Source organism: Balaenoptera acutorostrata, chromosome 4 (genome assembly GCF_949987535.1).
Source record: "Balaenoptera acutorostrata chromosome 4, mBalAcu1.1, whole genome shotgun sequence".
NCBI classification, from domain to species: Eukaryota; Metazoa; Chordata; class Mammalia; order Artiodactyla; family Balaenopteridae; genus Balaenoptera; species Balaenoptera acutorostrata.
Window position 1 is genome coordinate 105,369,937 of NC_080067.1, and position 67,662 is coordinate 105,437,598.

The 67,662-nt window shown below is 37.6% G+C and overlaps 3 protein-coding genes and 2 pseudogenes across 3 annotated transcripts; 1 reads left to right on the forward strand and 4 right to left on the reverse strand.

Annotated features, from left to right (window-relative positions):
• Positions 1-2,679: 2,679 nt before the first annotated feature.
• LOC114237019 (olfactory receptor 5K3-like) lies at positions 2,680-3,609 on the reverse strand. Its single transcript, XM_028165124.2, has one exon. The coding sequence runs from the start codon at positions 3,607-3,609 to the stop codon at positions 2,680-2,682; it is 930 nt and encodes a 309-aa protein (XP_028020925.2).
• A 24,554-nt stretch (positions 3,610-28,163) lies between these two features.
• Positions 28,164-30,023, forward strand: LOC103020138 (EF-hand calcium-binding domain-containing protein 4A-like). The gene is made up of 5 exons (XM_007164262.2): positions 28,164-28,324; positions 28,403-28,518; positions 28,954-29,134; positions 29,568-29,714; positions 29,843-30,023. Exons 1-5 carry the CDS (start codon positions 28,164-28,166, stop codon positions 30,021-30,023), a joined length of 786 nt encoding a protein of 261 aa, XP_007164324.2.
• Positions 30,024-47,532: 17,509 nt separating this feature from the next.
• LOC103020423 (olfactory receptor 5H8-like) lies at positions 47,533-48,604 on the reverse strand (annotated as a pseudogene).
• Positions 48,605-54,821: 6,217 nt separating this feature from the next.
• On the reverse strand, positions 54,822-55,743 carry LOC103020710 (olfactory receptor 5K1-like; annotated as a pseudogene).
• Positions 55,744-59,621: 3,878 nt separating this feature from the next.
• On the reverse strand, positions 59,622-60,647 carry LOC103020992 (olfactory receptor 5H8-like). The gene has a single exon (XM_007164263.3). It carries the CDS (start codon positions 60,594-60,596, stop codon positions 59,622-59,624), a length of 975 nt encoding a protein of 324 aa, XP_007164325.3. The 5' UTR covers positions 60,597-60,647.
• Between the last annotated feature and the right edge of the window lie 7,015 nt (positions 60,648-67,662).

Below are 67,662 nucleotides of genomic sequence, written 5' to 3' on the forward strand. Positions count from 1 at the left end.
CAAGGTTAAAAGTAAGACGATCTGGGACTTCCCTGGGGGTCCAGTGGTTAAAACTGCGCCCTTCCACTGCAGGGGGTGCGGGTTCCACCCCTGATTGGGGAACTAAGGTCCTGCATGCCATGCGGCAGTGCCAAAAAATAAGAAAAGAAAAAAGAAGAAAGAAGATCTGTTGGATTATAAAACCAGATGAATAGTTTATTCCAGTGACTCTGGGCCTGTTTCTCCATGATTTCCTCACCTATGCCCTCCATTGTGTATTGACTTCATCTCTGGGCTGGTTTCCCTCTTGATGGCAAAATGGACGTAGACTGTGCCAGATACAATATCCACACACCATGACATTCAGGGGGAGAAACACTGCCTATTTTGTGGACGTCTTTTCAAATAAATGATACATATTTTCCAGAATCTTTTAGAAAACCAATTGTTTTGTCTCATTGGCCCCAAATAAGTCACATGTTCTTCCCGTAACAAACCTCTGGTATTCAGTGTTGCTAAGGGTTGGGGTGGGTGGTCCAGAAATACATTTTAAAAAGATCATGGTATCCTTAGAAAAGGGAAACTAAGTCAAGGCATGCAAGTCTGAAAAGTAAAAAGCTCTATTATAATAGATAGTGAATATAGGACGTAGAGCATCCCTCCAATTCAGAGCTCCTCAAAATTTTTGGTATCTAGATTCCTTTTTGCTTATAATGTGTCTTATGACTATAAAGAGCTTTGTTTATGTGGATTATACCTATCCATATTTACAATATTAGAAATTTAAACCAAGAAGTTACAATTTATTAATTCATTCAAAAATAAAAATAATAAGCCTAGTACATATTTATTTACATAATTATATTAGAACATACTGAAGGAAATGTTTATTGAATGGCCAAATGTGTTAGGTACCTTATTAAGTACTGGTGATATGATATCAGTTATATCATGTTTGATATCACAGGAAGAAGATAGGCCTTCACTTTATTATCCAACAGTTACAATTTACTGTTTTTTTTTTAATGTTCCCCTTATCTGTACACTCTTCTCCTTTTAGAGTATTCTCCAGTTTCCGTTCTCCTCATCTAATATATGTATTATTGAAGTTAGTCTTCTTGCTTTAGGGCTCTTTCCAATCAGTTGCAAGATCAGGTTTCTGAAATGTACAATCATATTACTCTGCTCCAAGGAGGCTTCAGTGTCTAATGGCTCTAAGATAAATTCAGGTTCCTTAGAGTGGCATTTAAGAGACAGTAACCTGACCCACTTCCCCTCTTTTCCCCACATTCACCAGCAGCTCTCCCCAACAGTTTTGTCTAATTTCTGACTCTGTTCCATGGTTCAGCTTCCGCATCCCCCACTTCCAGTGCCACACTCCTTTCCATAAACATTGACTCTGGTTGTAACCATTCCTGTTTTCCTCCAAATATCATTTCCCCCCATTTTTAAGGCACATTTTACTTCTGATGCAACTTAAGAGCTAAATACCCTAGGCTACAAGGATCTCCACTTTCTGAACTCCCAAGCATGTGGGGAAAAGGTAGTACTGATTCAAATTCTAGCTGAATCCTATGACCAGGATGAACTTGGGCAAGCTCCTTAATATTTCAAAGTATAAGATTTTCACTGATGAAAAGCTTGAAAAATCACATCTAATAAATTGGTAGGTAATATATATGAAAGGTCTAACTTAGCACCAAACAGAGAGTAGGTTCTTAGTAAATTATTTTTCCTTCCATATTTGCACATGTAAGGATCCATAAATATTATTGTTTAGATATTTAAATTTTTACTATTTTTTGCCTCATTTTTGCTTCATCAGGACCTGCAGCTTTTTGTTAATGCTATGCATATATCAGTAATTTACCTTGTAAATAGTCCAAGTTGGTGGTATTCCTGATAACAAGCAAGAAAAGTAGTAATATCAGAGAGAAAAACCTTTATTTAAGAATATATTCAGGTATTGCACTGTCATATATGATGGCCAACCAATCAAGCTATATGAAAATATCAAATCCATAGTGATGTCAATATAAATAGCACCACCTTCAAGTACATATTTATAAATCACAAATGTACAGATACTGTATTTCAGAGAACTTGAGAGAAAATTGACTAATACTAAAGAGGAAAATGTTGATTAGTGAATATATATTCTGTGTGATTTCATGTTCAAACATAATCTGTTGAACAAACTCAAAATTGAGAATCCGATGAAATAGTTTACTACTGTCACATGGTGTTGCTTAAGAGAAGACTAATATTTGAGAACTTGGGATATGGGGGAGTTGTAAGATTATGCCTTGGCATTCCAGAAATTTGCCAAAAATATTAAATGGAGTAGACCTTTATATGTATTGACTTCAATTCCTAGCATTTGTTGAATTTGTTGAAAATTGTAACATTATAGTCTGAAACATAGTTACTAGTGTATTACACCCTGACATAATTGTGACCTCAAGGGTAATTATTTAGTTCATTCCTGATGGAACCAAATAGCTTAGATTTTGGAACGCATTTTACCATACTCTCTTCTTTTGAACTTGTTTATTTGACTGACATATCATCATGTTTTAGTAATTTAATGTTATATATGATATGGCCATTTTCTATTTTCTCAGTATTCCTTCATTTTGAAAAAGGTTTAATGACATTAAAATCAGTTGTCTATATGGGATGATAATTTGTTTCATAATGTTATGAAGTCTTCTTCATAATTTTTTTCACAACATTTATTACTTCCTTATTTCTTAGACTATAAATAAAAGGGTTTAATAAGGGAATCACTAGAGTATAAAAAATGGCAACAGGTATATCTTTATCTTCTTCATTACCTGACTTTGGTAGAACATACATGAAAAGAAGAGAACCATAGAATAATGAGACAGAGAGAAAGTGGGATGCACAAGTAGATAAGGCTTTGCCTTTTCCCTCTTTGGATTTCATCTTGAAAATTGTGAAAAGTATGAAAAGGTAAGAGATTATTACTATAGTAATAGTGAAGATTAAAACTGACCCTGCAAAGATAAACAGCAACAATTCATTGATATAAGTATCCACACAGGAGAGCCTGTATAATGGAAGGACATCACAAAAAAAGTGTTTGATTTGATGAGATCCACAGAAAGTTAATCTGAACAGAAACCCTATTTGAATCGTGGCATGCAGGTTTCCAGCTATGTAGGCCCCTGTGATCATCTGAATGCAGAGTTTCTTTGACATCATGGTGTGGTACTGCAGTGGGTTGCAGATGGCCACATAGCGATCATAGGCCATTGCTCCTAGGAGAAAGCAATCTGCAGTTTCAGCAAGGCAGAGAAAATAAGATTGTGCCATGCATTCGTAGAGGGAAATCATTCTATCTTTAGAAAAGAAGTTCTCTAGCATCTTGGGGGTAATGGCACTGGAACAACAGGAATCCATCAGAGCGAGATTACCCAGAAAGATGTACATTGGTGTGTGAAGACGACGCTCTGAAACTATCAGTGCCACCAGGCCAAGATTCCCCACCATGGTGATGAGATAGATGGCAAGGAACATCAGAAACAGAAAGGTCTTCAGCTCTGGGTGATCTGTAAATCCTATGAGGATAAATTCAGTTGTCAAGGAGTGGTTATCCTCAATCATATCCAACTTCTCTGTTGACACAGAAATTGTGGAGATATAAGATTTGAAATTAGAGTGTGTATAATTTTCCTTTAAAATTTTTCTTTTTACAAGGAGTGGAGCTCTTCTTCAAGCTTCCCCTATTTCCTCTGGGATAGGAACACATACCTGTAGGGGACATTCATTTCTCTGTAATGCCAGCTTTTAAGATCTTGACTCTGAAACTCAGGATTCCCAAGAACATTTTGGTAATTCTAAGGAGGATGCTTATAGTGGAAAAGCCTTGTCTTTATGAATTTATGAAGAATACTCTACATATCTAGGCCATCCATATTTGATTCAGTGTTCCCAACTAATGTGTGTCAGTTTTTATATCAGAGTTCCTTAAAATATATATCAAGCCACTTTTCATGTAGATATATATATTTTTAAATTGAGCAAATATTTTTCATGTACTCTCTCCATAGAGTGAATATTTGAATAGTGTACACAGATATGTTAAATTTATATCTTAGGAATTGCATGAAAATCACTAAGGATGAAGGAGGGGACTGTTCATCTTTAAAGAAAATTACCTTAGAAAGCTAAGAAAATAAATACCTATAGATTATCATCTCTTTCATCCATTTTCCCTGTGTCATGCTAAATCCATTATTCTCTGAATGCGGCCAGATATCTAAATCCTTTCCTCTTTTATGTAAAGCATAGTTTTTATATAATGATACTAATATCGTTTACTCAGTGCCCCAGACTACACCAATCTCCATTTTTTGAAACATCAAGAGCGTCTTATATACCCAATGCAATCTAGAATTGCTTGTGTATAATCTAACATTGCTTTTTTTTCATATGTGCATGCACAATTTCCCTTTTATACTGTAGGTATTTTGAGGTTTTCTGTGACTATACTTCTTATAACAGCTGTACAGTGCTATGGGATTAAAAACATGATTGATTCCAGTCCTACCTCCAGTTCAGTGACCTGGGATGGGTGAACCTGTTTTCAGTATCTACCAGTGATACTTAGTGAATTATTTTGTATCTGCAAATTGAGATTTAATTTTGAAGAACAGTTTACAAAAGACATCATTCAAAATTCATTGTTTCAAAAAAAATCTGTGTATCTTTCTTTTACCTGAATTAATGTATCTACTATTTTTCTGTTTCCTAAGAAAATTATGTAAGATTTTCTGAAGTATGTCACAGTACATTAAAAGTTAATAAATAAAAGTAAGCCATGCCTTTATACTTTAGTTTTCTAACACTTAGAAATAGAGAAAATTCTTTAAATCTTAATATGATTTGTGAGAAGAAATTTTGTTTTCCTTTAAAAGGCTACTTTCTACTATTATTTAGTGACCTACAAGACATATTGACTGCGTGTCTAATCATATAAATTCTTTGGTCAAAATGGTTTATTTCAGTTTCAAAACACCGGCACTGGCTAAAAGTTTTATTTACTTTTTGTTTTAAAATATTAAACATATGCCACTTTATTATTCAGTTGATACAAATAACTTTCTATGTGCATACCTGAATTATATAACAGAATTACATTCTGTCCTTACCTGTATATTTTGAAGTTCTACCTTATAATCAGAGAGGTCAGCATAAACTAGGTCAGCATCCTAGTTTCTCATAGTCTTCAGTTTTGAGAATAGCTAGAATGATAACTAAATAGTTGAAATCTAATAACAACAAAAAATGCTTAATAATTCAGAAAAATAAAAATTAATTGATGTTAATATTAAAAGGAAAAGTAAACTAGAATATTCCTCTTAGAATATTCCTCTTACCTAGATTACACTGAGAAGTGTTTTGTAACACCTCGTTTTTTGCTTTGTGGTATTAGGTCTAAAAGAATTTCAGAATATAAACCTTGGTCTTTAAAACGTTGGGATTAAAAGAATAAATATCTGGGAGACTACTAATAGGTCAGTGTCAATAATTATTTTCCTTAAAATGAACATATAAAATTTCCATCAAATGCTAAAGGGATTTCCTTGTAATGACTTCAGTGTATTTCTATTGGGAGATTAGGTCACAAAGACATACACTACCTGATGTTAATTAAAGATAACCTCTGAAAAAGTTAAAGACCTTCATTAAAGTCACTAATGTAATTTGAGATCATGTTGCTGATCTTAGGTAACTGACTTCATTTTTACAATTCTTTTCATTCTTTGCGTAAAATGTAAAATGAGCAGAAGAGACAGATTGGTTTCACCTCCTACTGGAGGAATTAACATGTTTATGAGATTTTAATATGTTTTATAAAAGATGATTGAATATTTTTTAAACTTTTTATTTTGAAATAATTTCAGATTTACATAAAAGTTGCAAGAATAGTACAAAGAATCCTCTATTCTCTTCAGACTCCTCAAATGTTAATATATTGCCACATTTGCTTTATCTATTTATCTATCCCTAAATAGTTTAGTGTATATTTCCTAAAAACAAGGACATTCTCTTTTATAACTATGATATAAGTATCATAATCAGGAAATTAATACTAAATGGCCTTAACAATACAATACAATACTAAATGGCCTTAACTTTGACAATTATACTAATAACATTCATTATAAGCTAAGAAAATCCAGGACCATGAGTTACATTCAGTTGTCATGTCTCAATTCTTCTTTATTTGGGAACAATTCCTCAGTTGTTCCTTGTCCTTTATGATCTTAACATTTTTGAAGAGTACATTTTTTAACTTAAATTTTATTTAATTTATTTTTTTATACAGCAGGTTCTTATTAATTATCTATTTTATACATATTAGTGTATATATGTCAATCCCAATCTCCCAATTCATCACACCAGCCCCCAACCCCCCACCATTTCCCCACCTTGGTATCCATACATTTGTTCTCTACATCTGTGTCTCTATATCTGCCCTGCAAACTGGTTCATCTGTACAATTTTTATAGGTTCCAAATATATGTGTTAATATACAATATTTGTTTTTCTCTTTCTGACTTACTTCACTCTAAATGACAGTCTCTAGATCCATCCATGTCTCTACAAATGACCCAGTTTTGTTCCTTTTTATGGCTGAGTAATATTCCATTGTATATATGTACCACAACTTCTTTATCCATTGGTCTGTCGATAGGCATTTAGGTTGCTTCCATGACCTGGCTATTGTAAATAGTGCTGCAATGAACATTGGGGTGCATGTGTCTTTCTGAATTATGGTTTCTTCTGGGTATATGTCCAATAGTGGGATTGCTAGGTCATATGGTAATTCTATTTTTATTTTTTTAAGGAACCTCCACATTGTTCTCCATAGTGGCTGTATCAATTTACATTCCCACCAACAGTGCAAGAGGGTTCCCTTTTCTCCACACCCTCTCCAGCATTTGTTTGTAGATTTTCTGATGATGCCCATTCTAGCTGGTGCGAGGTGATACCTCATTGTAGTTTTGATTTGCATTTCTCTAATAATTAGTGATGTTGAGCAGCTTTTCATGTGCTTCTTGGCCATTTGTATGTCTTCTTTGGAGAAATGTCTATTTAGGTCTTCTGCCCATTTTTGGATTGGGTTGTTTCTTTGATATTGAGCTGTATGAGCTGTTTATATATTTTGGAGGTTAATCCTTTGTCTGTTGATTCGTTTGCAAATATTTTCTCCCATTCTGAGAGTTGTCTTTTCGTCTTGTTTGTAGTTTCCTTGGCTTTGCAAAAGCTTTTAAGTTTCATTAGGTCCCATTTGTTTATTTTTGTTTTTATTTCCATTACTCTAGGAGGTGGATCAAAAAAGATCTTGCTGTGATTTATGTCAAAGAGTGTTCTTCCTATGTTTTCCTTCAAGAGTTTTATAGTGTCCAGTCTTACATTTAGGTCTCTAATCCATTTTGAGTTTACTTTCGTGTATGGTATTAGGGAGTGTTCTAATTTCATTCTTTAACATGTAGCTGTCCAGTTTTCCAAGCACCACGTATTGAAGAGGCTGTCTTTTCTCCACTGTATATCCTTGCCTCCCTTGTCATAGATTAGTTGACCATAGGTGCGTGGGTTTAATCTCTGGGCTTTCTATCCTGTTCCATTGATATATATTTCTATTTTTGTGCCAGTACCATATTGTCTTGCTTAATCTAGCTTTGTAGTATAGTCTGAAGTCAGGGAGTCTGATTCCTCCAGCTCCGTTTTTTCCCTCAAGACTGCTTTGGTTATTCGGAATCTTTTGTGTTTCCACACAAATTTTAAAATTTTTTGTTCTAATTCTGTAAAAAACGCCATCAGTAATTTGATAGGATTGCATTGAATCTGTACATTGCTTTGGGTAGTATAGTCATTTTGACAATATTGATTCTTCCAATTCAGTAACATAGTATATCTCTCCATCTTTTGGTATCATCTTTAATTTCTTTCATCAGTGTCTTATAGTTTTCTGCATACAGGTCTTTTACCTCCATAGGTCGGTTTATTCCTAGGTATTTTAGTCTTTTTGTTGCAATGATAAATGGGAGTGTTTCCTTAATTTCTCTTTCAGATTTTTCATCATTAGTGTATAGGAATGCAAAAGACGTTAATTTTGTATCCTGCAACTTTACTAAATTCATTGATTAGCTCTAGTAGTTTTCTGGTGGCATCTTTAGGATTCTCTATGTATAGTATCCTGTCATCTGCAAACAGTGACACTTTTACTTCTTCTTTTCCAATTTGTATTCCTTTTATTTCTTTTTCTTCTCTGATTGCCATGGCTAGAACTTCCAAAACTATGTTGAATAATCGTGGTGAGAGTGGACATCCTTGTCTTGTTCCTGATCTTAGAGGAAATGCTTTCAGTTTTTCACCATTGAGAATGATGTTTGCTGTGGGTTTGTCGTGTATAGCCTTTATTATGCTGAGGTAGGTTCCCTCTATGCCCACTTTCTGGAGAGTTTTTATCATAAATTGGTGTTGAATTTTTTCAAAAGCTTTTCCTGCAACTATTGAGATGATCATATGGTTTTTATTCTTCAGTTTGTTAATATGGTGTATCACATTGATTGATTTGCGTATATTGAAGAATCCTTGCATCCCTGGGATAAATCCCACTTGATCATGGTGTATGATCCTTTTAATGTGTTGTTGGATTCTTTCTTTTTGCTGGTATTTTGTTGAGGATTTTTGCATCTATATTCATCAGTGATATTGGTCTGTAATTTTCTTTTTTTGTAGTATCTTTGTCTGGTTTTGGTATCAGGGAGCTGGTGGTGTCATAGAATGAGTTTGGGAGTGTTCCTTCCTCTGCAATTTTTTGGAAGAGTGTGAGAAGGATGGGTGTTAGCTCTTCTCTAAATCTTTGATAGAATTCACCTGTGAAGCCATCTGGTCCTGGACTTTTGTTTGTTGGAAGATTTTAAATCACAGTTTCAATTTCATTACTTGTGATTGGTCTGTTCATATTTTCTATTTCTTCCTGATTCAGTCTTGGAAGGTTATACCTTTCAAAGAATTTGTCCATTTCTTCCAGGTTGTCCATTTTACTGGCATAGAGTTGCTTGTAGGAGTCTCTTAGGATGCTTTGTATTTCTGCGGTGTCTCTTGTAACTTCTCCTTTTTCATTTCTAATTTTATTGATTTGAGTCCTCTCCCTCTTTTTTTTGATGAGTCTGGCTAATGGTTTATGAAATTTGTTTATCTTCTCAAAGAACCAGCTTTTAGTTTTATTGATCCTTGCTATTGTTTTCTTTGTTTCTATTTCATTTATTTCTGATCTGATCTTTATGATTTCTTTCCTTCTGCTAACTTTGGGTATTTTTTTGTTCTTCTTTCTCTAATTAGCAAGGAAACAAGTTATCTTTACCATGTAAATATCTGATAGGCACTGCCTTAACCAAGTTACCAAAGTCAGCATCACCAGTAACAAGACAAAATGACGTTATGGGTCTTGTGATGCAAGAAGGAAATCATATTACACCTATTATCGTTGAAACGTTTAATTGTAATCTAACCATGAGGGAATGTCATAAAAACAGATTGTGGGATATTTTTCATGACATCTGACCTGAACATTTGAAAGTTTAAATGTCATGAAAGGAAGGAAACGCAGGAAGATTCTTCTAGATTAAAGGAGACTAAAGAATGATAATAACTGAATATAAATAATGACCTTAAATTGAATTCTTGATGGGAAAATTAAATCACTATAGAGGCTAATTTTGGCAAAATAGAAAAAAATTGGAATATAAATTTTATATTAGATGATGTTAAATTTCTTGGGGATAATGATATTATGATAATGTTGGGAATGTCTTTGTGCTTTTGAGATGTATGTTGAAGTATTTATGGGTAAACTGTCATGTCATCGTATACACACACACATATATGAATTAAATGTACTAAATGTATTAAATGTATAACAGTTGTTTAATCTTAGTTTTAAAAAATCTGTGGACATTCTCTCAACATTTCTGTAGGTTTGAGTATTTTTAAAAATAAATTTGGACATTCACAGAAAGATAGACAAGATGAAAAGGCAGAGGGCTATGTACCAGATGAAGGAACAAGATAAAACCCAAGAAAAACAACTAAATGATGTGGAGATAGGCAACTTTCCAGAAAAAGAATTCATAATAATGATAGTGAAGATGATCTAGGACCTCGGAAAAAGAATGGAGGCAAAGATCGAGAAGATGCAAGAAATGTTTAACAAAGACCTAAAAGAATTAAAGAACAAACAAACAGAGATGAACAATACAATAATCAATAGCAGAATAACTGAGGAAGAAGAATGGATAAGTGACCTGGAAGACAGATATGTTAGTGCATATATGTGGAACATAGAAAAATGGTACAGATGAACTGGTTTGCAGGGCAGAAATTGAGACACAGATGTAGAGAACAAACGTAGGAAAACCAAGAGGGGAAAGCGTTGGGGGGGGTGGTGGTGGTGGTGTGATGAATTGGGTGATTGGTATTGACATGTATACACCGATGTGTATGAAATTGATGACTAATAAGGACCTGCTGTATAAAAAAATAAGTAAAATAAAATTCAAAAATAATAATAAATAAATTTGAAGGAAAATGTCTTTGATCCACATCTTTCTTGAACCTCTGCTCTATTCTCTGCCCACTTAACATCTTAGCTTTCTTTTTTTAATCAGAAAAAGCATAGCTGTTTTTATTAAATCAAGAATACTAAACTACTCTGATTTGCTAGATTTACCTAAATTATGTGATCTTGAATTCTTATAATATTTGAATTAGTTTCTTTCTTTCTTTTTTTTAAATTGCTTTACAATGTTGTGCTAGTTTCAGATATATGGCAAAGTGATTCAGTTATACTGGGTTACCCGAACGAACTTTTGGCCAACCCAAAGCATACATATATATCTATTTTTTTCATATTCTTTTCCCTTATAGGTTATTACAAAATATTAAGTATACTTCCCTGTGCTATACAGTAGGTCCTCGTTGGTTATCTATTTTATATATAGTAGTGTGTATATGTTAATCCCAAACTCCTAATTTACCCTTCCCCCCCTTTCCACTTTGGTAACCATAAATTTGTTTTCTGTGTCTGTGGGTCTATTTCTGTTTTATATATAAGTTCATTTATACCATTTTTTTAGATTTCACATATAAGAGATATCATATGATATTTGCCTTTGTCCTTCTGGTTTACTTCACTTAGTATGATAATCTCTAGGTCCATCCATGTTGCTGCAGGTGGCATTATTTAATTACTTTTTATGGCTGACTAATATTCCATTATATAAATATACCATATCTTCTTTATCCATTCATCTGTCGATTGACATTTAGGTTGCTTCCATGTCTTGGCTATTGTATATAGTGCTACGGTGAACACTGGGGTACATGTGTCTTTTTGAATTATGATTTTCTCGGCATATACACCCAGGAGTGGGATTGCAGGTTCATATGGTAGTTCTACTTTTAGTTTTTTTTTTTTTTTTTTTTTTTTAATTATTTATTTATTTATTTATTTATTTTTGGTTGTGTTGGGTTTTCGTTTCTGTGCGAGGGCTTTCTCTAGTTGTGGCAAGCGGGGGCCACTCTTCATCGCGGTGCGCGGGCCTCTCACTGTCGCGGCCTCTCTTGTTGCGGAGCACAGGCTCCAGACGCGCAGGCTCAGTAGTTGTGGCTCACGGGGCCAGTTGCTCCGCGGCATGTGGGATCTTCCCAGACCAGGGCTCGAACCCGTGTCCCCTGCATTGGCAGGCAGATTCTCAACCACTGCGCCACCAGGGAAGCCCCTACTTTTAGTTTTTTAAGGAACCGCCATACTGTTCTCCATAGTGGCTGTACCAATTTACCTTCCCACCAATAGTGCAAGAGGGTTCCTTTTTCTCCACACCCTCTCCAACATTTATTGTTTGTAGACTTTTTGATGATGCCCATTATGACCAGAGTGAGGTGATACCTCATTGTAATTTTGATTTGCATTTCTCTTATAATTAGTGATGTTGAGCATCTTTTCATGTGCCTTTTGGCCATCTGTATGTCTTCTTTGGAGAAATGTCTATATAGATCTTCTGTCCATTTTTTGATTGGTTTTTTTTTTTTTTTTTTGAGCTGTAGGAGCCATTTGTATATTTTGGAGATTAATCACTTGTCAGTCACATCATTTGCAAATATTTTCTCCCATTCTGTAGGTTTTCTTTCTGTTTTGTTCATAGTTTCCTTTGCTGTACAAAAGCTTTTAATTAGGTCCCACTTGTTTATTTTTGTTTTTATTTCTGTTACTCTAGGAGACTGACCCAAAAAGTATTGCTGCAATTTATGTCAAAGAGTGTTCTGCCTATGTTTTCCACTAGGAGTTTTTTAGTATCTGGTCTTACATTTAGGTCTTTAATAAATTTTGCATTTATTTTTGTGTTTGGTGTTAGAGAATCTTGAAAATTATCCTCTCATGCTACTTTTACTTATTTATGTTACGTGTAGTGTGATTTAGTGGTTAAAAACATGCATTATGAAGCCTGATAACCTAAATTTGATTCCTGAGCTCCACTTTAGTATTTCTGTGGATAAATTATAGAACATCTCTGCCCCTCATAAATTTTTTAAGTGGAGTTGTATGAAATTAAAATAGTGTAGTAAATGTGTAACCAAATAAATGTTCTGAATATTTGAATAGATACAAGGTGAAAAGTTATTTATAAACAAAAGAATGAGGATTAATTTAAAATAGAGTATAAAAATGAGAGATAAAGGAAGAGACATAAATATTTCAGTTACTATTCATTTACAAATAAAGCATCTTTTCCAAACAGGCTTAAACGTTAAGAAGATCTGTTGGATTATACAGCCAGGAGAATTGTTTATTCTAATTTCTCTGGGTTTGTTTCTCTGTGATTCACACAGCTATGCCCTCCATTGTGTATTTTTTTAAAATTAATTAATTAATTTATTTTTGGCTGCGTTGGGTCCTCTTTGCTGCGCACAGGCTTTCTCTATTTGCAGCGAGCCGGGGCTACTCTTCGTTGTGGTGCACGGACTTCTCATTGCGGTGGCTTGTCTTTGTTGTGGAGCACAGGCTCTAGGCATGCAGGCTTCAGTAGTTGTGGCGCATAGGCTTAGTTGCTCTGTGGCATGTGGGATCTTCCCGGACCAGGGCTCGAACCTGTGTCCCCTACATTGTTGTGGTACTGCAGTGGGTTACATATGGCCACACAGCGATCATAAGCCATTGCTGCCAGGAGAAAGCAATCTGCAGTCAGCAAGACAGAGAAAATAAAATTGTGTCATTCATTTGTAGAGGGAAATCATTCTGTCTTTAGAAAAGAAGTTCTCCAGCATCTTAGGGGTAATGGCTCAGGAACAACAGGAATCTGTCAGAGCGAGGTTACCCAGAATGATGTACATTGGTGTGTGAAGATGATGCTCTGTAAATATCAATGCCACCACACCAAGGTTTCCAACCATGGTGGTCAGGTAGATGGTAAGGAACACCAGAAACAAAAGGGTCTTCAGCTCTGGGTGATCTGTAAATCCTATGAGGATAAATTCAGTTATCCTCTCTAATTCATCTCTACGTTGTCTGTTGAGATAGGAATTATGGAGATATAATATCTAATTTAAAATGTGTATAATTTTCCCTTAAAATTTTTCTTTTTTAAAAAATTTATTTATTTTTGACTGTGTTGGGTCTTCATTGCTGCATGCGGGCTTTCTCTAGTTGTGGCAAGCAGGGGCTACTCTTCATTACGGTGCGTGGGCTTCTGATTGCAATGGCTTCTCTTGCTGCAGAGCACGGGCTCTAGGCATACCTCCTTCAGTAGTTGTGGCACGTGGGCTCAGTAGTTGTGCCTCATGGGCTCTAGAGCACAGGCTCAGTAGTTGTGGCGCATGGGCTTAGTTCCTCCACGGCATGTGGGATCTTCCTGGACCAGGGCTCGAACCCCTGTCCCCTGCATTGGTAGGCGGATTCTTAACCACAGCGCCACCAGGGAAGCCCCTAAATTTTTCTTTTTATAACAAGGAGAAGAACTTCTTCTTTAGTCTTCTCTTTTCTCCTGCGATATACCAGCACACAAACTCTAGGGGACATTTGTTCCCATAACATGTCAGATTCTATGACCTCAAATCTGTAACTCAGAATTCATAAGACTATTTTGATAATTACAGGGAGGATGCTTTCATTGGAAGAGGTTTGTCTTTAAAAATTTATGAAAGTATAGTGTATAAATCTAGGGTACTCATATTTGTTCTAGTGTTCCCAAATAAGGTCAGTGTTAGTTTTTACATTAAAGATCCTTCAAATGAATTTAAAATCAATTTTCCTGTATATGTATATATTTTTCATTGATCAAAAAGTTTTTATATACTCTCCAAGTGTTGTGAATGTTTGAAAATAGCATACATCAGATATGCTAAATTTACACCTTAGAATTACGTGAAGGTCACTAAGGATTAATGAGAGAACTATTCAGTTTTAAAGAAAGTAAATTCAAATAGCTAAGGAATAAAATATGTATTATCACATCTTTCATCCCTTTTCCAAGTGTCATACCCATTTCTATAAACACTGACTCTGTCCATGCCATTATTCCTGTTGATATTTGCCCTTATGTATAAACCCTTTCTTCCTATATGTAAAGTTTAGTTTACTTAATAAAGCATTAACTAAATGACCTAGACCCTTCTGACTTCCTATATCTATACTCCCAACCATGTCTTATATACCCACTGCAGTTTACAATGGCTCTTGTGAAGTCTACCGCGCTTTTTTTTTATATGTACACACACGATTTCTTTATTATACTATAGGCATTTTGAGGTTTAATGTGACATATTTCTTACAACAGCTATGGGGAAAAAGCAGTATTGATTCCAGTCCTACCTTCACCACAGTGACTTGTGACATATGAACTTGTTTTCAGTATCCTACCAATGATCATTAGTGACTTGTTTGATTGTCCTAACAGTGACCCTTAATGACCTCTTCTGAAAATTGAGTCTGTTAACTTTGAATAAGAGTCTACAAAGAAAATTATTCATAATATATCATTTCTAAAAATTAAGTGTTAATATCCAAAATATATAAGGAACTCATACAATGCAATAGTAAATGTACAAACAATATGATCACAAAATGGGCTGAGGAACTAAAAAGACCAAAAAACATCCAAATGGCCAAGAGACAGATGAAAAGATATTCACATTAGTAATAATTAGGGAAATGCAAATTAAAACCAGGAGATATCACCTCACACCTGTCAGAATGCCTGTCATTAAGAAGACAAGATATTACACATGTTGCTGAGAATGTGGAGAAAACTCTGTTGGTGGGAATGGAAGTTGGTTCAGCCAGTAAGGATAACAATATGGAGGTTCCTTAAATAATTAAAAATAGAACTACCATATGATCTCACAATTCCGCTTCTGGGTAAATACTAAAAGGAAATGAAAACAGATTATCAAAAGGATATTTGCACTCCTGTGTTTATTGGAGCATTATTCGCAATAGCCAAGATACATAAACACCTAAGTGATCATCAGAGGATAAAAGGATAAAAGTGTGATATATTCAGCCATGAGAAAGAAGGATATGCTTCCATTTGTGACAACATGGATAGAACTTGAGGACATTATGCTAAGTGTGCAAAGTCAGAGAAAGACAAATACTGTAAGATATAACTTACATGTGCATCTAAAAAAGCCAAACTCATAAAAATAGGGTAAAATGGTGGTTACTAGGGGCAGGGGGGGTGGGAGAATTGGAGCGATGTTTGTGTGTAAACTTGAAACTAATAAATAATTCTGTAGATCTAATGCACACTATACTGGATATAGACAACAATATTTTATTATAATCATTAAAATTGCTAAGAGACCAGATCTTTATTCCCACCACAAAAAAGAAATGATAATTATATGATGTGATAAGAGTGCTAACTCATGTTACAATGGCATTTGTATTACTATTTACCATTGTATCAAGTCAACGGGTGTTATACCTTAAACTTACACATTATATGTCAAATATAGTTTAATAAAGATCTATATTTTTAACAAAAATTTAGATATCTTTCTTTTATCTGAGTTGACTCATCTATTATTTTTCTGTTTCTAAGAAAATTATATAAGACTTTCTGAAGTATATTACAGTAGATTCAAAGCTAATAAATAAAAGTAATCTTGACTTTATACTTTAGTTTTCTAACAATTAGAAAAAGAGAAAACCCTTTAAATTGTAATACAATTTTTGGGAACACATTTTGTTTTCCTTTAAATGGCTATCTTCTAGCAATATTTAGTGATCCATTAGAAATATTGACTGATGTGTCTAATATTAATTCTGTGATCAAAATGGGTGTATTTTTCCTTAGTCAAAACATCAAAATAAAGGCTTTAGCTGAACATTTTATTTATTTGTTTTAAAATATTAAATATAAGCTACTTAATTATTCATCCTAGCTAAAAAATAACATTCCACATAAGTGCCTGAATTGTTGAACAGAGTTATTTTGTTTCCTTATTGTATATTTTGAGGTTCTACCTTAATCAGAAAAGTCAGAGTGAATTGCAGTGTCAATTTCATCCTAGCTTTTCCATACCCTTCAGTTTTGAGAAGAGCTGGGAAGATAACTGAGTCGTTGAAATCTAACAACAACAACAAAAATGCTTAATACCTCAGATAAATAAATATTAATGGATACTAATACTAAAATTAAAAATAAATTAGAATACATCCCTCACCTAGATTTTACTGAAACAAGCCTTGTTTGGTTTATGGTGTTAGATCTCATAGAATTTCAGAATATAAACCTTGGTCTATAAAACATTTGGGATTAAAAGAATGAAAATACGGGTGACTACAAATAGGTTAGAGCCAATAATTATGTTCCTTACAATGCTACTTTAAAATTCTCTATCAAATCCTGAGGGATTTCCCTGCATCATTGCACTACTGTAGGGAGATTCATAGTCAACACATATAAAGATGCCCTGTGAGACAGTGAGGTTAAAGCATATTACACATGGAATCTAAATAATAAAACAAATGAATGAATATAACAAACAGAAACAGACCCACTGATACAGAGAACAAACTAGCAGTTAGTTAACAGTGGGAGAGGAAATGGGCATGCTTAAGATAGGGTTAGAGGATTGAGAGGTACAAAGTACTATGTATAAAATAAAAAAGCTACAATGATTTGTTGTACAACACAGGGAATATAGCCAATATTTTATACTAACTTTAAAAGGAGTATAATCTATAAAAGTAATGAATCACTATGTTGTACACCTAAACTAATATAACACTGTACATCAACTATACTTCCATTAAAAAAATGAATTAGAGAGAGTATGATGGTATGGAAAATTTGCAAGGGTGATACATCACATGAAACATTGGATTCCCTAAAGGAAAATAACAATGCAATGGAAATTATATTTAAATTATAATCCAAGGATATTTGGAGAAAAACAGAAGAAATTTAATATACATTTTGAAACACACTTGAGAAAAACAGAAGAACTTTAATATACATTTTGAGACTTGATCCAGAAAAAGGCACTCTAAGGTATGTCCTAATAAAAGTGAAACTATTTGTCTTCAATTTAAAGAAAAATGACCTGCACCTCCACGTAGAAAGGCAATTTCACTTCCAGAGAAAATCAAGGCACAAAGTGTATGTATGTCTGTGTATGTGTGTATGCATAATGTTTTGTCTCTATGCTGCCATTCAAGTAAGAAATATTTTCTTATATTTGCAAAGAATCAGAAGGAATATAGACCAGAATGTAGCGAACTAGGCTTATAGGGCCCCTATGGAAAAACATCTGATTCTCATTATAATGCAGGAAATGCACAAGATTAGCTTAGGCATCTTGTAAAAGAGAGCAAGAAATCTATCAGAGACAACTGTGGTCATATCAGAAGGACTCAGGCACCATCTTGAAGTTTTTGAGTTGAGTTGCTACAAGCCAAAGATGAGACAAATTTGGCATCAAAATGAATAGTAAATATAATGGATTTAAGCTGATAAAGCATGTTAAAATCTATGAATTCATAATGATAATTTTCAGTATGATAATGATCTCTATAGGATATTAGGAAAACAACTTATTCTGAAAACGGATAATTAGGTTTATTTATTCTGCTTTTTCTATGCGAATTGTATCTGTTTTTTACTCTCAGGTTTGACTTTTTTTAGGAAGTAAAACGTTGACTCTTTAGAGTGAAAGAAAGAAAGAGAAAAGAGAGGGGGAATGAGGTAGGAAACTGGGGAGAAAGGGGAGGGAGAGTTGGGAGAGGAGTAGACTAGAAGGGAGGGAAGGATAAAAAAAGGTGGGGGGGAGAGATGGAAAGGAGTGGACAAGGAAAAGGATAGAAAAGGGAAGGGATAGAAGAGGAAAAGAAAAAGAAATAAAAAATTTTTTAAAAGAAAGAAGAGTGAGGCAAGCAAGCAAGGGGGAAAGAAATAAAGAATCCATCCTTATGTAGAAAAATGAATGAACGAAGAAAACATGCCAAAGATACTCACTCTGAAATTTTATAAAGCCACTGATAAATAAAAATTCTAAAAGTTTCAGAAAGAAAACAAGGCATTGGGAACCAAAATTATGTATAATTTTCCAAAAGCAACATACCTTGCTGTAGTATGGAGAATGCCTTCAACATTCCAAAGAAATTTATTTAATCTAGAACTCTATGGAAACCAAACTATTAAGCAGGTGTGAGGAAAGAACAAAGATCATTTACAACACATCTAGACTGCAAATCTTGACTGCCAAAGAGAAAATCAAGATTTCCCAACAGAATGAGAGAATGAATCTTGAAGAGCAATATGGAGAGTTTGGAAATAGAGTATTGAACATAGGAAATCAACAAAGGAAAGTGTCAGGGCCTACTGAGCAAACTCTCAGGTCTGGAGCAGGAGGATGGAGGGCACAAGTAAAAAGTCTCTAGGATAAGAAAAGAACAGAAGATTATTTAAGAGTTGAGTTTTAAGGAGTATATTTGATGACATCAAAGGATTTAATTGAGGATTAATGAGGGATTTAATTGAGCAAATTGGAAATAAAATTTTTATTAACTTAAAAAAATTACACAGTCATAAGCATGGGAGTGGAAAGTATTTGCAGGTCCCTAATGAAAACTGAGTATCAAATTGTCAAAAATAATGATAATCATCCAAAATGAGAGAAATGGGGAGGTATTTAAATAAATAGATAAATATTTATTAACCATAACAGGAAGTTGATGCATATGTCTGTAACTGATACAAAGAAATAGCAAGATAAATATTCATGGAAAGAGATAAAAAAATAGAAAGTTATTTACCTGAAATGCATATGTTATTATGGGCAGAATACTACCCATTTTAGAATGTATATTTTAGTACTATTTAAAAAATTATTTTCTAAATAAAAATTAAAAATAAATAAAAGGACAACAGAAAGGGGGACCAGTCTTAGCTGTTGATATTGTTCAGGTGAAAGATGACGGCAGCATGGGGACTGTGAATTAGTGTAAATGGAGAAATTTGGGCACAGAGACAGTTGACAATTCCTGTGAAAGTTTGGAAAGAATAGCAGAAGGAGATGAGAGATGACCTCTAACTTCTTCCTTGCTAAACTGGTTGGAGGAGCCTACCACCAAGATTGAGAAGACCCGGGAAAACCATTTTTGTTTGGAAAATTTGAGAATTGCTTTTTTTTTTTTTTTTTTAATTTTATTTACTTATTTATTTATTTTGGGCTGTGTTGGGTCTTCGTTTCTGTGCGAGGGCTTCCTCCAGTTGTGGCAAGCGGGGGCCACTCTTCATCGCGGTGCGCGGGCCCCTCACTATCGTGGCCTCTCTTGTTGCAGAGCACAGGCTCCAGACGCGCAGGCTCAGTAGTTGTGGCTCACGGGCCCAGTTGCTCCACGGCATGTGGGATCCTCCCAGACCAGGGCTCGAACCCGTGTCCCCTGCATTGGCAGGCGGATTCTCAACCACTGCGCCACCAGGGAAGCCCCGAGAATTGCTTTTTGATCATGTTAAATTTGAGATGTCTTTGAGGCATTCAAATAACCATGTCCTTCTTGGCAGTTGGATCCATGAATCTGGAAATTAGGGAAGTTGCCAGTACTGGAAATATACGTTCAGGGTCATCTTCATATTGATGCCATTAAAAGTCATAAAAATAGATGGAGTCATCTAAAAAGAAAGAATTGGGAGAAAAGGATAGAGACTCTTAAAGTTGAAGCTCATAGAATCCTAATATTTAGACTGGGTAGAGGCAGAAGAGTTTTCCCCAATTATAGTACTTATTACTATTTAGTTTAACAACATTTAAAATTTTCTTTCTTCCCTACTAGAATATAAGTGTACAGATTGGGACTGTTGTGTTTTTGTTGTGCAAGTTAGAAAGGCTTGGAATAGGCCTCTCTGTATATGTGTGTGCATGTGAGTGTTTGATTGGGCATGAATAAAAAGGAGGCATAAGAAATCAGTGAATAAGAGAAGAGTTAGTTAATACATGCTTTTGCTATAATATATAATAATGTTATTATTCTCACTTCACAACATTCTAAAAAGAAACCCAGTTGAGTAAAAGTGCTATGTAAAACAATTTAAGCTATGGGAAAAGAAAAAATACAAATTATGTTTATATAATATCTCTGAATGAGGGGGGCTGTCTTGTGAATTTTAACACAAATGGAAGAGATAAAAAATTAACAAATTAACCTAGAAGTGGGATTGCTGGATCATATGGTAATTTTCTTTTTAAGTCTTTGAGGAATCTCCGTAATTTTTCCATAGTGGCTGTACCAATTTATGGTCCCACCAGCATGTTAAAATTGTTCCCTGTTCTCTCAGTTTCACCAATACTTCTCTTGGGTTTTTGATAATATCCATTCTAATAGGTGTGAAATGATATCTTATTTTGGTTTTGATATGCATTTCCCTGGTGATTAGTGATGTTGAGTACCATTTCACGTATGTCTTCTTTAGCCATATGTTATGCCTTTGGTAAAACATCTATTAAGTCCTCTTCCCATTTTTATTCAGATTATTTTGTTTTTCCCTATTGAGTTGTATGAATTCTTTATATATTTTGCATATTAAACCCTTATCAGATATATGACTTGCAAATATTTTCTCTCATTTGGTTGGTTGCCTTTTCATTTTGTTGACGGTTTCCTTTGTTGTTCAGAAGTTTTGTTGTTTAATGTAGTCCCACTTGTTTATTTTTGCTTTTGTTGCCTTTGCTTTCTTGTTAAATCCAAAAAATTATCATCAAGTCTACTGTCAGGAGCTTACTGCCTATATTTTCTCCAGGAGTTTATGATTTCAGGTCTTATGTTCGATTCTTTAATCCATTTTGAGTTAAATGTTCTGTAAGGTGAAAGATAGTGCTCTACTTGTATTCTTTTGCATGTGGCTGTCCAGTTTCTCCAGCATCATTTATTGAAGATACTCTCCTTTCCCCATCTTGTAAATTAATTGATTATATTTGCATGGGTTTGTTTCTGGACTCTGTATTCTATACTGTTGATCTTTGTGTCTGCTTATATGCCATTACCATACTTTTTGATTACTGTAGATTTGTAATATAATTTGTAGTCAGAAAGCATGATGCATCCACCTTCATTCTTTATCAGGATTGCTTTGGATACTTGGGGTATTTTGCAGTTCCATTCAAATTTTAAAATTGTTTGTGGAAAGTGCCATTAGAATTTTTTTTATTGCTGTGTACTTAATTTTTTTCCTTATTGAGGTAGAGTTGAAGAATAATATATGTTTCAGTTGTACAATATAATGTTTCACAATTTTTATAGGTAATACTCCTTTATTTTTATAAAATATTGCCTATTTTCGCAGTGCTGTACAATATATCCTTGTAGGTTATTTATTTTGTGCATAGTAGTTTTTACCTCTTAATCACCTGACCCTATCTTGCCCCTTCCCCTTCCCTCTCTCCACTGGTAACCTCTAGTTTATTCTCTATATGTGTGATTCTGTTTCTGTTTTGTTACATTTTCTAGTTCAGTTTATTTTTTTAGATTACACATATAAGTGCTATCATACAGCATTTGTCTTTCTCTGTTGAACTTATTTCACTAAGCATAACATCCTCTAGGTACATCCATGTTGGTGCAAATGGCAAAATTTCATTCTTTTTTATGGCTGAGTAGTATTCCTTTGTATATACATATCATGTCTTCTTTACCCATTCATCTGTTGATGGATACTTAATTTGCTTCCTTATCTTGGATATTTAAACAATGCTGCTATGAACATTGGGGTGCATGTATCTTTTCAAATTAGAGTTTTAATTTTCTTTGGAGAAATACCCCAGTGGAATTGCTGGATCATATGGTAGTTCTGTTTTTAGCTTTTTGAGGAATCTCCATACTGCTTTCCACAATGGTTGTACCAATTTACATTCCAAACAACAGTGTATGAGGATTCCCTTTTCTCCACATCCTCACCTCACGTTTGTTATTTGGGGTCTCTTGGATTATAGCCATTTTGACGGGCGTGAGGTGATATCTCATTGTGGCTTTGGTTTGCATTTCTCTGATAATTATCCATGTTGAGCATCTCTTCATGTGCTTGTTCATCATCTGTATATCTTCTTTGGAAAAATGTATATTCAGTTGTTCTGCCCATTTTTTAATTGGGTTGTTTGTTTTTATGATGTGGAATTGTATGAGCTATTTATATATTTTGGATATTAACTCTTTATCAGTCATATTATTTACAAATATTTTCTCCTTGTCAGTAGTTTGTCTTTTCATTTTGTGGATGGTTTCCTTTTGTGTAAAACTCTTAAGTTTAATTACATCCCATTTCTTTATTTTTTACTTTTATTTCCTTTACCTTATGAGAAAGTGCCAAAAAATATTGCTATGATTTGTGTCAAAGAGCATTCTCTTCCTTTGTTTTCTTCTAGGAATTTTATGGTTTCTGGTCTTACATTTATGTCTCTAATCCATTTTGAATTTATTTTTGTATATGGTATGAGAAAATGTCCTAATTTCATTCTTTTACATGTAGCTGTCCAGTTTTCTCAGCACCATTTATTGGAGTCTTTTCTCCAATAAGTGGTGCTGAGAAATATCAGTGGAGAAATGTTTTTTCTCCATTGTATATTCTTGCCTCCTTTGTCATCAATTAATTGGTCATAAGTGCATGGGTTTATTTCTGAGTTTTCTATTCTGTTCCACTGATCTATGTGTTTGTTTTTTGAGTTGGTAACATACTGTTTTGATGACTGTAGCTTTGTAGTATAGTCTGAATTCAGGGAGCGTTGCACCTCCTGTTCTGTTATTTTTTGTCAAGATAGTTTAGGCTATTTAGAGTCTTTTGTGTTTCCATGCAGATCTTAAAATTATTTGTTCTAGTTCTGTGGAAAATGCCATTGGTTTTTTGATATGGATTGCATTGACTCTGTACATTGTCTTGGATAGTATGGTAATATTAACAATATTAATTCTTCCAATCTCAAATCATAGTATATCTTTCCATCTGTTTGTGTCATCTTCAATCTCTTTTATCAGTGTCTTGTATTTTTCTGAATACAGATCTTTTGCCTCCTTAGGTGGGTTTATTCCTAGGCATTTAAGTCTTTTTGATGAGATTATAAATGGAATTGTTTTCTTTATTTCTCTTTCTGATGGTTTGTTGTTAATGTATAGAAATGCAACAGATTTTCTATATTAACTTTGTATCCTGCAAATTTACTGAATTAATTGACGAGCTCTAGTAATTTTTTGGTGTCATCTTTAGGATTTTCTATGTATAGGATTATGTCATTTGCAAACAGTGACAGTTTTACTTCTTTGTTTCCAATTTTGATTCCTTTTATTTCTTTTTCTTGTCTGCTTGCTGTTGCTAGAACTTCCAGTATTATGCTGAAAAAAGTGGTGAATGGGCATCCTTATACTGTTCCTGATCTCAGAGGAAATGCATTCAGCTTTTCACCATTGAATATAATGTTAGCCTTGGGCTTCTCATATATGGCTTTTATTATCTTGAGATAAGTTCCCTCTATACCCATTTTGTAGAGAGTTTTTATCATAAATGGAAAATGGATGTTGAATTTTGTGAAAAGTTTTTTCTTCATCTATTGAGATGAACATATGGTTTTTATTCTTAATTTGTTAATATGGTGTATCACATTGATTGATTTGCAGATATTGAACCATCCTTGCATCACTTGATTAAATCCTACTTGATCATTGTGTGTGATCTTTTAATGTGTTGTTGGATTCAGTTTGCTAATATTTTGTTAAGGATTTTTGCATCTATGTTCATCTGTGCTATTGGCCTATAATTTTCTTTTTTAGTGATATCTTTGTCTAGTTTTGCTTTCAGGCTTATACTGGCCTCATGTAATGTGTTCAGCAGCATTCCTGCCTCTGCAAATTTTTGGATAAGTTTGAAAATGATAGGTGTTTACTTTTCTCTAAATATTTGGTAGAATTTACCTGTGAAGCCATCTTGTCCTGGACATTTGTTTGCAGGGAATTTTGTTTTTACTATTGATTCAATTTCTTTTCTGGTAATTGGTGTGGTCATATTTTGTATTTTTTTCCAGGTTCAGTCTTGGGAGAGTGTACATTTCTAAGAATTTGTCCATTTCCTTCTAGGTTGTATATTTTATTGGCTTATAGTTGTTCTTAGTAATCTGTTATGATCCTTTGTATTTCTATGGTGTTGTTTGTAACTTCTCATATTACATTTCTAATTTTATTGATTTACACTCTCTTTTTTTTCTTGATGTGTCTGACTATAGGTTTATCAATTTTATTTATCTTTTCAAAAAGCCATATTTTGGTTTTTTTATCCTTTCTATTTTTTTTAGTCTCTATTATATGTATGTCTGCTCTCAGTTTTATGATTCCTTTTTATCTACTAGCTTTGGGTTTTTTAGTCCTTCTTTTTGCAGTTCCTTTATATGTATGTGTGTGTGTATGTGTATACATATATATGTATATATGCATATATATATATATAAAATGCACTTAAAATGCACTTTAAAATGCACTCAAGTGTATATATGCATATATATATATATATAAAATGCACTTAAAATGCACTTTAAAATGCACTCAAGTGCATTTTAAAACCCCTGTATTTGTAATCTCCTCCCCTCACAGTTACTGTTTTTAACATCTTGTTTTATATCTAACTGTTTTGTGTATCTTCTAACTGCTTATTTTGGATATAGATGATTTTATTACTTTTGTTTTTCAACCTTTGTACTAGCTTTGTGCATGGATGATTTACTACCTTTATTGCATATTTGCCTTTATGGATGAGTTTTTTCCTTCCATAATTTCCATGTTTGTACTTGTGGTCTTTTCTTATTCACTTAGAGAAGTTCCTTTAATATTTCTTGTAAAGCTACTTGGCTGATCTTGCCATCAAATCTGAATGAGAGCCTTGCTAGGTAGACTATTATTGGTTGTAGGTTTTTCCCTGTCATCACTTTATATATATTGTGCCACACTCTTCTGGCCTGCAAGTTTCTGCTGAAAAGTCAGCTAATAGCCCTATGGGAATTCTCTCATTTGTTCCTTGTTGCTTTTCCCTTGTTACTTTTAATATTCTCTCTTTATTTTTAGTCTTTGCCATCTTAGATACAATGTGTCTTGGTATATTTCTCTTGGGTTAATCCTGTATGGGAGTCTCTTGCTTCCTGGACTTGGATGTCTGTTTCCTTTCCCAGGTTAGGGATGTTTTAAGTTGTTATGATTCAAATATATTCTCAGCCCTTTTTCTCCCTCTTCTCCTTCTGGACCCCTATAATGTGAATATTAGTGTGCTTGATGTTGTCCTAGAGGTCTCTTAAATTTCTTTTCATTCTTTTTTCTTTTTTCTGCTCAGTGTTAGTAATTTCTACTACTCTGTGTCACTGATCCATTTATTTGTATCATTTAATATACTGTTGATTCTTTCTAGTGTATTTTTCATTTCAGTTATCATATTCTTCATCTCTTTCTGGCTGTTCTTTATATTTTCTAACTCTTGTTAGAAACTTTTTTAACTTCTTGCTTTGTGCGTCCATTCTTCTCCTGAGTTCTTTCATCATTATTATGATCACTACCCTGAGCTCTTTCTCAGGTTCATTGTCTCTCTCCACTTCACTTAGTTTTTCTTTTGGGGCTTTATCTTGTTCCTTCATTTAGAACAGGTTCCTCTGTCATCTCATTTTGCCTAATTTGTTTTTTTATTTCTATGTGTCTTGTAGGTTGGTCACGTTTCCCAACCTTGGGGAATTGGCCTTTTATAGGAGCTATCCTATGCATCCCAGCAGTGTACTCCCCTCTCATCACCAGGGCTGGATGTTGTAGGGATGCCCCTATGTGGGCTGCATCATTCTTTCTGTTGTGGTAGGCTGACTACTGTGGGCAGTCTTGTAGGCTTGCTTGTCTCCTGGTGCATGTTGGTTGCCAGGCCCTGCCTTGTGTGGAGTCTGCTGTGGCTGGCTGGTGGGACTGGGTCACAGGGCTGCTTGCTGCAGAACTCCAGTGAGCCCCATAGCTAGTTCTGGTTCACTGGTGGGCAGGGGTGGGGTCCAGGAGACCCCAGGGCTGGTGACACCCCACTGGTGGGTAAATCCAGTTCCTGAGACTAGTCCTGGCCCACTGGCAGGAAGAGCCAAGTCCTGGGGTCTGGCTGTAGGGGCCCAGGTATCCCAGAGTTGGTGTCAGACAACTGTTGGGTGGGGACGATTCCTGACACAGCTGGCTGTGAGGTCAGGGCTGTCTCAAAGCTTGTGTTGGCCTGCTAGTTGGCAGGGCCAGGGCCCAGCTGGTCCTGAGTTACTGCTGGCCCACTGTTGGGAGGGCTAGGTCTGCAGGTTGCAGGGATGTGATTGTCCTGTGGCTATTGTCTGCCCACTGGTGTGTGAGGCTGGTCGCGAGTCTAGAGCATGCACACTGGAAGTTGGGGCCAGGAATTCTGGGGCTGGTGCCTACCCACATGTGGGTAGAGCTGGGTCCTGGGGTCTCTGGCTGCAGGGCTCTGGGGGCCCCGGTCTAATTCTTGCACACTGGTGTATGGGGCCAAGTCTGAGTGCCTGGGGGCTCAGGCAGCCCTTCCCCCTGCTCCCCAGCCTGGCCACAGTGCAGCTTCCAGCTGGGATGGCCCCCTGGTCCGGTGGAGCCTGCAAGTTGCTGGTGGGGCGGAGCGCCTGCCCGGGGAAGGCGACGGTGTGAGGGGGAGGCGTCTCCGCCCCTGTGTCCCTTCCTCTCGCCCTTCCTCAGACCTTCCCTCTTTGGAGGTCACCTCCCCCATCCCCCAGGAATATGGGTGGGGAGAGAGAATCACAGTCCTGGACTGAGGGGCGAGGACCCCAGGGTCCTACGTGTGTGGGGGGGTGTTGCCACGCTGGGGGTTAGCTTTGGGAAGTCTGGGGTCTGGGTGTTGTGGGAACGACAGGTGGTCTGATTAGGGGGTGGGGCACCCCTGGGGGGAGGGAGGCCAGTCTGGTGGAGGGCATAGTGCCAGCAGGGGGGGCTGTTAAGCTAGACTCTGGGGTTGTTCCTGACAAGGGCCACAGAAGGCATTGTGGCCCAGGGTGAACCCTGCACCTGCACCACTTGGGGCTTGGTGCTGGTGGGAGGGGCTGCAGTCAGGGAGGGAGGAGCTCACCCACCTGCCAGCTGGCTGGAGGCAGGGCCCAGGGGCCCAGACTCAGAGGCTAAGGACTTAGCCAGGATTGGCTGATACTCCCACTGGTCCAGCCTGGTCAGCCCCGTCTCCAGGCCCTGACTCCAGGACCTGTTCAGCTTCTCTGTGGCTGAGCATTCTCTCACCCAAGCCTCTGCCCCCTCCCCCCAGCACATCCTCTCCTGCACCAGCTGGCTCCCTGGGTGGCCCTGAGCCTGCATGGCTCCACCCATGCCACCTCACGCCAGCTCCACCACCTGCAATTGGGCCACACCTCCCCCAGCTGCCCCTCCTCTCTGGGCCTCCGCCAGGCCCTCTCCCACCTTCTCATGGGGGCAGGGAGACTCTTCTGCTCCCCACTGCTCCAGCTTAGCCCTCAGCCACCCTTGCCCCTCACCCTCTCTGCCTTCCCTTCTCCTCTCCCCTCATTTCTCAGCTCTGCTCAGGCCCTGACTTCCCTTTGGCTTCACAGCACCCAAGGCTGAGACCCCCGCCATGGCCAGCCCCGGGAAGCCTGGGGCTGGGGAGGCCCAAGAGGAGGAGGGGTGGGACGAGGGGCACGCCCCAGGGCCACCGGCAGCGACGCTGGAGCAGGCCCAGGAGCTGTTTCTGCTGTGTGACAAGGAGGCCAAGGGCTTCATCACCCGGCATGACCTGCAGCTGAGCCCCCAGCCCCAAGAGGCCGCCCGCCCCAGGGCTGACCTTGGCTACACAGCCTTGCCATCCTTGCCCGGCCAAGGTCTGCAGAGCGACCTGCCCCTCACGCCCGAACAGCTGGAGGCTGTGTTCAAAAGTCTGGACCAGGCTCACACCGGTTTCCTCACGGCTCGGGAGTTCTGCCTTGGCCTGGGTGAGCCCGGCCCCTGAGCCCCACCCCCTACCCCGCTGCTCAGACACCCTCCACTGGCACATGTGGGACTCTCTGGGGCCCACAGCCCACGTGGGTGGCAGCCTGTGCTTCTCCTTGGCCTCCCTCCGGAGCACAGGCCGGTGTCTGTACACCCAGGCACCACGGGAAGCCCCCCAGATGCTGTGGCATATGTGGAGATGACCTGCTCCCTGAGCCAAACCCAGGTGGGGCTGGAGGCCAGGCATGCCTCATTTTGGCCTGAGCCCAGCTGTCACCTCCCATTCCCAGGACAAGAATCGGACCAGAATAAGGAAGAAAAACAGGAAACTGGGCCCAGAGAAAGGGCAGGATATGTGTGTGGAGGGGGTGGGGGGACAGGGGGCGCGCTGCGGTGGTAACCCACAGCCCAGTAATCTCTCCCTCCCATGCCCGCAGAGAAGTTGGTGGGTGTGGAGTCCGTCTCGGGTACCCTGCCCTCCCCGGCCCCAGAGGAAACCTTCGAGGCGGGCTGGTCGAATGTGCAAGGCACCGGGGGCTCCCTGGAGGAGGAGGACGAGGAGGAGGAGAGATTCTGCTCTGCACTGGAGCAGCTGGGGGCGGCCTGGGTCCTGGGCGAGTGAGTCGGTGCTGGCCCGGCTCCCAGTGTCCCCATCTGCTCTCTGTCCGCCTGCATGCTGCCTGTCCGTGTCGCCTGCATGTTTGTTCCCAGGCAGGGTCCCTAGGCCGGGTCTGGCCCAGTCCTTCCTTCTCAGCTGCAACTACTGCGTGCCGGGCAGGATTTCCCACAGAATTTGCATTTCAGGAGGCAGCAGTCAGGGCTGCCCCCATCACAGGCACAGCCGTGTGTACACAAGGACACAACCCCATGTACACACACCTGCTGGCCACACAAGCCCCGCACAGGCAGACCCCCGCAGGGGTGAAAGCCCCCAGGAGAGGCATGCCCTGCTTGTGCAAGACTACAGGGGCCTCTGGGGGCTTCTTACCCTGCAGGGTGGGGTGGGGAGTCCCCGCTTCAGCCTCTGCCCTCCCCCGCCCCGCCCCTGCAGGCAGCGGGCAACTCAGACGCTCTGGACCCGGCTGCAGCGTGAGCGACCCGAACTGCTGGGCTCCTTCGAGGACGTTCTGATGCGAGCGTCGGCCTGCCTGGAGGAAGCGGCCCGAGAGCGGGAGGGCCTGGAGCAGGCGCTGCGGCGGTGAGGGCTGGGGCGCTGGGGGCGGCCTGAGGGCCAGGTGGAGGGGCTCCGCGAGGTGGTAGAGGCGGGGCCGGGGGCTGTAGTGCTGGCAGGTTCTAAGCAGCTGCCTCACCCCGGGTTTCCCGAAGGCAGGAGAGCGAGCACGAGAGGGAGGTGCCGTGTCTGTACCAGGAGTTGGAGCAGCAGCTTCGCGAGCGCCAGCGCCTGCGGAGTCAGGTGGGCCCGCAGCGCCGCCCCGCGCCCGGCCCAAGCCCGGACGCGCGGGGGTCCCCGGCCCCGCCTTCTGCGAAGCGGACCCACCCGCGCTAGAGATTTCAGAGGTAGGGAAGACATGTGGAGTTAATGGAAAGTTTATGAAAAACTCTAACAGGAGACTCATGTACCCTTAAGGTTTTGGATCAAGGATTTGCTCTCTTAGCAGAGAATTATAAACCATTCAGAAACAAAACAAAACAAACAAAAAAACCCCAAAAACCAACAACTCCCTGGTGGACTATGAAACATGCTAGAGAAAGTGCTCCTGCCTTTGGGACATTAAGTGATTAAAACCAGAATTGCCTTCATGAGCTGGAAGTTGTCACACTAACAAGTATAAGGTTGAGCAGAACCAGGAGCAATTCATTAGAAGCTGAAGGTGGCAAAGTCAAGGATCTGGCCTAAGCAGGGCAGAGAATACCATAAGCCTCACCGGCAGGTGACCCAGACCTTCTTGTCATCTACCACCATTGCGCTGACGTCTTTCCTTCAGCTCACACATCTGGCCTCAGAAAGCCAAGTAGGTTCTTGGATGGTCATCTTGGTGTGTTGATGTCATAATGTACAGCTGTTGAACTATAGCTCCACCCAAGGTGACCGTGAAAGGCATCACTCAGGGGAAATTCTCCCTTAGAGCAGTGGAATGATCATCTATTTCCATTGTATAGAAAGAGAAGTGGTCCAAGCTAAGAATATATAGACTCAGGGCAGAGGTGTAAAGTTTGATATTGGTCAGTGTCCTGTGGGGAGAAACATGAGAAGGTCAGGGACCAGGAAATCTGAGGAAGAGGCATATGAATGGAGTTACTAGACTGGATACAGTGTTTGGTGATCCTCATATTCCATATAAATGTCCACCAGAGAGCATCTACCATGGAAGAGCTGTTAAACAACCAAATAGACAGAATTACTCAGCCAGTTGAGGTCATCCTGCTTTGTTCATCTGCCATGCCAGTGCTGGCACAATGGGCACATGAAAAAAGTGCTGTGTTGGCTGGGATGGAGGAATGCATATGCATAGCCTCCAACATTTCCATGCTGATCTAGGTACTGTTCCTTCCAAATGCCTAACTTACCAGAAACCATTGTGGCCCCCAATATAGCAACATCCCTCAAGAAGATCAGCCAGCCGCTGGTGTCATGTTTGCTGCTATGAACCTCTTATACTCTGAAAGTGTCAGAAATGCATCTTGCCTAATATCAGCATAATTCAGGTATGTGTTATCTTTCCTATCTGCAAGGCCTCAGGTAGCACCAGTATCTGAGGCTGATAGAGTGGTGTATAACATGGCATTGGACCAGAACTCCACTTTTCAGTAAAAGAAGTGTCATATTGGGCAGTGACTGGTACACTGGTTCTATCCTATTTCACATCAATGGGAAACTACTAGCTTAATAAACAGATGAAACGGCCTGTTGAAAGTATAATTGAGGTGTCAGTACTATGACCTCCAGAGTATATCTTCCACTAGAAATCAGTGACCGTTATATGGGGCTGTGTCTTCAATAGGTACAATACCTGAATCCAGGACTTCCCTAAGTGACCCACTTGGGGAATCTGTACTCTATGTCCCCACATACCTGCACTCTATGGGTTTAGAAGTCCTGGTTCTCAGAGGGGAAATGCTCTTACCAGGGAATGCAGCAAGAATTCTATTATACATAAAGCCTCAGCAGCTACCCAGTCACTTTGGATTCCTTGTCCAAGAGACCACCAGGAAAGAAAAGGAGTCCATGAGAATTGAAGGGGGTAATTGACCCTGTTTTCAGGAAGAGACAGGGTTGCTATTGTGCAATGGGAGCAGGAAAAATTATGTTTGGCATTCAGGTGATCCATAGGTATCGGCTGGTATTCCCTTGCTCAAGTTTGATAGTAAATAGACAAATGCAGCAATGAGGACTGAAAAGGGCATGGTGATGTAAGGTTCATATTCCCCAGGGATATGACTTCTGGATTATCCTCCCATATTATCACCTAGAGCAGCAGAGGTATGAGGCAAATGTGAAGGGAACCAAGAGGAGGAAGATGGATATTAGTGTGGCTTTGAGACTAGCTGTAGCCGTTGGAACTGCAGGTGTCCCATTAACCTTCATTTTTAAAAATTCTCCAGGAAAAGAGAAAAATCCAAATTCTGGCGGGGCTTTCCCCGGAACTTATTATAAAAATAAGTAGTTCTGAGCAGTATAAGAGGTAGCCAGTAACGGATCTACTGTTCACAGCCCAGATCCCACCTATTTCCCTAGCAGTAAGAGTGCTAGTAGCTGACAGCTCTCAACTAAGTCCCTCTCTAGGAAATACCCTTATCTGAAGATAAGTGTCTTATGAAGGTCATATTACTTCCTTGGGGGCAGCCTGTATCCAATGACTATTCATGTAAGGTATAAATTCCAGGCCCCCGACTTAGGGCTTGCGAACTTTGAAGGGACCTTACAAACCCCACTTCTCCACAGGATTGGCTAAGGTCTTTTTTTTGTAACTACATTCAAATTATCTTTCTGTCTGATCTTACTTCCTTCGTTCAGTTAATAAGCATTGTGCCTGAGGGCATTCCCCAACAGACTTCTTTCACACACATCTCCATCTCAGAGTCTGTTTCTTTACCTTTAAGTAAGCATTTGAAGATAATGGAAAAACACCTTTTATCAAAAATTCCAAAGCCAAATCAGAGATGGAGAAAACAAAATACATAAGATGAAAACTGACTAAAGGTGGAAATGATTTGGAGAAAATGACATAATCATTTTGGAAATTAAGATTAAATTACAAGATCCTCAAAGGTAAGAGATACTATTATCTTTAAAAGGGTAATTGAAGAGAGGAAAGGAAATGACTAAGAGAATGAATGTGTAAAAAGAATCAGAGGATGATGGTATGGAAAATAAGCAAGGGTTATACACAAACACAAAACTGGAATCCTTGAAAAAGAAAAAAAATAATGGAACAGAAATAGTATTTAAAATAATTCAGGAAAAATTTGCAGAAAAACAGAAGACTTTAGCATACAATTTGAAACATTCTTGTGATAATTGTCCCAGAAAAGTGAACTTCAAGATATATCTTAGTAAAAGTATTAGATTTCAAGTTGAAGAAAACTATTGATACCTCCATGTAGAAAGACAGCCTCACTTACAAAGAAAGGAAATCATATAGGCATCTCAACAGCACGTATAAAGCAACATAACAGTGGATCGATATCTTCTGAGTGGGGGGTGGGATTATACAGGAGGAGCTTCAAGATGGCGGAAGAGTAAGACGTGGAGATCACCTTCCTCCCCACAAATACATCAGAAATACATCTACATGTGGAACAACTCCTACAGAACACCTACTGAACGCTGGCAGAAGACCTCAGACCTCCCAAAAGGCAAGAAACTCCCCACGTACCTGGGTAGGGCAAAAGAAAAAAGAAAAAACAGAGACAAAGAATAGGGACGGGACCTGCACCAGTGGGAGGGAGCCGTGAAGGAGGAAAGGTTTCCACACACTAGGAAGCCCCTTCGCGGGCGGAGACTGCGGGTGGCGGAGGGGGGAAGCTTCGGAGCCACGGAGGAGAGCGCAGCCACAGGGGTGTGGAGGGCAAAGCGGAGAGATTCCCGCACAGAGGCTCGGCGCCGAGCAGCACTCACCAGCCCGAGAGGCTTGTCTGCTCAGCCGCCGGGGCGGGCGGGGCTGGGAGCTGAGGCTCGGGCTTCGGTCGGATCGCAGGGAGAGGACTGGGGTTGGCAGCGTGAACACAGCCTGAAGGGGCTAGTGCGCCACAGCTAGCCGGGAGGGAGTCCGGGAAAAAGTCTGGACCTGCCGAAGGGGCAAGAGACTTTTTCTTGCCTCTTTGCTTCCTGGTGCGCGAGGAGAGGGGATTAAGAGCGCTGCTTAAAGGAGCTCCAGAGACGGGTGCTAGCCGCGGCCATCAGCGCGCACCCCAGAGACAGGCATGAAACGCTAGGCTGCTGCTGCCGCCACCAAGAAGCCTGTGTGTGAGCACAGGTCACTCTCCACACCTCCCCTCCCGGGAGCCGGTGCAGCCCGCCACTGCCAGGGTCCCGGGATCCAGGGACAACTTCCCCGGGAGAACGCACGGCGCGCCTCAGGCTGCTGCAACGTCACGCCGGCCTCTGCCGCCGCAGGCTCACCCCACATCCATACCCCTCCCTCCCCAGGCCTGAGTGAGGCAGAGCCCCCAAATCAGCTGCTCCTTTAACCCCGTCCTGTCTGAGGGAAGAACAGACGCTCTCAGGCGACCTACACGCAGAGGCGGGTCCAAATCCAAAGCTGAACCCCGGGAGCTGTGCCAACAAAGAAGAGAAAGGGAAATCTCTCCCAGCAGGTTCAGGAGCAGCGGATTAAATCTCCACAATCAACTTGATGTACCCTGCATCTGTGGAATACCTGAATAGACAACGAATCATCCCAAATTGAGGAGGTGGACTTTGGGAGCAATGATATATATATTTTTTCCCCTTTTTCTCTTTTTGTGAGTGTGTATGTGTATGCTTCTGTGTGTGATTTTGTCTGTATAGCTTTGCTTTTACCATTTGTCCTAGGGTTCTGTCTGTCCATTATTTTTTTTATTACTTAAAAAAATTTTTTTTTCCTAATTTCTTTTTTTTTTAATCTAACATTCCTTTTTTTTTTTTTGGATGACCACAACAAAAGCAACAATGGTTGCAATTACCAAACACAAAACACACTCATACTATGTCATAATATTGACATTCAGTCCAGTAATCCTCCACTGTAACAGCTCCTTTACTTTGCAGTGAAAATTGATTTGTATATTTTTTGCCTCTGAGTCCTTGTGGGATTTTTTTTTTTTATTCAAACAGAAAGCCACAAAAACTATAATCATCCTCATCAGTTCACTCAGTCCCATTTAATTAATTTTTTTTAATCTTGATCTTTTGTTAGCACTTTTATGAATTCATCAGTTTTCCATTAGAGTTCTGAAAATGCTTATTCATTCAGTTCAGCAGTATAGTCAGTTAACAGAAACCTGTACTTGTCAGAGTCTTTTCCATGAAATTCTTGAAGATGAAACCCTTTTATAGGAACATATTTGCAAAATCATCAGAGTACACCCAGAACTGTCTGTAAATGACAGAAGACTTAAAAATGACCATGGTTAAAGATTTGATGAAAGTTCATAATAATGCAGTTGACAAGAAAATTAGTTATTTCTGAGATATACATTTTAAAGTTGTAACTAGAATTATGACATAACATTATACCAGAACATATAAGATTTTTAGAAATTTCATGTAATGTCTGAAACATTTATATTAACATATTTCCATACAAATAACTCAAAGAAAGTTTAGTATTAGTTGTTTATTTGTTGTTTGTTGGTTTTTTTATACTGCAGGTTCTTATTAGTCATCAATTTTATACACATCAGTGTATACATGTCAATCCCAATCTCCCAATTCAGCACATAATAACTTTATTTTATTTTACTTTATTTTATTTTATTTTATCTTCTCTTCTATTTTCTTTCTTTTTTGTCTCCCTTTTATTTTGAGCTGTGTGGAGGACAGGCTCTTGGTGCTTCAGCCAGGCATCAGGGCTGTGCCACTGAGGTGGGAGAGCCAAGTTCAGGACACTGGTCCACAAGAGACCTCCCAGCTCCACATAATATCAAATGGCAAAAATCTCCCAGAGATCTCCATCTCAACGCCAAGACCCAGCTCCACTCAACGACCAACAAGCTACAGTGCAGGACAGCCTATGCCAAACAACTAGCAAGACAGGAACACAACCCCATCCATTAGCAGAGAGGCTGCCTAAAATCATAATAAGGCCACAGACACCCCAAAACACACCACCAGACGTGGACCTGCCCGCCAGAAAAACAAGATCCAGCCTCATCCACCAGAACACAGGCACTAGTCCCCTCCACCAGGAAGCCTACACAACCTGCTGAACCAACCTTAGCCACTGGGGAGAGACACCAAAAACAACGGAAACTACGAACCTGCAGCCTGCAAAAAGGAGACCCCAAACACAGTAAGTTAAGCAAAATGAGAAGACAGAGAAACACACACTGATGAAGGAGGAGGTAAAAACCCACCAGTCCTAACAAGTGAAGAGGAAGTAGGCAGTCTACCTGAAAAAGAATTCAGAATAATGATAGAAAAGATGATCCAAAGTCTTAGAAATAGAATGGAGAAAATACAAGAAACGTTTAACAAGGACCTAGAAGAACTAAAGAGCAAACAAACAGAGATGAACAACACAATAACTGAAATTAAAAATTCTCTAGAAGGGATCAATAGCAGAATAACTGAGGCAGAAGAATGGATAAATGACCTGGAAGATAAAATAGTGGAAATAACTACTGCAGAGCAGAATAAAGAAAAAAGAATGAAAAGAATTGAGGACAGTCTCAGAGACCTCTGGGACAACATTAAATGCACCAACATTCGAATTATAGGGGTCCCAGAAGAAGAAGAGAAAAAGAAAGGGACTGAGAAAATATTTGAAGAGATTAGAGTTGAAAACTTCCCTAACATGGGAAAGGAAATAGTTAATCAAGTCCAGGAAATGCAGAGTCCCATACAGGATAAATCCAAGGAGAAACATGCCAAGACACATATTAATCAAACTATCAAAAATTAAATACAAAGAACAAATATTAAAATCAGCAAGGGAGAAACAACAAGTAACACATAAGGGAATCCCCATAAGGTTAACAGCTGATCTTTCAACAGAAACTCTGCAAGCCAGAAGGGAGTGGCAGGACATATTTAAAGTGATGAAGGAGAAAAACCTACAACCAAGATTACTCTACCCGGCAAAGATCTCATTCAGATTTGACGGAGAAATTAAGAGCTTTACAGACAGGCAAAAGCTAAGAGAATTCAGCACCACCAAACCAGCTTTACAACAAATGCTAAAGGAACTTCGCTAGGCAGGAAACAGAAGAGAAGGAAAAGACCTACAATAATAAACCCAAAACAATTAAGAAAATGGTAATAGGAACATACATATCAATAATTACCTTAAATGTAAATGGATTAAATGCTCCAACCAAAAGACACAGACTGGCTGAATGGATACAAAAACAAGACCCGTATACATGCTGTCTACAAGAGACCCATTTCAGACCTAGGGACACATACAGACTGAAAGTGAGGGGATGGAAAAAGATATTCCATGCAAATGGAAATCAAAAGAAAGCTGGAGTAGCAATTCTCATATCAGACAACACAGACTTTAAAACAAAGACTATTACAAGAGACAAAGAAGGATACTACATAATGATCAAGGGATCAATCCAAGAAGAAGATATAACAATTGTAAATATTTATGCACCCAAAATAGGAGCACACCAATACATAAGGCATATACTAACAGCCATAAAAGGGGAAATCAACAGTAACACAATCATAGTAGGGGACTTTAACACCCCACTTTCACCAATGGACATTTCATCTAAAATGAAAATAAATAAGGAAACACAAGCTTTAAATGATACATTAAAGAAGATGGACTTAATTGATATTTATAGGACATTTCATCCAAAAACAACAGAATACATATTCTTCTCAAGTGCTCAGGGAACATTCTCCAGGGTAGATCATACCTTGGGTCACAAATCAAACCTTGGTAAATTTAAGAAAATTGAAACCGTATCAAGTATCTTTTCCGACCACAATGCTATGAGACCACATATCAATTACAGGAAAAAAGGTGTAAGAAATACAAACACATGGAGGCTAAACAACACACTACTTAATAACCAAGAGATGACTGAAGAAATCAAAGAGGAAATCAAAAAATACCTAGAAACAAGTGACAATGAAAACACAATGACCGAAAACCTATGGGATGCAGCAAAAGCAGTTCTAAGAGGGAAGTTTATAGCTATACAAGCCTACCTTAAGAAATAAGAAACATCTCAGGCTTCCCTGGTGGCGCAGTTGTTGAGAATCTGCCTGCCAATGCAGAGGATACGGGTTCGAGCCCTGGTCTGGGAAGATCCCACATGCCGCGGAACAACTGGGCCTGTGAGCCACAATTACTGAGCCTGCACGTCTGGAGACCGTGCTCCGCAACAAGAGAGGCCACGATAATGAGAGGACCATGCACCACGATGAAGAATGGCCCCCACTTGCCGCAACTAGAGAAAGCCCTCACACAGAAACGAAGACCCAACACAGCCATAAAAATAAATAAATAAATAAACCCAAAGTTTAAAAAAAAAAAGAAATAAGAAACATCTCAAGTAAACAACCTAACCTTACACCTAAAGCAATTATAGAAAGAAGAACAAAAAACCCCGAAAGTAAGCAGAAGGAAAGAAATAAAGATCAGATCAGAAATAAATGAAAAAGAAATGAAGGAAAGGATAGCAAAGATCAATAAAACTAAAAGGTGGTTCTTTGAGAAGATAAACAAAATTGATAAACCATTAGCCAGCCTTACCAAGAAAAAAAGGGAGAAGACTCAAATCAATAGAATTAGAAATGAAAAAGGAGAAGTAACAACTGACACTGCAGAAGTACAAAGGATCATGAGAGATTACTACAAGCAACTATATGCCAATAAAATGGACAACCTGTATGAAACAGACACATTCTTAGAAATGCACAACATTCTGAGACTGAACCAGGAAGAAATAGAAAATATGAACAGACCAATCACAAGCACTGAAATTGAAACTGTGATTAAAAATCTTCCAACAAACAAAAGCTCAGGACCAGATGGCTTCACAGGCGAATTCTATCCAACATTTAGAGAACAGCTAACACCTATCCTTCTCAAACTCTTCCAAAATATAGCAGAGGGTGGAACACTCCCAAACTCATTCTGCAAGGCCACCATCGCTCTGATACCAAAACCAGACAAAGATGTCACAAAGAAAGAAAACTACAGGCCAATATCACTGATGAACATAGACGCAAAAATCCTCAACAAAATACTAGCAAATAGAATCCAACAGCACATTAAAAGGATCATACATTATGAGCAAGTGGGGTTTATCCCAGGAATGCAAGGATTCTTCGATATATGCAAATCAATCAACGTGATACACCATATTAACAAATTGAAAGAGAGAAACCATATGATCATCTCAATAGATTCAGAGAAAGCTTTCGACAAAATTCAACACCCATTTATGATAAAAACCCTGCAGAAAGTAGATATAGAGGGAACTTTCCTCAACATAATAAAGGCCATATATGACCAACCTACAGAAAACATCATCCTCAATGGTGAAAAACTGAAACCATTTCCACTAAGATCAAGAACAATACAAGGATGTCTACTCTCACCATTATTATTCAACATAGTTTTGGAAGTCCTAGCCATGGCAATCAGAGAAGAAAAATTAATAAAAAGAATACAAATTGGAAAAGAAGAAGTAAAACTGTCATTGTTTGCAGATGACATGATACTATACATAGAGAATCCTAAAGATTCCACCAGAAAACTACTAGAGCTAATCAATGAATTTGGTAAAGTAGCAGGATACAAAATTAATGCACAGAAATCTCTTGCATTCCCATACACTAATGATGAAGAATCTGAAAGTGAAATTAAGAAAACACTCCCATTTACCACTGCAACAAAAAGAATAAAATATCTAGGAATAAACCTACCTAAGGAGACAAAAGACCTGTATGCAGAAAATTATGACACTGATGAAAGAAATTAAAGATGATACAAACAGATGGAGAGATATACCACATTCTTGGATTGGAAGAATCAACATTGTGAAAATGACCATACTACCCAAAGCAATCTACAGATTCAATGCAATCCCTATCAACCTACCACTGGCATTTTTCACAGAACTAGAACAAAAAATTTCACAATATGTATGGAAACACAAAAGACCCCAAATAGCCAAAGCAATCTTGAGAAAGAAAAACAGAGCTGGAGGAATCAGGCTCCCTGACTTCAGACTATACTACAAAGCTACAGTAATCAAGACAGTATGGTACTGGCACAAAAACAGAAATATAGGTCAATGGAACAGGATAGAAAGCCCAGAGATAAACCCACGCACATATGGTCACCTTATCTTTGATAAAGGAGGCAAACATACACAGTGGAGAAAAGGCAGCCTCTTCAATAAGTGGTGCTGGGAAAACTGGACAGCTACATGTAAAAGAATGAAATTAGAACACTCCCTAACACCATACACAAAAATAAACTCAAAATGGATTAAAGATCTAAATGTAAGGCCAGACACCATCAAACTCTTAGAGGAAAACATAGGCAGAACACTCTATGACATAAATCACAGCAAGATCCTTTTTGACCCACCTCCTAGAGAAATGGAAATAAAAATGAAAATAAACAAATGGGACCTCATGAAACTTAAAAGCCTTTGCACAGCAAAGGAAACCATAAACAAGACGAAAAGACAACCCTCAGAACGGGAGAAAATATTTGCAAATGAAGCAAGTGACAAAGGATTAATCTCCAAAACATACAAGCAACATACATACATGCAGCTCAATATCAAAAAACCAAAACATACATGCAGCTCAATATCAAAAAAACAAACAACCCAATCAAAAAACGGGCAGAAGACCTAAATAGACATTTCTCCAAAGAAGATATACAGATGGCCAACAAACACATGAAAGAATGCTCAACATCATTAATCATTAGAGAAATACAAATCAAAACTACAATGAGATATCATCTCACACCGGTCAGAATGGCCATCATCAAAAAATCTACAAGCAATAAGTGCTGGAGAGAGTGTGGAGAAAAGGGAACCCTCTCGCACTGTTGATGGGAATGTAAATTGATACAGCCACTATGGTGAACAGTATGGAGGTTCCTTAGAAAACTAAAAATAGAACTACCATATGACCCAGCCATCCCACTACTGGTCATATACCCTGAGAAAACCATAATTCAAAAAGAGTCATGTACCAAACTGTTCATTGCAGCTCTATTTACAATAGCCAGGACATGGAAGCAACCTAAGTGCCCATCAACAGATGAATGGATAAAGAAGATGTGGCACATATATACAATGGAATATTACTCAACCATAAAAAGGAACGAAACTGAGTTATTTGTAGTGAGGTGGATGGACCTAGAGACTGTCATACAGAGTGAAGTAAGTCAGAAAGAAAAAAACAAATACTGTATGCTAACACATATATGTGGAATCTAAAAAAAAAGAAAGATAATGGTCAGAAGAACCTAGGGGCAAGACAGGAATAAAGATGCAGACCTACTAGAGAATGGATGTGAGGATATGGGGAGGGGGAAGGGTAAGCTGGGACAAAGTGAGAGAGTGGCATGGACATATATACACTACCAAACATAAAATAGATAGCTAGTGGGAAACAGCCGCATAGCACAGGGAGATCAGCTCTGTGCTTTGTGACCACCTAGAGGGATGGGATAGGGAGGGTGGGAGGGAGGGAGATGTAAGAGGGTGGGAGATGCAAGAGGGAAGAGATATGGAGACATATGTATATGTATAACTGATTCACTTTGTTATATAGCAGAAACTGACACACCATTGTAAAGCAATTATACTCTAATAAAGATGTTAAAAAAATAGATAACAGTGGATCACTATTTTCAATAAATTCAAGGAAAAGAGGATTTTATATCTATTTAAGCTATATTTTCCAATTAATATGTGTAGAAAAAATCAGGGAAATAGAAAATTGCTATGAAAGTACAAAGTAATAATTGCTATAGGCAGGATCCACTGATGCAAAACTTAAAGGAGAAACAAGATATTTTATAGTCTGAAAATATCTCTACCAAATATTTTTTAATTCCTGAGGTGGTGTTAACATATTTTCATAGATTTTTTGATTCTCCTCCCTCCAGGCGATAGAGCATAGTATTTCTTGTTCCTGATCTTAGTGGAAATGCTTTTAGCTTTTCACCATTGAATATGGTGTAAGCTGTGGGCTTAGCATTTATGGCTTTTATTATGTTGAGGTATGTAACCTCTATACCCACTTTCTGGAGAGTTTTTTTCATAAATTGATGTTGAATTTTTTCAGAAGGTTTTTCTGAATGTATTGAGATGATCATATGATTTTTATTCTTCAATTTTTTTGCTGTGGTGTATCACATTGATTGACTTGCAGATATTGAACCATCCTTGCATACTTGGGATAAATCCCACTTGATCATGGTGTATGATTCTTTTAATGTATTGTTGAATTTGGTTTGCTAATATTTATTTGAAGATTTTTCTGCCTGTATGTTCATCATTGATATTGACCTGTAATTTTCTTTTTTGTGATATATTTTTCTGGTTTTGATATCAGGGTAATCCTGGCAATGTAAAATGAGTTTGGAAGCTTTCCTTCCTTGGTAATTTTTTAGAATAATTTGAGAAGAATGGGTGTTAACTCTTCTCTAAATGTTTGGTCTAATTCACCTGTGAAGCTCTCTGGTCTTGGACTTTGTTGGGAGTTTCTTTTTCTTTTTTTAACTGATTCAATTTCTGTACTGGTAATTGGTCTGTTCATATTTTCTGTTTCTTCCTGGTTCTGTCTTGGGAGATCGTACATTTTAGGCATTTATCCTTTTCTCCTAGGTTTTCCATTTTATTGGCATATAGTTGTTCATAATAATCTCTTATGATCTTTTGTAATTCTGTGGTGTTGATTGTCACTTCTTCTTTTTCATTTCTGGTTCATTGATTCAGGCCCTCTCTCTTTTTCTCTTGATGAGTCTAGCTAAAGGTTTAACAGTTTTGTTTATCTTTTCAAAGAACCAGTTTTTAGTTTCATTGATCTTTTCTATTTTTTTTTCTTTTAGTCTCTATTTCATTTATTTCTGCTCTGATCTGTATGATTTCATTCCTTCTAGTAACTTTGGTTTTTGTTTGTTCATTTTTTCTAGTTCCTTTAGGTGTAAGGATGGGTTGTTTATCTGAGATTTTTCTTACTTCCTGAGGTAAGCTTGTTTCGCCATAACCTTTCCTCTAATAACTGCTTTTGCTGCATCCCATAGATTTTGGATCACTGTGTTTTCATTTTCATTTTTTCCTGTTTTTTAAAATTTCTTCCTTGATTTCATCATTGATCCATTGATTGTTTAGTAGCATGTTGTTTAGCTTCCACATGTTTGCGTTTTCTGGAGGGATTTTTTTCTCATTATTGATTTCTAGTCTCATAGCATTGTGGTCAGAATGCTTGATATGATTTCAACTTTCTTAAATTTCCTGAGGCTTGTTTTGTACCCTACCATGTATGATGTATCCTGGAGAATGTTCTAAGTGTACTTGAAACAATGTTTTTTCTTCTGTTATGGGATGGAATGTTCTATATACATATCTATTAAGTTCATTCAGTCTAATGTGTCCTTTAAGGCCAGTGTTTCCTTACTGATTTTCTGTCTGGATGATCCGTCCATTGATGTAAGTGGAGTGTTAATGTCCCCTACTATTATTGTGTTATTATCAATATCTCCCTTTATGTTCACCAATATTTGCTTTATGTATTGAGGTGCTCCTATGTTGGGTGCATACATATTTACAATTGTTGTATCTTCTTGGATTGATCCGTTGATCATTATGTTATGTACTTCTTTGTCTCCTATTACAGTCCTTGTTTTAAAGTCTCTTTTGTCTGATATAAGTATTGCTACCCTAACTTAATTTTGATTTCCATTTGCATGGAATAACTTTTTCATCCTTTCATTTTCAGTCGCTGTGTGTCTTTAGATCTGAAGAGAGTGTCTTGTAGGCAGTATAAATATGGGTGTTGTTTTTGTATCCCTTCAGCCATTTTACATCTTTGGATTAGAGCATTTGGTCCTTTAACATTTAAAGTAATTCTTGATAGTATGTACTTACTGCTGTTTTGTTAATTGTTTCAGGGTTGTTTTTGTACTTCATTTTTATTCCTTTCTTCTTTTGTTTTCTTCCCTTATGATTTGATGACTGTTTTTAGTGTTATGTTTGGATTCCTTTCTATTTTTGTGTATTATATCTATTATGATTCTTGGTTTGTGGTTACCATGAGGTTTATATGTAGCAATCTATATAGGGGTATAGGTCTTGATTATACCACAACTCTGCCCCTGTTACCTACCTCTATGTGGTTCCTTCTTTATATCTTTAGTTGTAGTAGATATTTTCTGGTAGATTCTGGTCTTTCTCATCATGTTCTGTAAATAGATGTAATTTTGATGTGTCTGTGAGAAGAGATGAGTTCAGGGTTTTTGTACTCTGCCATGTTGACGCAGGTAACCTATTGTCTCTGTTTGAAGTTTAAATATACTTTAAGAAATTATGTGTGGTAGCCAAGTTGACAACAGGTGGACTTGTGATGGTTAATTTTTTGTGTCAAGTTGACATGGCCTAGGGATGCCCAGATATCCAGTTAACATTATTTTTGTGTGTGTCTGTGAGGGTGCTTCTAGAAGAGATTAGTATTGAACTAGTGGACTAAGTAAAGTTGGTTGCAGCACCCTTTGTGGGTGGGTGTCATCTCATCCATTCTGGGCTTGAATGGAACAGAAAGGCAGAGGAAGGCTGATTGATCAGGAACATGAATCTTATTTTGCCCTCCATGCTCTTGTTTCTCAGGATTTCATACATGTAGTGGAATATATACCATTGGCTCTCCAATTTCAAGTCTAAAACTACCATCAGCTTTCCTGGATCTCCACCTTGCCGATAGCAGATCATGGGTCTTCTAAGCCTCCATTATAAGGTGAGTCACATCTAATAATACAAGTCTTTAGATATAGGTGTAGATATGGTTATGGAGGTACATGTAGATGTAGATTTATATAGAGAGTGATATAGGTTGATCTCTATATCTGTCTACATGTATGTGTATGTATGTGTGTATATATATTGTGGAGATAGATATAGATGTAGATATATATCTCCTATTGGTACTATCCTGGACAATCCTGACTAATACAAACACTGAATATTTAGTGAACCACATTCTTTATATTGAAAAATAAATGGAAATATGCAGTTGTTAACTGTTACCCCCAAATGAAGCTGACTTAGAAGGTACCTTCTCAAACAAGGTATCATCATATTTTTATAGCGCAAGGAATAACTTGTATATGAAACTTCTTTGAGAATGATGGTCCAAAATTTGATCCAGCCTGACAACTAATTTTTTCTAGTGAAATCAATGTATCTCTCCTGGAAGTTGACCTGGTCTAATCTTGTGCCCACCTCCTGAAATATGTAATAATGACATTGTTGGAAATACTTTAATCCAAAGATCTAACTAAAGGGCTTCTCTTGATATATCCCAGGAGCTAATCTTCATGATAAAAAGAATAAGATTAATTCACTTTATGTGTATGATACTTGTGATTATCTTAAAAGAAACAGGGTGGTGAACTGACATGCAGTAGCCATCCCAGGCAAAGTGATCTCCCTGAACTCATTACAAGATTGAAAACAAGTGATGCACTCTTACTTCATCTGAAGCATTTTAAAAAAAAATTTATTTATGGCTGCGTTGGGTCTTCATTTCTGCGTGAAGGCTTTCTCTAGTTGCAGCAAGTGGAGGCCACTCTTCATCGCGGTGCGCGGGCCTCTCACTATAGCAGCCTCTCTTGTTGCGGAGCACAGGCTCCAGACGCGCAGGCTCAGTAGTTGTGGCTCACGGGCCTAGTCGCTCTGCGGCATGTGGGATCTTCCCAGACCAGGGCTTGAACCCGCGTCCCCTGCATTGGCAGGCAGATTCTCAACCACTGCGCCACCAGGGAAACCCCATCTGAAGCATTTTTGAAGTCATATTTATTTCAATTGTTTGTATATTTCATAAATACTTATTTAGGACCTCATGTGTGTAAATAGCTGTGCTAAGCACCACAAAAGATTGAAGAATAATCAGACTTGTAAGTCATAATCTGAAAAAAAACTGCTTGTAGGCCAAAAATAAGTATTACACAAGGTCATTTGTGGTCTAAAAGAACAAATAAACTACTCAGTGTTTCAAACGAAGAAGCATTCCTATTCTCTCTGAGGTAATCTGGAAATGCATCATGGAAACTGTAACATTTAAGATAGACTTTGAAGAAAGGACCATTTCAATTGTAAACGAAGACAGATGCACCTGTAGAGAGCATTCTCAGTGGACAGACCTGTATGAACAAAACCATGTATGTGAGAGGAAGGTTCGTCCAGAGGCTGTCAGTAATTCATTTTGGGTATAACATATGGTCCATTAGGAAAATTGTGGAGGCAGAGATTTCAGAATTAAATCAAATCTGGGGGGAAAGTCCTCAAATAATGCCAGCATAAGCAAATGCAAGGTAATATATTTAGATGTAGATGTATTTATATATCATGTTATCTATACATAGATCTGAAAATTAAACATATGTTTATTCATATATGAAGTTCTGCATACATGTACCATATATACACATAATCTGGTAGCAATGGCAATCCACTAAAATTTATTGAAGAGGAATATTATTTAATCAGAGTTTTGTTTATGAAGAATAATCTTACACTAATGTTTGGGAAGTAAGAGAATATCAACACAATATAAAGGAAGTAACAAGACTATTGCAAATGACAAATATGAGTAATTTTAGGGTAAGGGCCTCAGTGGTGTCAGTAGGAACGTATACGGAATCAGTGGTGAGATTGGAAGGTCAGAGATGGACCTGAAGATGAATCACTTATTATTCATAAAGTATGGAGTGGGACAAAAGCTAACATTTAAGGACTTTGGGGGCACAAATCATGTAAACTCTTGTTCATTTTTATGTCTTTTCTAGCTACTCACTGGACTCTCCAATATCATATCATCTTAAAACTATTTGAACTTTGGTAATATGCATTTGAAGCCTCTTTTACTCAACAGTATATTCTAATAACCTTTACATATTACTTCTTTTTTTCTTATCAGTTTCTTTATTTTTAAATGATAGGAAGGATTAATCCATTTCCTTCCTATTCTGTCATTTCTCTTTTCTTCTCTATGCCCATCCCAATTAAATCTGAAATCTCATCTCTTAGCTTTCTGAATTAGTAAAGCTTTTCAGATTACCATACAACATACAAGAAAACTGGACAGTGCCTTTCAAGGCATCACAGACAGTGAGAGGCAGCTTCCCTCTTATTATTTATAGACACACACTGAGCTAAAAGCATCCTCTTACAATTTGTTCTGACTTTCACTTTTTTAACTCCTTTCTCATTTTTTCTTATTGCCTTCTCATTTCTGCTGATTTCTCTGTGTAATATGAGAATTAAGTCCCCACAAGAAATAAACTTCACCATGTCCCAAATAGAACGTAATGAAAGTCCTTTTGGTGGCTAGCAAAATTCCTGTATTTGGCCTGTTTCCTTAAACACAAACCTGCCTCCACTGTGGAGGTAAACATGATATGAGCTTCCAGGCTGCACAGCTGTTTTACTATCAAAAAGTCATATTCAGTTTTTTTTCAGAGCAATTGTGCTATTATAGTGCATCGCGTATTTACGGAGCCACATTGAGAACATATGTGTAAAATATATTAATTTATTTTCCTCTTTAATTTGACTTGAACACGTGATTAAATTTTTCTATGGTTTTTATGCTTTTGACTCATATATGCACATATTTTAATATATTTATTAGTACTCCTACCTTAAGTCGTAAAATCTCTAGGGCAATTGTAAGTGCAAAAACTTTGAACACTAATCAACACATATCTAATCTGCCCACTTATGTGACTTTTAATGAATGGAGAACAGATATTAGTGTGAGATCTAAGCATTTTCTTTAGCATTTTTTCCGGAGAACCTATGATTTTCTTATTTCCCAGACTATAGTTGACTGGATTTAACAAAGGAATTGTGACAGTTCAAAATAGAGAGTCCACTGTATCTTGAGCATCTGCTTCTGCAGATCCAGGGAGCACATACATGGAGAATAGAGGGTCATAGTATAAAGAGATAGTTAAGAGATGGGCTCCACATGTGTAGAAGGCTTTCCTTATGCCTTGTACAGACTTCTTTTTTAATATTGTAAAAAGGGCAACTTTATAAGGGACAAGAACAGTCAGAATTATGCACAACTGTATTGATCCAGAGAAAATAAATACAATCAGAAAATTAATGGAAGGGTCAGTACAGGGAATTTTAAACAATGGTACAATGTCACAGTATGTGTTCTCTATTATGATAGAATTATAGAAGGTTAATCTGAATTTAAAAACATTATGAAGTATGGCATGAACAAGGACACCTAAAAATGACAAAACCAACAGCTGGATGCTTAGTCTATTCGTCATAATTACTGGATAAGGTAACGGTTTGCATACGGTCACATAGCGATCATATGCCATCGTTGCCAACAAAAACCATTTTGTGGTTACACTGATTCCAAAGGGAAAAAATTGTATCTTCCATTCAGTGAGAGATATCATTTTGCTCTTGGCAAAGAAATTCACCAACATCTGGCTGGGGCCAGGAGGAGGTCACTGTGGATGATATCCAGGCATCCACAAAAGCCAAATTCCCAAGGAATAAGTACATGGGGATGTGAAGATGAAGGTCATTACATAAAAAAGCAATCAGACCAAGGTTCCCCATGACAGTGATGAGATATATCACCAAGAACACCAGTAACAAGGGGATTTGCCATTTTTGTTGATGTGTAAGTCCTATGAAAATAAACTCTATCAGTAACATTGCATTTTCTTTTTCCATCTCCTCACTGGGCAGTGTCTGAAATACATGGAGTAAATGAAAGGAATAGTCAGTAAGAAATTATAAAGTGAAACTATGGAGGAAGAGAGTTGAAATGAAACATGCACTTCAGAATTTTCTCTTAATTTTGTTTATTATACCTCCTTAATAGATGGGATCTGTTTTTTTGGGGGGAGGGGGATGGAAATAAATGCAATCATTTAAATTCAAAAAATGTGAATCAATGGACAGACTTAGAAAAATGAAAGACATGCTAAGTATGTGCTAAATTTATGGACTTTATTATGTTGAGATATGTTCCCTCTATACCCACTATGAGGAGAGTTTTTATCATGAATAAATGTTGAATCTTGGCAAATGCTTTTTCTGCATCTATTGAGATGATCATATGATTTTTATCATTCCTTTTATTAATATGGTGTATCACATTATTTGTGAATACTGAACCATCTTTTCATCCCTGGAATAAATCCAACTTGATCATGGTATATGATCCTTTTTATATTTGTTGGATATGGTTTGCTAATATTTTGTTGAGGATTTTTGCATCTATTTTCATCAAAGATATTGGCCTATTATTTTCTTTCTTTAGTGTCTTTGTCTGGTTTTGGTATCAGGATAGTGGTGACCTCATAGGATGAATTTGGGAGTGTTCCCTCCGCTTCAGTTTTTGAAATGGGTTGAGAAGTTTAGGTATTAGCTCTTCTTTATATGTTTAGTACAATTCCCCAGTGAAGCTGTCTGGTCCTGTACTTTATTATTATTTTTTAATAGATCTTTATTGGAGTATAATTGCTTCACAATACTGTTAGTTTCTGTTGTACGCCAAAGTGAATCAGCCATATGCATACATATGTCCCCATATCCCCTCCCTCTTGAGCCTCCCTCCCATCCTCCCTATCCCACCCCTCTAGGTCATTGCAAAGTACTGAGCTGATATCTCTGCTATGCTGCTGCTTCCCACTAGCTAACTATTTTACATTCGGTAGTGTATATATGTCGATGCTACCCTCACTTCACCCCAGCTTCCCCCTCCCACCCTGTGTCCTCAAGTCCATTCTCTATGTCTACATCTTTAAATTGCCTGTTTCTTCTTGATTCAGTTTTGGCAGGGGGCAAATTTCTTGAAATATACACCCTGCCAAAACTGAATCAAGAAGATGCAGGACCATTGGTCCTGTATTTTGTTTGCAGGGACTTTTTTAAGTTACAGATTCTATTTCACTGTTGGTGACCAGTCTGTTCAAATTGCTTGTTTTTTCTTGATTCAGTTTTGGCAGGGTGTATATTTCAAGAAATTTGCCCATTTTTTCTAGGTTGTCCAATGTGTTGGCACATGACCATTTGTAGTATTCTCTTATGATTTTTTGTATCTCTGTGTTATCAGCTGTTATTTCTCCTCTTTCATTTCTTATTTTATTTATTTGGGTCCTTTCTTTTCTTATTGGTTAGCTTGGTTAATGGTTTATCAATTTTTTTATCATATCAAAGAACCAGTTCTAGGTTTCTTTGATCTTTTCTATTGTCATTTTGATCTCTATTTTGTTAATTTCCTCTCTGACCTTTATTATTTCCTTCCTTCTGCTATCTTTGGGCTTTGTTCTTCTTTTTCTAAATCTTTTAGTTGGTAGGTTAGGTTGTTTATTTGCTTTTTGTTTGTTTGTTTGTTGTTGAAAATGGCCTGAATGGCTATAAAGCCTCCTCTTAGAAATGCTTTCACTGAATCATATAGATTTTGGAGTGTTGTGCTTCCATTTTCATTTGTCTCAGGGTATTTTCTGATTTCTGCTTTGATTTCATCATTGATGCATTGGTTTTTTAGTAGCATGTTGTGTCATCTCCACTTGTTTGTTCTTTTCTCATTTTTCTTCTTGTAATTGACTTCTAGTTTCATAATGTTGTGGTTGGAAAAAATGCTTTATATAATTTCTATTCTCTTAATTTTGTTGAGACTTGTTTTGTGGCCTAGCCTGTAATCTGTCCTGGGGAACATTCCATATGCACTTGAAAAGAATGTATATTCTGCTATTTTTAGCTGTAGTGTCCTGTATATATCTATTAATTTCTACTGGACTTACATGTCATTTAAGACCACTGTTGCCTTATTGCTTTTCTGTCTGGATGATCTGTCCATTGATGTAAGTGGGCTGTTAAAGTACCCTACTATTATTGTATTATTTTCAATTTCTCCCTTTATGTCTGCTAGTATTTGTTTGATATATTAGGTGCTCTTGTATTGGGTGCATATATGTTAATGAATATAATATCTTCTTGTATTAATACTTTGATCATAATATAATGCCCTTCTTTGTCTTTCATTATAGCCTTTGTTTTAAAGTCTATTTTGTCTGATGTGAATATTGCTAACCCCCACTTACTGGTCATTTCTGTTCACATGAAATATCTTTTTCCAGCCCTTCCTTTTCAGTCTGTTTGTCTTTATCCCTGAAAGCAGTCTCTTGAAAGCAGCCTATTGAAGGGTCCAATGAGCCATTCTTTGTCTTTTGATTGGAGCATTTGGTTCATTGTCATTTACAGTAATTATTGATATTTTATTACTTGTTTTCTGGTTGTTTTTGTAGTTCTTCTCTGTTCATTCTTTCTTCTTTTTTCTTCCTTTGTGATTTTATTATTTTCTTTAAGATTATGCTTGCGTTCTTTGTGTGTGTGTGTGTGTGTGTGTGTGTGTGTGTGTATCTATTGTACATTTTTGACTTGTGGTTACCATAGGGTTCCTAAATGTTGACCTGTAATTATATCTACTTGCTTTAAACTGGTAGTTGTTTACACTCAAACACAATCTAAAAGATCTACATTTTTACTCCTCTACCTAACATTTTGTGTATTTGATGTCATATTTTATATCTTCATGCTTATCCCTTGACTATTTACTATAGTTAAAGTTGCTCTTACAATTTTTTGTCTTTTAATCTACACACTGGCTTATTTAATTGATTGGTCCTCCCTCCTTACTATATATTTGCCTTTCCTAGTGAGATTTTTTTCCCTTTCTTACAGATTCTTATTTCTTTTCCATTGGGAGAAGACCCTTCACCATTTTAGTATTGATGAATTTCTTTAGTTTTTGCTTGTTTGAGAATTTCTTTATCTCATTCTATTCTAAATCATAATCTTGAGAGGTAGAGTATCCTAGGTTTCAAGTTTTTCCCTTTCAGGACTTTGAATACATTATGCTACTCTCTTCTAGCTTGCAAAGTTTCTGCAAAGAAATCAGCTGATAGTCTTATGGGGATTCATTTGAATATAGCTCTCCTTTTTCTCGCTGCCTTAGAGTTCTCTCTAACTTTTGTTAGGATATGTCTTGGTATGGGTCTATTTGGGCTCATCTTCTTTGGGGCCCTCTGTGCTTCATGTACCTGGATATCTATTCCTTCTTCAGGTTTGGGAGATTTTTAACTACAATTTCCTCAAATACATTTTTGTTCACCATTGTCTCTATTTTCTCCTTCTGGAACCCCTATAATGTGAATACAGAAACACTTCATGGTATTCCAAAGTGCTTTTATATTTTAAACTTGTTTTTCTTCCTATTGTTCTGATTGGTTGATTTTCATTATTCTGTCTTCCAAATCACTTATGCATTCTTCTGTGTCAGTTGGTCTACTATTCATTTCTTCTAGTGTGTTTTTTATTTCAGCTATTGAATTATTCATTTTTGACTGGGTCTTTTTTATATTCTAGTTCCTTGTTAAATTGTTCAGTGTTTAGATCAATTATTTTCCCTAATTCAGTTCACATTTTTGCTACCAATGTTTGAATTTTTTATCTGGTAAATTGTTTATTTATGTTTTATTATTTATTTTTTCAGAAGCCATGAGGATTGGGCTTTGAGGGGGCCCTGTTCCCTTTAAGTGTGTCTTTTTCCCTCTCCCTGTGCTGGAACCTTTGCCCCAGCAGAGGGGAATGTTAAAATGAGGGGGTCACATGCACAGAGTTTCAGTGTGCTGCCTGTGTAGGTGTCCATTGCTCTGCTAAGAGATCTGGGTGGCTTCTGAGTTGCCACTTTAGTAAGTGCCATCAATGACCACCACTGTCCCACCCAGGCTCTACCCTGGTCCCAGATGACCTCTAAGTCCCATGATCAAGTTTCTTCACCAGTTGTGGCCACCCCAAATCTAATCTATTTTGTTTACTGTCCTCCAGAAAGACTGTATCAATCTTAGAATTACAACTGCTCCATTATATTCCCACAAATTGGCTATCTTTATCCTTTTAAATGTTTTCCACACTGATAGCTCTTCTTTCCCCTCACCCCATAGAAGTAAAATAAAACAAAAAAATTTTAATTTCATTTATTTAAATTGAAATAAGTTAAATATATTTCTTAAACTTATTGGATATTTTTAATTCTTCTGTTGAATGTTCACTGGCCCTTCCTTCCATTCAGATGTTTGCATGTTTTAATGAATTGTAAGAGTTCCTTATATATTAAAGGTGTTAAACTTTTTCTTTCCCTCATAAATGTCTTAAATATTTTTTCTTGTATTTTTATGTGGCTGTTAACTCTTCTATTTTACTATTATATAAAAGTTTTTAAATTTTATGTAGTCATTGTAAGAGGAACAATTCAAGAAAACAAAGACCTTGCCCACTAGTTAAGAAGAGAAAATTTAATTTAGCAAATGGTTTGAAAGTGTTGTAAAATCAAAAAGTCAAACAGGGAATAGTAAGGCAGCCCAGAGATTACTAATGGTAGGAAGCTCCCATGAGGATGAGTGGTTAGTTAACAGAACCCATGATTTGACCCGCATGAGCATTTTCCCTGCAGGAGGTGGACTCAGTGATAAGATGCAGCTTGTGCTGGAGACACTCCCTACAGCAGTGGAACAGGGGAGAAATATTGTGGGTTTCCCCCCACTCTTTAGTTACAGTGCTCCTCATTGTCTGAATCTAGCCAGAAGACATTTGAAAGGGAGGGAGTCTGGGAAATAGAGTTTACAGTGGTCCTTAATTATAAAACAAAACACAGGAGAGGAAGTTGGAAAATGGATTGAGGCCAAAAGGCAAATGATCAGAGAATCACATACATCAATTAATCTGCTTATTATTTCTAGATTTGGTCTTTTGGTAATAAATCCTTTCCTTGATATTTCAAAGTATGAAATTTTTTACTGAGGAAAATCATGAGAAATCATGTCTAACTCTTTAGTAGGCAATATATATGAGTTCTAGCTTAGTGCCTAGCAGATAGTAGGTTCTCAGTAAATTATTTTTTTCTTTCATAATTGTACATGTAAGGATCAATAAGTGTTTTTGTTTATAAATGTAGAATTTTTAACATTTTCTATCTCAATATGCTTGATCAGCATCTCCAGGTTTTTGTTAATGCTATGCATACATCAATACTTATAATTGGAATCAGTCCAGGTTAGTGATATTCCTAATAACAAGCAAGTGACATAATATCATAGAGAATAAAACTTTTATTTAATTAATATATTCAGGAATTACACTGTCATATATGATGGACTGCCAATCAAAAGCAAACAACATGATAATATCAAATACATAAGGGATGTCAATGTAAGTTGCAACATGTTCAACTACAGATTGATAAATCACCAATTTGTTCAGATATTCTATTTCAGAGAACTTGATAGAAAATTGACTAACAATTAAGAGGAAAATGTTGTTGATTAGTGAATAAATATTGTACATATATTCATATTCAAATATAATCTCTTAAACTCAAAATTGAGATTTAAATGGAAATATATAGTTTACTTCTGTCACACAGTATTGCTTAAGAAGGGATTAATTTTTAAGAACTTGAAACATGGGGAGTTTGTTAGATTATGCCTTCAGATTGGAGAAATTTGCCAGCAATATCAAATGGAGGCAACCTTTGTATATAACGACTTCTACTTCTAGGGTTTGTTGGGTTTGTTGAAAATTGTAACTCATTATACTCTGAAACTAAGAGTAACTGGTAGAACTAATTATACTGGAACATAATTTTGACCTCAAGAGTAATTATTTAGTTTACCCCTGATGAAACCTAGTAGCTTATATTTTGGAATACATTTTAGCAGAAAGTCTCTTTTCTGAACTTGTTTATTTGACTCATACACCAATCATGTGTTAATAATTTAACATTTTATATATAAAGTTGTCATTTCCCACTTTCTCAGTATTCCTTGATTTTGAAAAAGTTTTATCAAGTTAAAATCCATTGTCCACATAGCATGATAATTGTTTCAGAATGTTATGATATCTTCATAATTTTTTTCACAACATTTATTACTTCATTATTTCTTAGACTATAGATAAAAGGGTTTAATAAAGGAATCACTAGAGTATAAAAAATAGCAATGGGTATATCTTTATCTTCTTCATTAACTGAATTTGGTCGAATGTACATGAAGAGAAGAGAACCATAGACTATTGAGACAAAGTGTGATGCACAAGTAGATAAAGCTTTCCTTCTTCCTTCTTTAGATTTCCTTTTTGAAAATTGTGAAAATGATGTACTGGTAAGAGATTATTACTACGGTAATAGTAAAGGTTTGAACTGATCCTCCAGAGATAAATATCATTAATTCATTTGTATAAGGATCAACACAGGAGAATCTGTATAATGGAAGAACATCACACACACAAAAATGAATGATTTGATGAGACCCACGGAGATTGAACCTAAACAGAAACCCTGTGTGAATCATGGAATGCAGGTTTCCAGCTATGTAAGCCCCTGTGGTCATCTGAATGCAGAATTTCTTTGACATCATGGTGTGGTACTGAGGTGGGTTACATATGGCCACAAAGCGATTGTAGGCCATCTCCTGCCAGGAGAAAGGAATCTGCTCTTTCAGCAAGGCAGAGAAAATAAAATTGTGCCATGCATTCATAGAGCGAAATCATTCTGTCCTTAGAAAAGGACAATATCGCCAACATTTTGTGGGTAATGGTGCAGGAACAACAGGAATCCATCAGAGTGAGGTTACCAAGAAAGATGTACATTCATGTGTAAAGACCATGCTCTGTAAATATCTATGTCACCAGACCAAGGTTTCCCTGATCAGATAGATGGTAAGGAACATCAGAAACAGAAGGGTCTTTAGCTCTGGGTGATCTGTAAGTCCTATGAGGATAAATTCAGTTGTCAAGGAGCAGTTATCCTCAGTCATCTCTATATAGTCTGTTGAGATAAGAATTATGAAGATATAAGATTCTAATTTAGAACACGTATAATTTTGTCTTCAAATTTTTCTTTTTACAACAAGGAGAGGAGCTTCTTCAGCTTCTCCTACTGTCTCTGTGATACAGGCACACAAACTGCTAGGGGACTTTCATTCCCCTAACATGTCAGCCTCTACGATCTCAAATCTGAAACTCAGATTCACGAGACTATTTTGATAACTCCAGGGAGGATGCTTACAGTGCAAAAGGTTTGTCTTTATGAATTTGCACAAGTACAGTGTAGAAATTTAGGGTATCCATATTTGGTTCAGTGTTCTCAGATAAGTTCAGTGTCAGTATTTATATTAAAGATTTTAAAAATAAATTTAAAATCAGTTTTTCTTTACATACGTATTCTTTTTCATTGAGCAAAAGTTTTCATATAATCTCCCAGTGGAGAGCCTGTTTGAAAAAAGCATACAATAAACATGTTAAAATTGTATCTTAGGAACTGCATGAAGATCACTAAGGTTAAGGGGACGACTATTCAATTGTAAAAACAGTAATCTTGGCTAGCTAAGGAATTAAATATCCATTGATTATCACCTCTTTTATTCCTTTTCCCAATGTCATACCCATTTCCATTAACACAGACTCTGTCCATGATTATTTCTGTTGATTTTGCCCATATATCTAAATCATTTACTTCTTTATATAAAGCATAATTTATATATAAGGCTACTTAATAAAGTTTTAACTAAATGCCCCAGACCACACTGATCTCCATTTTCTTTGCACTCAAACATGTCTTATATACTCAACACAATCTAGAATGCCTTATGTATAATCTACCTTTTTTATATGTGAATGTATAACTTCCTCATTAAATTATAGGCATTTTGAAGTTAACTGTGACTTGTACTTCTTATGACAGCTGTACAGTGTTATGGGGAAAAAGTGATATTGATTCCAGTCCTACCTCTATCCCAGTGACCTGGAAGGGGTGAACTTGTTTTCAGTGTCCTATCAATGATCCTTAGTGACCTCTTCTGAAAAATGACTCTATTAATTTTGAAGAAGAGTCTACAAAGAAAATTATTCAAAACTCATCATTTAAAAAATTAAGGGTTAATATTCAAAATATGTAAGGAACTCATACAACTCAATAGTAAAAGTACAATCTGATTTTAAAATGTACAGAGGAACTGAAAAGATATTTTTCCAAAAGACATTCAAATGGTCAACAGCACATGAAAGGATGTTCAACATCACTAATCATTAGGATAATGCAAATCAAAACCACAATGAGATATCACCTCACACCTCTCAGAATGCCTGTCATCAAGAAGGCAAGAAATAACAAGTATTGGCAAAGATGTGGAGGAAAGGGAACTCTTATACACTGTTGGTGTGAATGTAAATTGGTTTAGGCATTATGCATAATATGTATTTTCCTCAAAAAATTAAAAATAAAACTGCCATATGTTCTCTAAGTTCCACTTCTGGGTATATACTCAAAGGAAATGAAAACAAGTTATAAAAGGGATATCTGCACTCCAATGTTTATTGCAGCATTATCGACAATAGACAAGATACAGAGACACCTAAGTGCCCATCATAGGATGGATGGATAAATAAGGTGTGGTATATAGTGTGGTGTATATATGTATGTATGTATATATATACACACACAATTGAATATTATTCAGCCATCAGAAAGAATGATATCCTACCATTTGTGAAAACACGGATGGACCTTGAGGACATTATGCTAAGTGAGATAAATCAGATTGAGAAAGACAAATACTGTATGATATAACCTACATGTGGATATAAAAAAGCCAAACTCATAAAAACAGAGTAAAATGGTAGTTACCAGGAGATAGGGAGTGAGAGAATAGGAGTTATGTTTTTTAAGGTACAAACTTGCAACTAATAGATAAATAAGTGCTGGAATCGAATGTACAGTATAGTAAATGGAGACAAAAATAGTTTATTATAATCATCAAAAGTACTAAGAGGCTAGATCTTAATTATTCCCACCACAAAAAAGAAATGACAATTATATGATATGATAGAGTGCTAGCTAATGTTACAATGGCAATCAAATTACCATATACAAATGTATCAAATCAACATGTTATATACATTAAACTTAAACAATGTTTTATGATAAATAATACAGTATGTATAAGAATCCTTTCATCTGAATTGACTCATGTACAATTTTTCTGATTCTAAGAAAATTGTGTAAAATTTTCCAAAGTATATCAGAGTAGATTAAAAGCTTGCTTTTATACTTTAGTTTTTCTAACATTTAGAAGAGAAAACCCTTTAAATCTTAATATAATTTTGAGGACAAATATTGTTTGGGCTTTTGTTTTTTGTTTGTTTGGAGGCCCAATCTCCAGCCTGGGAACCAAGATCCCACAAGCCGTGTGGCTCAGCGGAAAAAAAAAAAAGAAAAAAAGGAGCAGTACAATAACAAAGAATAAAAAATAAAATAAAATTAGAAAGGTAAAAAATGTATTATGAAAAATAAACATATAATTGAAACAACTGCAACAAGGTAAAACAAAACCACAACAGAAAAAAAAAGGGGGGGGGGGAACAAGCCAAAAGGAGCAGAACAATAACAAAGTATAAAGAATAAAATAAATTTTGAAAAATAAAAGATTTATTAGAAAAAATAAAAATATGTCAACAGCAACAAGGTAAAACAGAACCCCAACCTAAAAGAAGAAAAAAAAAAAAAAAAAAGTCCTTGGCTATGGGGGGGTGGAGTTTAGGCGGGGGTGGAACTTAAGCAGGGGTGGGGCCTAGGCAGGGCTTAGGCTCAGGACGCACACAGCCAGAAAAAGACTTTGGGGCGGGGCCTAGGCAGGGCGATGTTCAAGCCGGGTGCAGGGCCTCTGCTTAGGACCTGCGTGCAAGGGGAGAGGCAGCATGAGTGGAGTGTGGGGTTCCGGAGTTTGGAGGTAGGGCCCTGGGGGAGGGTGTGTGGGTGGGGTTTAGGCCCAGCACGTTGGAGGGGGTCTCTGAGTGTAGAGGTAGGGCCCTGGGTGGGGGTGTAGGGACAGGGCTTGGGCTCTGTGCGGTAAGAGGGAGGCTCCGCGGGCAGAGGATTCAGCCTGAGAGCTCAGCAGGCTCCCCAGTGCCTAAGTGGACAGGGAAAGTGCTGGCCACGTTCCCTTCCGTTCCTCCGTTCCCCCCTCAGGGTCTCCCCCATCCCCCCTGGACCACTAACCATGGGTGGATCCTGCTGGGTGTAGAAACTCCTCCCCTCCCCCAGCAGCCCCTCAGAGGTGCCGGCCTGTAGGTCCATCCTTTACTCCTGCTCTGCCTTCCCTCCCTCCCACTCGCTCAGGACCTGCACAGCTGGAGGGAGCCTCGGTGGGCAGAGGATCAGGCCCGGGATCTCAGCAGGTTCCTGGGGCCCCAAGTGGGCAGGGGAAACCTGGCCATGCTCCCTTTTGATCCTCTGCCCTCCCAATGGTCCCCCAATTTCCCCCTTTGAGCGTGGGATCCCTTCTCCTCCCCCAGCTGCTCCTCAGGGGCTCCAGTCCCGTCCCGCCTCCACTTCTCCTCCCCCTTCACTCCCCCCACGCTCCATGTCCTACCCAGTCGCTGGGGGTTCCTCCCGTCCCCTAGGTGTCCATGGTCCCCCACAGGTGCCTGGTAGGTGCCCTAGTGGACAGGGAATGTGGACGCAAATTCCACGTCCTCCTACTCTGCCATCTTGCCTCCACCCCCTCCTTACATATTTTTGAATAAGATATGCAAATACTTTAAGGAATTTGTTAGGCACTAACATCTTAAGTCATTAAAATAGTAGGACAATTATAAATGCAAAAAACTTTGAACACTAGTCAACACATAGCAACATCTAACCTGTACAATTATGTGCTGTTTTAATGAAAAAAGAACACCTATTAGCATTTCTCTTTAACATTTTTGTCAGTGAATCTATGACTTTCTTATTTCTCAGGCTGTAGATAATTGGATTTAACAAAGGGATTATGACAGTGTAAAATAGAGAGTCCATCATATCTTGATCATCTGCTTGTGTGGATCCAGGGCACACATACATGAAAAGAAGAGGCCCATAGTATAAAGAGACACATAGGAGGTGGGCTCCACAGGTGGAGAAGGCCTTCCTTATGCCTTCTACAGACTTCTTTTTTAAGATTGTAAAGAGAATAAGTGTGTAAGACAAAAGAACAATGAAAATAGTGAACAACTGTATTGGCCCAGAGAAAATAAAAATCATCAGAAAATTAATGGAAGGATCAGTACAGGAAATCTTAAACAATGGTATAATGTCACAGTAAAAGTGATGTACTATGATGGAATTGCAAAAAGGTAATCTGAATAAAAAAGCATTATGAAATATGGCATGGAAAAGGCCACCTAAAAATGACAAAATTAATAGCCAGATGCATAGCCTAGTCGTCATAATCACTGGATAATGTAGTGGTTTGCATATGGCCACATAGCGATCATACACCATTGTTGTCAGCAAAAAACATTCCATGGTTACACAGATTGCAAGGGAAAAAAATTGTATCTTGCAATCAAAGAGAGAGATCATTTTGCTCTTGGCAAAGAAGTTGACCAGCATCTTGGGGGCCACTGTGGGTGATAACCAAGTATCTACAAAAGCCAGGCTCCCAAGGAATAAGTACATGGGAATGTGAAGGTGAGGGTCATTACAGATGAGAGCAATCAGACCAGGGTTTCCCACAATGGTGATGAGGTATAGCATTAAGAACAGCAGGAACAAGAGGATTTGCCACTCTGGTTGATATGTAAGTCCTGTGAGAGCAAACTCTGTCAGCTCTGTTGCATTTTTCGTTTCCATATCCTTAATAGACGGCCTCTAAAATACAATGCAGTAAATGTAAAGTAACATTTATCAGAAGTTTAAAAAGAAGATTTGGTTAAGCTAATATAAATAAAAGCATACACTAGACTGAATGCCATTTATTTTATTTACTCTTTAATACATGAAAAGTATTTCGGGAAATTGCTATATTGGAAAAATGTGATTATTTCAGTTCAAAATATGTATAGGAATAAACAGATTTAGAAGAAAAGAAAGAAATTCTGAACATGAGCAAATTTATGGGGAAACTTTTGAATGAGGTAGGGAAATTCTGTGTGTTTGACGTGGATGCACATCAAAAAAATGTTAGAAAGGCCTGGATTATCAAATGAATTGAATGCTGTGTGAATGATCTTCAATTTTATTCTTCAAGTAATAGGCAAGCACTGAAAACTTTTAAGATATGGAGTGTCATCATCTGTTAGTTTTGAAATTAAATATTTGGTTGTAGAAATAGTCTGCAGGAAGAAGAATCTTGTGTCATGAATACTCTTCAGGAAGTTATGACTCTTGTCCAGTAATTCCCAAATCAGATTAAACATCCAAATTGTTTGGGGTAGTTTTTCATGTAAAACATTGAGTCTGAGGTACTACTGTAGAAATTGATTCAGTAGATCATGAATGTGGTCAAGTAATATGCGTTTTTAAATGCTCCCCAGTTGATTAAAATGTATGTGAGGTTCTTCGTTCATGTGTGATATGCTTAGGATGATGAGGGAGACAAAGAGATAGATCAAAATAAATCAGAATGTAGAGTCACTAAGACTTGGTGACAGATTAAATGTGAAGGAGTAATTAGTAAAGGAGAGAGAGTCACTCTCTTTAATGACTGGATAGTTAGTCATTAAAAATTGAGATTGAAGACTCAGATGCAGTAGCCAGTTTTTGCAAGGAGCATCCTCTGAACATCCAGGTGAGATAAACTTAGCAGTATGATTCTACAAGTGCTTAATAGAAATAATGACTTGGATATCATTGAGGTGGCTGAAAACATACTTATATATGGCTTATACATTGGACAGTGTGCATAAGGTAAAAAAAAAGAGGAAGGAATGAAAATAAGCTTGAAGAATTTATATTAAAGAGATTAAAAATGGATGTACATCATTTATTAGATGGTTCACATCTGATCCTCTTTTCTACCAAGTGAGTCTTGGTGGCAGACTAAAGCTCTCATCCTCTCTAGAAGCCAAAGTTTCTGGAAACTAACTTTCCCATCCCCCTGGTACCTAGAGTGAGGGGGCTTGATATAGGGTTAGCCCAAAAAAAACTCATTTACACTGTATTTGAGATATGGAGAGGGGAGAAAGAGGTCAAATGTGGACAAAGAGAATTTTGGTTGTAAAGTCAACCAAGGAAACAATATCATGACCCCAGAAAATCCTATACCCATAGCAATGGCATTGAGAGTGTGAATTGTGGCATTCAAGTTCAGCAGCAATGACAACAGGTCTTATTGAGCTAGAGATGGGACATGATCTTGGCTGTTGACTGTCTGACTTCTTTCTTTGTGTCCTGCCAATTTCTCTAGTGGATTTCCCCAACTTCCCTAACATTTCTATGTCCAAGCCAATTTTCATTCAATTAACTCATTTCATCTTGCAGCCAAGAGCTCTGGCTCACACAAAAGGAGAAAAGGAAAGACCAGAAAAGGCTACAGAGCAGAGTGTCAGAGAAGCAGGAGAGAATTGGAAAGCTGAGTGTTGGGAACTTAAACAGAGGAAAATACTCAAGAAGGACAAAGGAAAATACAGTGCCTAAAATGAAATAATTGCTCTGGTAGGATAAGGAGTGAATAGAGATCATTGTGTGTAGGAATTAAGAGATTTTTTAGTGAGAGCAATTTCCATTGGGGATAGAGTTGAGGTCGGAGAATAATGAGAAATGAAAGGGAAGCAAGTGGGACAGCAGTGAGGAGAATGAAATAAAGTATCTAAGTTGTGGACAACAGTTGACATTTGTTTACCACCACCCATAGACAGATGCCATATTTTCCCTTATAGAACAGTGTCGTGAAAGTTTTCAAAAGAGAGAGGAGGGCATTGAGATGAGAGTGGGTAGAGAAGTGGAATGGAAAATTTGTGTGGGTGAAAACAAGGAACAACAAAAAACTGAAAGAGACAAACGAACATAGATGAATAAGTGTAGGAAAGACAAGCAAATAGAGAGAGGAAGTATCAGAGGAAGGTTGAAGATGAAATAAGGGGAAAGTCTCAGCGTTTGGAGGATAAATATCTGTCAACTCTGGCTTCAACAAAAGTTGTCAACACAGGGTCACCTTTCTTTTTCTTTTATTAAAAACTCCAAGTTTATTTTCCTATGGAATTTGTGTATGAATTAGAAACTTTCATTTTTTTTTTTTAGGTTTTTTAATTAAGAATTTTTTTTTAAACATCTTTATTGGAGTATAATTGCTTTACAATGGTGTGTTAAAAACTTTCATTTTAATTTTACTTTTTGCTCATAAATATACTAGCATGGCCTCAAAGTTCTTTTCATATATAAAAGATGCTTTATCTTTGTTATTACTATGATTAGAGCTGACTTTCTTTAGAAATCCTCCTGGTTTGCGATTAAAGCATTTGCTTCTCCACAAGTTTTATTAGTGGTATAAAACTGATCCAAAGACTGGAACTTAATACAGGCAATATAAATTACCAGTGCCAATAACTGCAGTTGTTAAATGTACATTTATTTCGAGTGAACATCCTTCCATGCAATCTCAAATCACTAAACATTTCAAAAATTCTCAATTTGATGTGTGGGTACTTATTAAGTCATAAATCTGAGAAAAGCACTGGAGAAACATTTTCTTCATTTTTCTGTATATATATATATGTATATATACATGTATGTATAATGAAATTATTGTCAGAAGTGGGTGAAAGAGTAGAGAGGTTACTATTTAAGTGATTTAACTTAAAATTTAATCAGAGAATATGGTTAATTAAATCAAATAAATATTTTGAACACAATTATCAGAAAGATTTTGTATGTAGAAAACATTGACCTAAATCCTTAAACTATTCTGTTCATTTGTTTAAAGTTCTAATTCACCAAAACTTATCCTATAGAGTCATTATAAGTATGCTAACCAGATGATTAAATATTTAAAGAGTACAATGTGTTCTTAGAGCTATTTTGCTCATCCAGATTTTACTCACAATAATAAAGCATGCAGATTATTCACTATTTGTTTTCCATCTTCAACTGGCTATTTTGGTATCTTGTAAATCAAATCAAAATTATTATAAAGTTAACAGTATTTTAACTTTCTATGAAAAAATAATGAATATTACAAAAAGCATTCTCTCTTACCTATATCTGTTAGAAATTGTTGAGCTCCTTTCAGTGTTTGCTTTCTGAAGTAGAAACTAATATAAGAGCACTGCAATGACAATAACACAGGTGACAATTCTTTACACACTGATTCACTTTGGAGGCTTCATTATCCAAGCTCAGGAAAATGTTGTTTACATAAGTTTATATAAATTGGTGTCGAACACAAGAGTTAACCAATTGTATAACTGTGTGCTTTTGCCAGAAGAGGAGGGATTGAAGAACTAAAATTCCCCTGATAACACCCATTGATTACCTTTTGGACAAAGTTAAGCTGTTCTTCTGGACATTGTGGATTTGGCCATGTATGAGAAATCCAGGTTGCTGCACGGGGCACCACAGTCTCTGAAATCATAAACGTCAGTCATTGCAGACAGTTCTGGTTTTAACAATAGAAATTACACTTTATGGCACTATTTTCAACCACAGAGGACACTTCTGACATGTTTTTGCAAACTCCAGTTTATCAATAAATGTTGATGCTCTGAGTGCTTTGATCCGTATGGTCTTATCCGAGCTAATCACACATGATTTTAATGAGGCCTAATTTCTAGATTCCTGTCAAGACCCAACCCCAAGTAAACTTGTCCTCCTCACGCAAACTGTAGCTCACGTTCCAGACCCATACCTAACTCCCAACTTCAAGCTGAAATCTGGTGAGAAATCTTAGCAAGCAAAGGTCTGGGCAAGGAGTAAAGGAAAAACAAAACAAAGGACCACAGTGGGAGGTAACCTATAGCAGTGCTTCTCAAACTTTAATGCCTGTGAGTCTCCTGGAGATCTTGTTAAAAAGTGAATTCTGTTTCAGTAGATCAGTGGTGGGGCCTGAGCATCTTCATTTCTAAGAGGTGATGCCTGTGAACAGGTCCCATCCACAGGGCCCTTATCATGGAGAGCCTAGATTATCAGAGAGCCTAGGTAATTGGAGAGGCACAGCATGGTAAATGTAGCTGGCTTGCAAAGAGGGATGCAGGGAGGAGTCAGATGGGCCAGGGAGGCCAGCATATGGGGGTAACACAGGGCCTTGGAGGCCAGATCGGGGACTTTGTTCTATACCTTAATTTAAAGGAAAGCTATTGAAGGGTTTTGAAATGGTGGTACCATGATCAGATTTGCCTTTTTTGCATTAACAGAGAAAGTTGTCAGTGTACATTCATTCAGAAATATAAAACTTAACTTACTTATTTGTGGTATTTTGGTATGATATCTGAGTAACAAAAGAAAATGCTTAACCTCCACTTGGGACTTGGACGGCTAGATGGGGGAAAGCAAACAGCATCATTTTAGTAGATTGATTGATCAGTTAATCTGCTTCCTTACAATTTTGCTGATGAAAGCCAAAGTAGAGGAGAAAATAACATAGAAGAGAGGAGTCCTGTGAAAAGTACACAGAAGAGTGGAATGGGCAGTATGACGTGCAGAGGTAACTTCAACATAACCAACACTTGACTAAAATTTACTGCCCTCTTCAATTTTGTGTAACTATCTCCTAACTTATTTGGTTGCCTCTCTCTGAGCACAAAGGCCTGTATTACTGCTTCCACTCTGGGTAGTCTTTTCAATTTTGGTCATTTTAATAGGTAATATCTCATTGCACTTTCATTTGCATTTCCCTAGTAACTAATTTTATAAAGCATCTTTTGCATCCTTCTTTGACATCTGTATATCTCTTTTGGTAAAGTGTTCAAATATTTTACCCATTTTTAATTGGTTTAGTTTTTTATTATGAATTTTGAGAGTGCTTCATATATCCTGGAACCAAGTCTTTTATCACACATATGATTTGTAAATATTATATCACGCTAGTCTGTTACATGGATGACATTGTGCTGATTGGTCTTAGTGAGCAAGAAATCATATTTATTAGTTAGCCATTTGTAGGACAGAGGTGGAAAACAAATCGGTCAAAATTTCAGGGGCCTTCTACTTCAGTGAAATTTCTAGGTGTCCAGTGATATAGGGCATGTCAAGAAAACCCTTCTAAGGTGAAGGATAAGTTGCTACACCTGGCCCTTCCTGAAACCAAAAGAGAGGCACAACACATAATGTGCCCCTATGGATTTTGGAGCAGTATTAGCATTATTTGGGTGTGTTACTCCAGCCCATTTACCAACTGCTAGTTTTGAGTGGGTCTCAGAGCAAAAGAAGGCTTTGCAACATGTCTTGGCTTCTGTGCAAGCTGTTCTGCTCCTTGAACCATATCCAGCAGATCCAGTGGAGCCTGAAATGGCAGTGGCAGATGCTTGGAGCCTTTAATAAGCCTCTAGAGGTTGATCACAGTGCAGGCCTTTAGAATTTTGAGCAAAGCACTGCCATCCTCTGTGGATAATTACTCTACTTTAGAGAAACAGCTGTTGGACTGCTAGTGAGCCTTGGTAAAAAACGAACGTTTAACAATGGGCCACCAATTTGCCATGATACCAGAGCTGCCCTTGACAAACTGAATGTTATCTGACCCACTAACCATAAAGTTCAGTGTGCACAGCAACATTCCTTCATTGAATGGAAGTAGTAGACACTTGATCAAGCAGGAAGAGGCCCTGAAGGCACAAGTAAGTTACATGAAGAAGTGGTTCAGATGCTATTGGCCTCTACTCCTGCTGCAATGGCTTCTGTCTCCCAGCCTGGACCTGTGGTCCTATAGGGAATTCTCTATGATTAGTTGACAGAGAAGAGAAGACTGGGACCTGATTTACAGATGGTTCTGCATGGTATGCAGGCACCATCATAAAGTGGGCAGCTGTTGCATGACAACTCCTCTCTGTGACATTCAGGAAGGACGGTAGTGAAGGGAAAACCTTACAGTGGGCAGTCCTGCTTCCACCAGGACACACAACAATGCTTCCCTTGAGCTGAAAGTAGACTGCCCCTTGGTCCCTTTGACTTTACGTTCCTTTGACTCATCAGACAAAGAAGTGAGTTACTGTGCTGGCTGAGGTGATTGATGGCAACTACCAAGGGGAAACTGGACTATTCCACAAAGAGGGTAAGGAAGAGTATGTCTGGAATACAGAAGATACCCTAGGCTATCTCTTAGCATTATCATTCCCATGATTAAGATCAATGGAAAACTTTAACAGGCCAAACCACATAGTAGTTCTAATGGCTCAGACTCTTCAGGAGTGAACATTTGGGTTATTCCACAAGGTGAAGAACAATGACCACCTGAATGAGGGGTTTGCTGGAGGCGAAGAGAATGCAGAATGGGTAGTGAAAGAAGTTAGTTAAAATACCAGCAACAATCACATGTCCAGTTACAGATATGAGGTGTAATTTGCCAAGAGATTTCCTTCTTAGTTTGATATGAATATATTTGTGTGTGTGTATAGCAAACAGCTTTGTTTTCTTTCCACTCTTATTCCCTTATCATGAGACATAAGATGTACTGACTTTATAGTATAATAATTGAGTGTTGTTAATTTAACATCTTAGTATTTGTATTACCAGATATCAAGGAGAATCAATAGTAAACATCACTCAAAGATTTTACCTCCACTCCGGGGAAGAAGTAATACATTTTTGGTTGTACAAAGCATAGTTGTATCATGTTAGGTGACCTTGCTATTATCATTATTTAGAAATAAAATAGTTTTAAGATATGTGTATGGGTGCTAAGTTGACAAAAGGTGAACCTGTAATGGTTAATTTTATGTGTCAACTGGTCCGTGGACTGTCTAGATATCTAATTAAACATTATTTGGGG

Coding starts and splice junctions, on each gene's coding strand:
- LOC114237019 (XM_028165124.2), bottom strand. CDS start 3,609: ATGATTGAGGATAACCACTCCTTGACAACTGAATTTATCCTCATAGGA.
- LOC103020138 (XM_007164262.2), top strand. CDS start 28,164: ATGGCCAGCCCCGGGAAGCCTGGGGCTGGGGAGGCCCAAGAGGAGGAG. Junction 28,325..28,402: donor TTCATCACCCGGCATGACCT/GCAGCTGAGCCC, acceptor ATCCTTGCCCGG/CCAAGGTCTGCAGAGCGACC. Junction 28,519..28,953: donor GGAGTTCTGCCTTGGCCTGG/GTGAGCCCGGCC, acceptor CCATGCCCGCAG/AGAAGTTGGTGGGTGTGGAG.
- LOC103020992 (XM_007164263.3), bottom strand. CDS start 60,596: ATGGAAACGAAAAATGCAACAGAGCTGACAGAGTTTGCTCTCACAGGA.